Raw genomic sequence first — 72,089 nt, 5'->3', positions numbered from 1 at the left:
CTTGGATAGTCCATTTGATGGCCTCATTGATGCTCACCTGACATTCAACTAAAATCTAACCCTACACCTAACCCTAATCTTACTCCTTAATCAACCCTAAAATCTAACCCTACACCTAACCCTAACCTTAACCCTTAATCAACCCTAAAATCTAACCCTACACCTAACCCTAACCTTAACCCTTAATCGACCCTAAAATCACCCCTAAAATCTAACCCTACACCTGACCCTAACCTTAACCCTTAATCAACCCTAAAATCAAACCCTAAAATCTAACCCTACACCTAAACCTAACCTTAACCCTTAATCAAACCTAAAATAAAACCCTAAAATCTAACCCTACACATGACCCTAACCTTAACCCTTAATCAACCCTAAAATAAAACCCTAAAATCTAACCCTACACCTGACCCTAACCTTAACCCTTAATCAACCCTAAAATCAAACCCTAAAATCTAACCCTACACCTAACCCTAACCTTAACCCTTAATCAACCCTAAAATAAAACCCTAAAATCTAACCCTACACCTAACCCTAACCTTAACCCTTAATCAAACCTAAAATAAAACCCTAAAATCTAACCCTACACCTGACCCTAACCTTAACCCTTAATCAACCCTAAAATCTAACCCTACACCTGACCCAAACCTTAACAATTTAACACTTTAAATCTATCTCTAAACCCAATTCTAAAATGTTAAGATTAGAGTTTGGGTTAGAGTGTGATGTTGAGTTACATTCAAAAGAGAATCATTTACTTTCACCTTTCAGTACAATTGCATTTAATAGACATGCAGTTGAATGTAAGTTAAGTGTCAGTTAAATGTCAGTTGAACATCATCAAACAGGACCATCCAAGTAAAGTGTTCAATACATTTTACCCAAATAGTTTGTAAGGAGCAGTAAAGCCACTCCACTGAATTACAGCGTTATACAGAAGTTTCTGTTTAGTTCTCCAGCAGTATTAACATTAGCCACTAAGTAAGCGCTAGCCCTTTGGCCGTCCAGAGGTGAGTATTATCGGCCTCTAGCCTGCTGCTAACCCCGGCTAGCACTGCTGGAGCAGCATTAGCATTAGCTGCTAACTGCACTAAGTGCAGTTTGGCCATTCAGAGGTAAGTATTATCAGCCTGTAGCCATCCAACCGGTAAGACACCCCTGTTCCTGATTACTGTCGCATAATGCCACCTATAGTCCGGTGCGCCTTATGTATGAAAATAGACCATAAAATAGATGTTTGTTGATAGTGTGCCTTATATGTGAAAAATACGGTAGTTTTAGTTGCTTCTTAAACTTGTCTTGTCTAAATCTTCTCTAAAATAATCTACTGGAATCACTCAATTTGAAGAGTTTTTTAGGGAATCAAACATTTTATTGCACATCTTCATTTTTAGTATGTAACAGAGATGGCCTAAAAAATAGAAATCCTTTGCATTTTGTAGCAGTGATGGAAACAGAATCATTGCTGCTTTGTATATTTTATCTTCATTTCCTGAAATATGGCTTAAGATTTGTACAATTGACTAAATGTTTTTCTGTCTTTCATGCATGGCTCTAACCTGTCATTGGTAAAGAGACATTACAATATGTAGAGGTCTATTAAACCTTTGAAACTTTTGAAACCGTTACAATTGTAAAGGGATATTTCCATTCCAATATCTTTATCTAAACATTTTTAATGATTCAAATTTCAGTGTTCTCACATTTAATTGGATCATTATGATATTGGATTAAATGGTCTTAAAGTGGCAGTAATATTGTTTATTGAAATTATTTCTGTGACAATGTTCCATCCAAACAAAATAGTAATTGAAGCAGAACTTAAGGTACCCTATACTATAGTCTATAAAATGATTTTTTAAATATATAATAAACCCTGCCATGCCTGAGTATTTTAGCTCTGGCTTCTTTTTGTAGGAGGCACAATACAATACAACTGATCCACTAGAGTTATTAAAAAGAACTTCATGATATAGACTACCATAATTAGAATCAGCATTGAATAAAGCTTAATGGAGGAATTTAACACAGTCTGCTTTAATGAGCACTGAAATCTCTATGCCAACTTGATGAAGTCTGCCACTCATCTAGGAGCACAAATGCACCAGACAGTTCTGACAGAGCAGTGCAGAGCCATTTTTCAGGCCAGCTTTGGGTTCGGAAATACAGAATGTTGAATGCAAAATTCATAAATTTCTGAGTGTCATTAACACCTCATTTTTACATAAAAAAACTTTTTTTCTTTGCGATAGTTGTGATATTTTTATGTACGTTTATGTAAGTTTAAAATGTGCAAAACTTAAACAAATTATATAAAAAATGAAATATGCATACATCTAAGTTATAGGGAAATTTAGAATTTATTTTGAATTATGATGTATATGGATACATCACTTATTACCACATGTGCATCCAATTAGCTCACTTGCACATTTGTATGGTATTGTAATTTTGGGGACTAGGGATTTAGGCTAGTCTTGGACAACACAGCAATTTGAATGGAGATTTTTTTTAAAAGAGAAATACAGTCTATGACTAGGCTTAATCTATGTCCGAAAAAAATACCCGATGTGTAAAAGTGATATAAAATGTTTATGAAATGAGATCACATTCTTGAGATTTACTGCTAGCATGTTAGCTTCATCAGTTGCTTGCAGAGAATACAGTATCTAACAGTTGCCTCATTGACTATATAAATTATTTCTTTTTTCTTTTACAGTGAAAACCTGAAAACTGAATCTCAAGGCCTCTTTTTCCAGTATGTTCTTATATCTATTCCTTAGACACGATGCACTGGTAAGTCTTGAGTTATTGTGTTCCAAACCTGGCCAGAGCGAAGTGAGCGAGGAGGGGCAGACAGAATCTGGTGAGGACGAACCCAGAGGAGCGATAAAAAGTGCAGAAAGGGAAAGCTGAAAATCTGCAGCGAGTTACTGGGCGAGCTCTGTGGCTTGCGTTAGTGGGAGTCTGGGGAGAGAGTCAGAAGTGTGGTGAAGTCAGAGAGGCATGATGGGAGACAAAGAACAGGCATCCGCGGCAGACGGACCTCTCTCTGACAGGACCCAAACTCTGGCCTGTATTGTAATGGATGAGAACTCCTGCCCCAACCACTTCAAAGGCACTAATGGATCACTGATAACAGCAATATACAGCATTTTTTGGTTTCGCTTTGTGGTAAAGGCTTACGTTGAAGTGCTTGCCTTTGGTCAGATGCTGCCATGAGTTTGTCAGCAAAGCTGTCAGAGTGCACGCCCGCCTCTGCAGCATTGCACGCATTTACTGTACGTTCTTAAAAATAATGGGGCCGAAACAGGGGTTTCTTTGAAGCATTGTCACAGAGCAGTGGTACTTAAACTGTGGTACGTGTAACACTGGTGGGATGTGAAGCATCTCAAAGAAGTACATTAGATAACCTGAAAAATCATTTTAATTTGTATTTTTTTTAACTTAATATTTGTTTTTGTTTTACTGTTAAACACATGGCTGTAGTCCCACATTTTAGTTCTTTATTCTTATAACAATATTATTAATAAATATTTTATAAACATCTATTTCATTGGCCTTACAATAGAACCCTGTGGGACACCACAATGCCCAATAGTTTCAGCATTAGAATCCATCACTTACTCACACTCATAACTCATAATCTGTTTCGATATTAGCTATAGCTCCACACTGTCTCTCTTCCTGTATCTCTCTGTTGTTTTTTTCAGTTCTTTTTTGTGATATTTCTGATTGCGCTGCCCGGGTTGACCAAAGGAGGATGGGTTCCTCTTACTGAGTCTTGGTTCCTCCCAAGGTTTCTTTCTCTCAGTCTACGGGAGTTTTTTCTTAGTGCCACTGTTGGCACTATCACTGTGGTACTTACTCATTAGAGGCTTGGACCTGTATCTGTGTAAAGCTGCTTTGTGACAACATGTGTTGTAAATGTGCTATATAATTACAGTTGAATTAAATGGAATTTGAGTTGACTTTTTAGCTAAACCTAGAGTTCAAGGGGATGACATTCAGGTTACGTTTACATTACCAGGCTGAAGTGACTCAAATGTGATTTTATTGCTCAATGTGGGTCAGATCAGATTTTTTTCATGGCTGTGTAAAGGTGCCAAATCCTTTTTTTTTTTCAAATTAGATTTGAGTAACTTTTGTATGTGGTCCTAAGTCGTATACGTATCTGATCCATGGACATGCGAAATGAATGTGAACGGTCAAATCGGTCTCTTTTCCTTTACACATCACACATCCACATGTCTCTTGGTGCAGCTGTGCAGCTATAGCTGCAAAAATAGCAAAAGCTAACCGCCTGGCCTTTTTTCACCTCCTCGACCTGAGCATGAACTTCAGACCAGCTGTTTCTCTCCACTTGAGCATCCATTTCCCTTTATAAAGCTTTATAAAGGGTCGTCTCTCAAATATGAAGTTTTTTGTTGTTGGTGAGGAAGACGTCATTTATACATGTATCAATGTGCACATGTGAGGCGTTTCTGGGCAAAAAAATCTGATTTTAGCAAAGTGGCTTGTAATGTGAATGTACCCTTAGATATTATAGTTCATTATGTGGTCACATACTCTTTCTGAGATACAAACAGCGTTGACCAGCCTGGCCAACACACCCCTTTAGTCACTTATGCTCCTTCCATGCAGATGTTTTGGACGCCACTGTGAGAAGTCAGAATTAGACATCTAGTTGGTGTAGTGTAGTGCATAACCACTTGACCTTCACCTAGCTCTACTAGGGTTTGATTCCACTCCCAGTAAAGAGCACTATGTTATTGCCATTACAACTAACATAACATACATGCGATATTTTGAGTATTTTAAGGTTTACAGATCTGCATAGAATATCTTAGCCTATGATTGTTTTTAGATCTTTAACTAAAAAAAGAAATTTGCGAGCTTTAGATATAGCAGAAGAGAGTGTAGAATGGGTAGGTAATGTTAGCTTTTAGCATAGCCGCTATAAAAAAGTCTTATATGTACTTCATACACCTACAGGGCATAGAAACTGTAGAAAAATGCTTAATTTAGGCATGTATTCACATGCTAATGACTGGGCTAATGACACTTACATCGCAAAAGTCATAAACAGGAACTAGTATAGGGTCCCATGACTTTTGCCATGTTCCATGGAAGTTAAATAACACCACATTGATCTATGGAATATGTATGTATGCTCGAAGGAAAGCGCAACGAATAGGTTCTGATACATCAGCTCACAGACGCTTAATGCTGAGCGACATCACCCTTTGGAGTGATATGAGGTGAGAGCTCCATCTACCCACCCAGAGAGAGCAAGGCCAATTGTGCTCTCTCAGGGCTTCGGTAGCTGATGGCAAGCTACCTGAACAAAATTCAATTTGGTTGCAATATTAATATTAATCCACATAAATTTGTAAATATCATTTTAAGTTAAATAAAATGTAAGAAATATAGATAATATACTGGTTCTTCTGCTAAAAACAGAGAAAAGCGGAAAAGCAGTCTAACTGAAGCTCACGGGGGCTTTCAGGGCCAGAAGGGAGAGGACATCATCTCTAGTGTACTATTCTTGCAAGGTTAACAGGATAATTTGTGCCAGCTTTATGCTAATGCACTTGAGATGTACTTGAATGAAAAAAAACATTGGATTCAAGAAGGAGCTGAGTGTGAGGTTCACCGAGATGGGATCCTTGCACCCCTGTGCACGTCAAACAGGCCTTTTAAAATGGCTACACACACGCTGGTAAATTTTTAATGGAAGTCACATTTCTGTGCCCATGCTTTATATTCTGCCTGCAGGAATGTGCAACCTTTTACTGTCAGCCATGTGTGCCGCTTTCTGGTCCCTTGAAATAGCAATGATAAAATCTGATTGGTTTGATTGTGTTAAGAGTAAAAGTCTTAGGCACCTATGCAAGTTGTTAAAACCTATTTATGTTAACTGCAACCCTGAAATCATTTTATTTGCAGGATTTTGCTATTAATTCGAAGGAGATTGTTCACTGTTAGGTTTGTTTTGGCCCATGAATATATAGATATGTGTATATACAGTATCTCACAAAAGTGAGTACACCCACCACATTTTTGTAAATATATTTTATATACATACATATATACCTTTTCATCCAATAATACTGAAGATATAACGCTTGATACAATGTAATGTATTCAGTGTACAGCTTATATAACAGTATAAATATTATGTGGCCTCAAAGTAATTCAACACACAGCCACTAATGTCTAAATAACTGGCGTTAAAAGTGAGCACACTCTTAAGTGAAATTGACCAAATTGTGCCCAAATTGTCAATATTTTGTGTGGTGTTCATTATTTTCTAGCACTGCTTTAACTCTCCTGGGTACAGAGTTCACTAGAGCTTCACAGGTTGCCACTGGAATCCTCTTCCACTCCCCCAATGATGACCGACATCACGGAGCTGATGGATGTTAGAGACCTTGTGCAGTTCCACTTTCCAATTGAGGATGCCCCACAGATGCTCAATAGGGTTTAGGTCTGGAGACATACTTGGCAAATCCTTCACCTTTACCTTCAGCTTCCTCAGCAAGGCACTTGTCAATTTGGAGGTGTGTTTGGAGTAGTTATTATGTTGGAAAACTGCTATGCAGCCCTGTTCCTAGAGGTAGGGGCTCATGCTTTACTTTAGAATGTCATTACAGTACATGTTGGAATTCAGCTCCCCAGTACCGAAAGCACTCATACATCTCCACAGCATGATGCTACCACCACCATGCTTGCCTGTAAGCAAGGGACAGTTGCCTTGGTACTCCTCACTAGGACGCCACCACACAGCAAGTTTTTCTTGATGTTGTTAGACGACAGGATATGGTTCCAGTAAGAAGACTGCTTGTTTTCAGCAAACTGTTTACAGGCTTTCTTGTGCATCAGCTTTAGAAGAAGCTTTCTTCTAAGACAGTGCCATGCAGAGAGAGTTGATGCAGTCAGTGTATGCATAAGAAAATATAGTCTAAGCACAGCAGGATGACCTCCCACTTCTTAAAGCTCTGCAGCAATGCTGGCAGTACTCGTGCGTCTATATTTTAAAGCCAACCCCTCGATACTACGCTGAGCATGTGGACTCAGCTTCTTTGGTCGACCCTGAGGAGGGAGGCCTGTCCCAAATGGACCCAGTCCTGTCATGCCTTCAGTGTTGTCCCATGAAAGACATAATAAAATATTTACTATTTAACTACTATTTAACTGACATGCCAGATATCATGGGACAGAAACTTTTGCTGTAATCTGTGTCTTTTGCCATGTCCAATGGATGTTAAAGAATGCAACACTGACCACTGGCCACTTGCATTGAATGCGGATGTGATTTCTACCAGAGTCACGTCACAAGACAACTGTTCACACAAGCCAGACACCATTGGTCCCCATCATTACCACCCACTGCCTTTTTTTATATATATTTCTAAACAGGTGACGCTGTGGTTTAAGGAATGTTCAATGCCTGCACAACTTTGGACATACTGCCAGTCCTTACGTGATAACTAAGATAATTCACGTTGCCTTATCATGGGCATGTTCTGCCCATGTTTCATAACTCATACTAGGTGTCCCTTAAGGTAACACGGTAAAACTATCCCATAACTTTTGGCATGTTAGTGTAGATGCTATTTGAATAAAAACATATAAAAATGAATGCAGTAAAAATAAGCACACATTTTTCTAAGTTTAAATCTGCACTTGTATTTTTTAGTTTCTCCTGAATGCTGTTAGTGAATAAATTTCACCTAAATCGCACTACTTAACCCTTTTTAGGCCCTGTGTCAATTACAATGGACATTATGTATTTTCTTATTTCTTTCAACTATTTTCTTGCATATAACACTAATTGAGACCTGCTGTTAATCAGAATAGACTATTAACGAGCCAATGAAAAAGTTTATAAGCCAACGAAACAATATCTTAGCCCCGCCCACTGCACTAGTGCCAAAGAGGCAAATTAAAGAGCTAATTTTTACTAATCACATTTTTCATAATGTTTATTTTAGTGTTTAGGGATGGTTTGTGAACAAAAATGTCAGTATCAAATCTAAAAAAAAAAAAGTTTGGCATAGGCTTCCAATCCTATAGACGTAAAAAGCAGTTACTTGTTTTAGTTCATTGGCCATATTTGCTATATAGATTTTGTAGTAGAATATTAGAGTCTTCCTAAAAGCGTTATTATTATGTATATTTCTCCATCACTGGCACATAATTCAGGTCTGAAAGGGTTAATAAAGTACTGGGCAAGGTATTGAATTTTTGTCTGGTATAACTTTTTTTCTACAACTGCTTACAATATCTATTATATAATCATTAAAGCTTTGACATAATTGATGACAATAAAATAATACAAAACAACAATAAATACAATCATATTGCACATCCCCACAGTACTGTATGTTTTAATTAGGCAGACAGATTGAAGTGAGACTATTGTGACTGTCATGTTAGTCACACTTTTTTTTGAGCCGAGTCTTTTACTCACTGAAAGTCATATTGTATCACGCAGTGTTTAGTGACTGGAGATTATAGTGAGGTTAACATCTCACCTCATTCATATGGCTGAGTGGTGCAAATGTAGCACCATTACACACATGCTGAGTGACTGTGCAAGTGGCACAGAGGAGCGTAGTCGCTAGCTGGTTTGCTTATTTACAGTTTGTGTCTTGACTTCTCCTTGAGCACTGATGACAGGCCACAAGCCAGAAACAGCTTGGTAGGCGTGTGGTGAGCGAGTTCTGAAAGCCAAATTCGCTGTCTTCTTTGGCAGTTGTCTGGGAGAGAACATCCAGACTACATCGTTTTTGGAGGCTAGACTGTTTAATTAGACGGTGAAACGAACCGCTTGAGTGAAACCACTCTTATGATTTCCATGTCACGTTGTTTCATGTGCCGTGATGAGCTTCTGTCAGCTTAAGATTTGAGTGACTTAAGCTCTTTTGCTTGTTTGTTTATTCATGTTGCCATTTTCAATTATGCGTGTTTCATGTGTGATAAGCTTTTCTGCTTAGAGAATTAGATGGAAATGCTGACTTCTATGACATTCTTAAGTGCCTTAAGTATCTAATTTTACGTCATTTGGGCCTAGTTTGGGGATTATGTGCATATGTTCTTGACGTTCTGGATGTTCAGTTGTAAAGACTTTATGGTTTTATATCACGCAAATCCTGTCTGGTTATTTACTGTATGTGTTAATGTTCCTCTGGGCCCAGCTTTGTTTTTGTTTCTTGATGATTGTAATTTAATGCTGACTCTACAACAAAGGAAAGTTTTGATGGCAGCATCAACAGCAGCCAAGAAATGAATCTTGAAAGGATGGTTTGAACCCAATCTATCTTTGTTTTTATATTGGAGCAGGCAACAGCTAGATTATACAGCGCTAAGACGACAATAAAACATTTTTGGACTCATAAATTATGTAAAACTTTATAATGATGAAGTATATGTTTTGTTCTCGTTTTTTTTACTTTTATATGTAATTAACCCCTAATTTGTTTGGTACAATTGCAATATCCCATTACAATGCAGAGATTCCTAATTGAAAACATCAATAAAAAAGATGTTAACAAAAAAAAAAAAAATATATATATATATATATAAATATATATATATATATTATTTAAGCATTATATAAGTGTTTGGCATATTTATACAATTATACACAGAATTCATATTTTTTCAGCTTAATTTACATTGACATTTTACATTTAAGGCATTTAGCTGAATTTTTTATCCAAAAAGAGACTTTTATTTTCAAGGGACTGAAGACACTTGCTGCATGTTTAGCAAACGAATATTTCTCATATCATCTCAGTGTTTAGCTGAGGTAGAACTGTCCTGTCATGGTAAAATATCACAGTAAAATCATTTTTAAAAAGTAACATATCGTATTTAAAACAGATTCAAAATATTTGCAACTGTAGGTCAACCCTGTTTTCATCAAATTCCATTTTTTCTGCAATGTTCTTTTCATAAAAAGTCAATAAGCTGGAAAAAAATATGATACATAGTCTATATCTATATAGAATTTCTATATAGACACCAAAATGCACAATTTTCTAAAATACACTTAAAAATGTGTTTGAAAAGGTGTAAGAAGGATTCCACCCTAAATGGCTGTAAATATTGCCCCCTTTTTCCATACCAGCGTACCCGTCCTTCACAAAAGGTTAATTTTTCAGAGCTTCAGTAATTCAGAATAGTCTTCATACTAAACGAAACAATTTTCTGATTTCCTCTCATATTATATTTAATAAGAAAAAGATTTCTCTTCCATTTGTTAAAATATACTAAATATGTGAAATGTTACTTTTGGAATATACAAACTCTGAACTCACACTCAGTAAGTATCTAGATAAGATTATTATATAATAGAAAATAGTGCTTTAATCAGAGAATATTGCATTAGATGATTAGGAATGTGATAAAGAATTTCAGGCAGTAGTCATTGCCACTGAGTGTGACTAATGTGCTTCTGTCACTTCCTCATTAGTCATTTTATGGAATTTCCAATGGATGCAGAAACGCTAGAGCTTTTACCGTTGCTTTTTAATTGGGGGTCACTTTGGTCAGGCTATGAACATGCTTTTGTTACAGGCATCTTTGGCCAGGCTCCCAACCGGCTGTGTCAATACCAGAGACGGAAATCGAATTCCTGCTGTGCTGACTCTCACACTGGATGGTGTGTTCAGCGATGGTGGGTGTAGACAGTGTATCCCAGATTTAGATTGGATATTTTTTTTATGGAAGCATATTGCTTGGCCATGAGCAATGAATTGTCTCGGGGGGGAAAAGGGAGACATTTTTTTGACCCTGTTGCAGCAGGTTGTTGTTGTTGGTGGAGTGCTTGACTGGTATTTTCATAGCAAAAAAAGCTAATTAATGACTCAGCATGCAATGTGTGAGCCTTTCACTCGGCTTATATTTACACCTCAGAAATAAGCAGAGTCCTCCTTTAAGAGGGGTCATCCAGAGGTTGTAACACTGGACTTGTTTTTTGACTGGACCACCACTTGGGGGAGTTTGGTAATCACTGCTGTTTCTTCCTTGTCCAGTGACTAATCGTCTGCCCTTCATGTGTGTGAGGGGGTTGCAGGGAAATGGGAGAAATAGAGAGAGAGAAATGGAGAGAGAGAGAAAGAGAGAGAGAGAGAGAGAGCATTGGTTAGTGGGGGGGCTCCAGGAGCGGATTCTTGTCCAAACATTCTGCACGCGGATTTGTATTCATTGCACCCCTGCTGCTATTGATATCATTACGCAGGGCTCTCCAGCTGAGAGAAGGGACCCCGGCTGGGCGGATGGGGGGTCACGGAGCCGGCAGCCCTAATGAGAAGTGACACTGGCTCCAGGTCGGCCAAGCATCCACCGGAATTCAATCGGAGCCGCACTTTCCCAGTCAGCGCATTAGATCAAAGATCATTACCTGCTAATCAAAACACATGAGCTCGAGGGCTCCCCCCTTTTGAGGCGCTTAGACGGCAGCGATGACGGCGGCGGCTACTGGATCAGAGACGATGCTCTGCCCTCTGGAAAATGAAGAGCCACTCAGGCAATTCTTGCTCTAAAGGTTGTAGATTCCCACGCTTGGACTTGATCGCTTATTCATGTTTGTCATTCATGAATAGCATCAGCTATACACACATTTAGCTTTCGCCGTCATCCTTCGAGGAACACACAGAATGCATCCTGCAATCGTGCATGATGAGTGACTGCTAAAAATGTTACTGAGCCCCATGAGCAATGAGCAGAAGCACCACCCCAACCCTAAGAGAGAGTGAGAGAGAGAGAGAGAGAGAGAGAGAGAGAAACAGATCTATGAAAAGAGTCAGAGTCTGTGGATTAGTGAAAAAAAAAACATGCATAGTTAGAATTACAACGAAATCTCAATGAGTTCGGCTTAGGTGACAGATGACATAATGCGTGGCAGGTCAAATTGCGGTCAGTCTGTAAATGTGCCTCTTCGATGCTTCACATTGAAACGACTGTGGCTCTATACAGTAATCGCTGACAACGCCAGAGGATGCACTTCTCTGTGATCTGTGCTCTGCACTCTAGTTGAACCTGCCCTGAAGTGCTGGATCGGTCTCTCCCTCTGCCTGCCTAATCTCAGCCGTTGCAGAATTTAAGAATAGAACTGATTTGAGAAATAGAGATGAAGATGTTCTGTTGGAGCAAATGTTTTATAGCGGGACCTCCATCTTGGGGGAGGTTTGGGGAGGGGGGTGGCTAAGCTGTGGCCTAATAACCCCCCTCTAATCCCATTTGTGCTGTGCCACTACTGCTTCATTAGGTCACAGGCTCCACCCGAGCGTAGCGAAGCGACTTTGAGCTTCTGGAGCTCAGAAGGGATTCGCCAAGACCTCTGATGCATCTTCGGTGCCGTGCGATTCTTCCTTTTATGCTAAGCACCGTCCATACATAGCACCAACTTGACGTCATCACTGCTGTGTTCCCTTCTTCTGCTCTCTCACTCCAGTGAACCCTCACACAAACACAGAGGAAAGATGACAGTGCTTCTCTTTGATTGGTGCACAGTCAACAGCCATGTAAACAGATTTAATTTTGGGTCATGTTGGGTCTTTTTTTTTCAATCTCAGACAACACATACAACATTTCAGACTTCCCTCTTGGTGGATACAGTTGGTCTTTTGTAATTTTGTCACATAGGAAATCCCATATCCCAAATCCCAATATCATGTAAAAAAGTTGCTAATGTGGCTAATAGCACTGCACTTCGATAGCTATTTAGCTTGTCCGCCAATTAGCATGTCCATGCTTCCGAAAATGGAATAACACCTATTGTGCCGACCGCATATTTCACAGTGTTGTGTGGGGTGTCATGGCTGTCATCCTTTGAGGCTGCTTTTGGCTGACTTTGCTTTGGGATCCTCCAGGCATGTGGAGCTTGGGAGGGGCGAGGCTTGTGGTGAGTGGGGGAGGGGAGTACCAGAAATATGCCGTGTCTCTGCAGTGGCCAGAGCCCAGAGATGCCAGCATCAACCAACAACAGTGTGTGGAAGATGAGAGGGGAAAGCGAGGGATAGGAGAATGGGAAAGAGGAGAAGGAGGAGGAGGGAGAGAGGGATGCTGTGCTGAAGGGTCCATGGCCCATTAATCGTTTGTTTGAGTTTCCGCCCTGGTGAGCATGTCATGTCTCCATTAGCAAGGGTTTGTTTCCTCCTTTCGCCTGCCTCTAGGCAGCAGGGGGCTCTCACACATCCCGCTCGACTGTTCGCTGCTGTCTGGTGCCATGCAGACTGTCTGGTGTGTATATGTGTGTGTGTGTGGGAATAAGGTGGAGATTATAGCTTTGGGTAAAACTGGATGACGAGAAATGCAATTCAGTTTTCTGCCCAATGTCTTCTGTGTGTCTCTATTGTAAAACGTTGATAGTGGCATCGAAATTTGGCTTATTTCAGTCTGATCCTCTGTGTTTTTTAATTGTAAAACATTTTCTCCTTCATTTAGAAAGTATTCCATCCAATCCTCATTTATATGACCTATCAATAATAATGCCCCTAAGCAACAGAAGGTTGAAAGTTGGCACATGCCTTGTTTTGAGCATAGGTAGCTCAAAAGGAAAGCACTGGATCACCAGCTTTGATTAATCAGTTAACATATGCCTAATGTAGGTAGAGAGCACCATCTACCAGACCCCAAAATGTTCTCTCTTGGACTCTGGCTGCTGATGTCTTATGAATCGTGGTTCAAACTGGAAGTCCTCAGATTACAGCGACAGTGCCTTAATCCACTACACCTCTTGAAACCTACTGATCTTGTGAAGTTGCTTCTTAGTAACTAATGTGTACAATAGCTAGTATGTTCCACTCCTCAAAATCTAAGTAAACATCAACCATACTTTCTGGATCAATACATACCCAGTAGAAGCTCTAGAAAAGGAATTCAGTCATACAAATTCCAAGCAAGGTAGGTCTTATCTGTGCTTGCACTTTGCCTTTCGGCAATGCCATGCTGACCTTCTTCATAGATCCCCGGCAGCTTCTACTTCTCTGTGTGCTCAAAGCTCTGATAATGAGGCATACTAATCGGTCTGTCTCGGTGCGGCTGTCTCCTTGTGGCCCAGCAAATGACCTGTAGTGTCACTATATCTTGATGTTAGTTTGACCTTTGACTCAACCCTCCCTTTCTTTCTGTGACCTGCCAAATGACTGCTATTCTGTCGGGATGACCTTCTGAGCCTTTCCATTGCATAGGGAAATATGACCATCCGGCTTGTTGTAGCCAACTAATTAGGATAGAGCACAGTACAGCATAATGATTCAGGTCTAAGGAAGTGTTGTCCTATTCTGCAGCCATCAAGCTCTAGTTAGATGCCTGCTTGTTGTGGACTGTGGATTGTGGAAGACCACACAGAACCATTTATCTGACTCTGTTACTTGGATTTTTTTCCAGGCTAATGCCTGGAGAAATTAGCCATTTCTTTTTAAAGAGCCTACTCAGGTTCTATTGGAGTCCCTTGGTATACCATTTTTTACTGATGCAACAGTGTTCTGTCTGGACTTTCTATAAATGCATAAGAATTACTTATCTTTACTATCCCTGATGTTTGCCTGCAAAGCTAGAAAACAGACCAACTTCTCCTTTTCTGCATGACAAACTTCAAATCCAAATCCAGATCCAGATCAATCCAAATCAACATCTTTTGAGCAACTTTTCTCAGTGTCATGAAAGGTTGATTAAACTTCTCCTCAGTGATTTCCTTTTGGCTATACACCTGACCACATTTCACGCTTCCACTGAGTGATGGTCCATCCTAGTTTATCCAATATCCACGCCCAAGGAAGTTGATGGTGTTTATGGACATGGTTAACATAAGGCCTCAGTTTTGCATGGTATTTGTGAATGTATTGTACTCTGGATTGTAGTGGTCGACAAAGATTTGCCAAAGTAAGGCTTTGTGCATATGGTTCTTTCCGCTATTGTTGAATGATAGTTCTTGATGGGGTGCCGTCTAAGGGATCATAGTTCACAGGTATTCAGGTTAGGCTTGCACCCTTGCCTTTTAAACACCCTTTATTTCAAAACCCTTCCACTCATTATTTGAGGAACACGTGGAGATCTTTTGCTCATCTTTGCTTCCTTAAGTCTCAGCCTCTTTTGGATACTGCCTGTTAACCAAATTAATATTGCAGTCACCTGTTTAAAATCACATCATTACTTAGTTTTAATAACCCATATGTTGCCCCAATCCTGCCTTTTGAAAACTTTTGTGTGGAATTTGTTCCAGGGCTGAGATGCAGTAATGAATGTATATTAACAATTACATGAAGTTGGCCAGACAGAACATGACATATCTTGAGAACAAGTGTCATGAGAGAGCAGATGCAAATCAAAATAAACTTTATTAAATGTTGTATAAGACAAAGGGATGGTCAGACAAATCAAGTTCAATACAAAAGAGATAACAGCAACAAAGAGATAACATACCAGGGTTAAAAAACAGTCCAGAGGTAAAAAAATAGCAAGGCAATATCAGAGGGCAGGTAAAAATGAAAGTCGATAAAACAAAGCAAGGTTAAAAAAAAAGAGAGTCAATGGAAAAATGCATTGTCTGAGGATAAATGTCAATACTCTAAGAGCAAATGAGGCCCATTTTATAGGGCTAAACCATGTAGCTAGTACTCAGGTGACTTGCTTCCTGGCAGTGTCATATGCTGTGTCATGTGATAGGGATTGCCAAGCTGGCCACCAACATCAATAGACGTTAATTTCAGGTTGAATGTTGGTCATGACGTCTGATGAGCAATTAGATAAGTCTAATACTGTTATTGCAGGGTGGGTGTGATGTCAGTGTGTGGTGCATCCTGGGCAATGTAGTCCGGAGGTTACAGATCGCAGGCAGAGCTGAGTGTAGGAGAGATCTGAGCGCTTTCAGGCTCTACTTCACCAGCATGATGGTTTATTGGTCCTTATGCTAAGAGACTTAACACCAGGGCTTTAAACAAAAGCTGACGATCTGCTCTATAGTGTTTCAGATTCATTCCCACATTAGAAATCTGTTCTGCACTGATTAGTATGGATGTATTGAAGTTAGAAGTATCTTGAAAAGCTTTTGACTTCCCTCTTTGTAACAACTTTATCAAAAATTGCGGTTTTAGAGTTTAAACCCAGCGCCAGATGATGACATTATTTTGAGGTGAATAACACCCCATCAAAAGGTTCAGTAGACCCTTGATGGGAACATGGTCACACTCGGCATCGTAAAGCAGAGCTGGCTTGTGTATTGATTTCTAATATGCTGGTAGCTTCTCTGCTCGACCGCACCTGTCCCCACCACCTTTCATTCATTTCACCAATCTTTACTTAAAGCCTGGGGAGTCAGTCACGTCAACCAGGACCCAAAGCTTTCACTGAGAGTCCCTGTTTGTATTTAACTTGCGCAAGTGAGAGTTGTCCTGGGATGTCCCGTCCAGCCATCCCAGACCATTATCTCAGTTTAAGAACATCTCATCAGCTCCACTGATGGTTCCTTCAGCCAATTCCTCACACTTTGAAAGTCATGTTGGAGAAAGACAGCTATTTTTTTCAACGTCTCTATAGACTAGGAAGAGTGCCATCAGATCCCTTGTGAGTGTGCTGTTTTCTAGGCACCCAGTGACAGAATCAATAGTTTACTAGAGTGGAACTATCATCGGCTGTGAGCTTCCATTTTTCACCTTGTCTGAAACCCAGCTAATGTTTTCCCATGTCTCTGTGCGCTGGATTGATATCTGTTGCACACATGAGGAAGAGGCTGTTGTCAGGACGAACTCTGCAAGTTTTATCAATAGAAGGCATTTAGAGACTTCGATCCAGCTGTGTGAGATTCACTTATAGTGATAGTGTTCTGTGATGACAGAAAATGTATTTTCCTGCTGCTATGGCTGAGGGTCAGTGTGTACTGCAGTAGGATTACCCATGTGTTGAAAATATAGAGTAAAGATTGAATGCATCTTTTGGAACAAATATACTTTTATTGGATTGTAGCATTTCTTGAATTTTACTCCACATTTACTTAAGTGTTAGTGCATTTTTTGATTGGACAACATTGATGTCTTAATTAAAATAAAGTTATTTTATACCATTTTTATATCTTATATTTAATGTGAGCAGTTGCTGCTGAATTTAAAAGATAGATTTCTTTTTATTTATATTGAAATATGGATTAAATCTGATAACTAACTTTCAGACCCTTTCCTCTCTTTCTGTCTCTCTCTTTCTCTCTCTCTCTCTCTCTCTCACACACACACACACACACTCAGCTAAAAATAATGTTTGGTCAACTGGTACTTTGACTTAAAAAGATACAATTAAACAAACATATTTAAATATTTATAAAAATTACATGGGTTATTTTAGTAAAATCTACCTTTCAGTGGTAAGAAGGAAAATGTTATAAATCATGATACATTACAACAAATTCTGCAACTAGTATATTTATAGTATATGTAGTCACATCATTATAAATTTTTTTGCTGCTTGATACAAAAGGAAAAGGTACATGACCAATCTTCCAGAGGCAGATAATATCTGTACAGTATTGTTTATTTTTCTCCTTTACTGGATACATATAATTAATTAATAATATTGTGACATGCTGGACCTTTGACTTCAGGAGATATTTTAAGAATTATAGTGCAATATATACTGTGAAAAAAATCACAAATCTCGTATGATAACTGTATAGAATTTAAATTGGTATTTTGAGTTTTTCTATTTTACGGACATTTTTCTGGAGGCTTATTAAAGATGAGCCATTTACAATCTTTTTGTGAAGGGAATTTTTTCAACTATAAAAACAATATTGATTTTATATTGCAGTTTGTATTATAATTGTGCATAGGTTTATGCTTCACTATCTTGAGCTTACGAAAGCCATTCACAAAAATGATTAAAACGTCCAGTAAATGAAAATGAATTGTCTCACTTTTCCTGCTTACCGGAGTTAACTCACTCCGAGTCACAAGTCTACAGTTAACAGAAGCTTGCCAAAATAGCCGTGAACAGATTCCGATGGCACACCGAACTGAATTCTAAACCGGTTGATAAGGCTGACAGAGTGCAGATGGCGTTATTTATAACCCGAGCATCTACTTACTGTCCATCGAGAACAGATAATGAAGATGCTCTCAGAGAGGTTGATTAGCTCAGGCCCATGTCATCCCATCCCGTTCCATCCCATCATATTCCAGCAAGCGTTCCCCGGGGCAGAAGCTGCTTTGTTAAGTACTTGTTAAGAGTGTTATTATGTAGGATGCACACAAACATTGCCCTGGTGACTGATCCGTCTCTCTAGAGAGAATGTGGGAGGAGAGTGGATAACATTATGCACCACTTCAGGCACTTTGATCAGTGTACATTAACTGTCCTCTGCAGAAGAGGGCTTGTGTATATTACAGTGACAAGCAAAGTTATTATTAACATGTCCGCAGCTATATCAGTCCCGCTATTACCAGCCATCGTACTTGGATGAGAGACATTAGCAGACACCTTGTTGGGTAGCTAAGAAGCATTGAAGCAATTGATATGTATGAAAAAATAAATTTTCTTCAGTTCGTTGGCGTTTCTTTTTTTTTTGGTGTCTCGTTTTTAATGAATTTCTTTTGGAGAAAGCATAAAGGATATGATTCAGATGGTTTGAACTGAAGTATTTCATGGTGCATTTGATTATAAACTTCTGACAACGTACTGACACTAAAATATACAGCTAAGGACCTCCATACTTGGATCTCACAAAGCAGTTAGCGTCATTTTCCTTTATCTATCACGATTGTGGCCTTTCAACATAAAGAATTTCCTTCTAAACATGCACAGGCGGTTGATCCTCAAAAGCAGACTAAACGAACACGGAGGATTTTTCAAACATAAGTGCTGACCAACCACCTGTGCTTTCATCAATCTCTACCAGAGTCAAATGAATGGGAGATAAGCATGAAACTGTATACATGCTCCAAGATAAGGCTTAAGCCTTTGTAGAAATTACAAAGTGGAACAAAAGGCTTCACTTGTGATATCGAGTGCTTCAACCTGGCCCTCGAACGCCATTTTTCTCCACACTTTTCCTTGCTAATGTAATCGCTTCTATTTGTCTTCCCTTGATAGTGTTTTGACTTGTCATTCATCTGCATTCCAGGCCCCGAGGCTGAGTCAGAGGACTGGACTGCAACTGGACCGCCATTTCTCATAATTTCATCCGTCAAATGCGATGTTGGACCCGCCCACGCTCCTCCCCCGCGCTTAGGTTCGTCCAGCACACTGAATCTTTGAAATGGGGACTGTTTCACTTTGTTTTGATGTGTTAAGACTCTCTCTGATGCCTGCTTAGCTTTTCCCTTTTCTCTTTTTTCACTGAACTACTGGAGGCTCCTGGGTTTAGTGCCCTGTGTGCAGAGGATGCACAAGACTGAACTAAAGACTGAATGAAAGTGAACATTGTCTGAATGATTTCCTGATGTAGATATTTTTACATGTTAGAATTTATTCAGTTAGTTTTAAAACAAAACTAGATAAGCCTATCTTAGCTAGAATAATGAAAACATTAAGTTTTAAGTGCATTTATGGCTGATGATTGTATCCATACCATAGAAACTTACCATATAATAATGTTATATAGCAATAGGAGGGTGGTATACATGTCTGGTCAGAGAATTGGACCCTAGTCTACCATGGGGAGTGTTGTTATCCACTACACCTACCACACTACACTAAACTAAAATAAAGAAACAATAGCAAAGCCATGTATATCAGTTAACATCAGAAACCTATCCCTTTCTCCTGCCTACATGGCCCTTCATTCTGTTGCATCACTAGCCTAAAACACTAAAATGCTTCTAAAGCAACCTTATTAACTTTGTATTTGACAGCTTCTTATTCAGATTGTCCATCCCTACCTTAAAATAGGCTACTAAAATGTTCCTGCAGCATTATTTAAGGTGGAGGGGATATAAAAATAAATGGTATGCATATGATTAACCCGAGGAACCTAATAAAAACTAATGTACATTTATGTAATATGTATTTGCAACTTGTTCACAATTGAGAGAAGAAGCATGAAGATGTTAGAGAAAGAAAAGGAGTCTTGAAAATAATAAAACATAATAATAATCCTTATCCTTTTGTAATCACATGATACTTCATTCATAAAGAAGGTAATGTATTTCTGGAAGTGTCATACGTCACAGAAGTGTAATATAGGAAGGTATCTGATGTAATACTATACATTAAAATGCATAGATGTCATTTAAAGTTTTTGAGTCCAAATAAAAGAAATAAATAATAATAGCGTAATACTGTGTTTATAGAACTGTGCAAACACCACACTTAAAAGGTTATTTAATGACAAAAATAAAAAAAGAAAATAAGCTTAAATGAAGGAATTAATACACAGTACATTAGGATGTTAGGAATAGGAGTTGACAGATATAAAAAAAATGCAACACCCCAAAGATTGTGGCCAAAATTGATTGTTTAAAGCAAGAATGATAGAAAATATTTATTGAAAATATATATAAAATAACGTATATAGTTTTTTTTTATTATACAGTATATACTGTATATTTTACAGATAACACGAACATTTCATTAGAAAAAATCTGTCAGGTGTTAATTTTAACAACGAACCTCACATATCTACTCAATATTTTTTGTTTCATCATAAAAGCAGAGAATGACATGACATAATTTATCGTTTTTTTTTTGTTTGTTTGTTTTGTTTAGTTTTTTTTACTGTGAAACTTAAGACCTACCAAATTAAGACCTATAATTTTACACTTTTAGTGGATTACCATTGAGCAAATATTTCTTCCTATTCTAAGAAATTGGTTGTTTTTTTATTTATTTTTTTATTTATTTTTGTCCTTTATGATGTCACTTAAATTAAATAAATTACAATAGTAAAGAAAATGCCTGAAAAGGAAGAAATAGTTGATATATGGTTATTTATTATGGGTATATGGTTATTTGTATGGGAAAAGCTTAATAATTTTTTATTTCTTTTTTTCAATTGTCTAATCAATATGTGAAAAGTTTAAAGCTCTTCTTATTCACTCAGATTGTTTTTTTTTTTTTTTACAGTGACTCTAAGAAAGCCTAGCTGGCTTTGCTTTCTGGGTGAGCTGGATAGTAGTCCTCCCTCTTTCTCCATTACTGAGTGTGAAGCTAGCCAATGTAGACATATGTTAGCTGACATAACAGAACTGGTGGTTAGTGTTCTCCTCCGAGGGTGTTGATCTGTGGGATGACATTGTGTTAGCAGCAGTGTAAAAACAGTGGTTTGGCTGGGTTCTCATGGCTCAGAGGAAGCGCATTCGTTTGGCTGGCTTCGTGTGACTCACACTTCCAGCGCTGGTGGCACTGTGTGGGGGAATACTGGCTGGTGGGTTGGAATTGGCAGTGATGAGACTGGAGACAATATTTTTTGTACTGTATATATTATATTACCGTGCTGGATGTTCTGCGCTATGTTACACGCTGCCAGTGAACCGATGGTGATGGATGGTTGTAAGCGAAGCCCGTGACAGTGAAGCCCCTGCCTCGGTGTTGCCACTGCCACAGTATGAGGCTTTATAAGATGTTATCTATTCCTTTCTCATCGTTACATGACCGCCCCGCCCCTTGGAGAGGGTTAAGAGGGAAAGCAGTCCTTAAAGTGTGTGCCGCTTAACCTTGACCCACGCCGGGCTCTTTTCAAAGTGTCTGTGTGTGACTGCAGCTGCCCCCCTCGCCACTTCACAGAGTGTTTACATTCTAGCGAGAAGTCTTTATCTTCCCCAAGCCTGGGATCTCTCGCCGTGAGTTTACACAGCGCGAGAGCAGACACACACACACACACACACAGTGTTGCCGTCTCTCCATCTCACTCTGTCTCTCTCTAGGTCTCTCTCTCTCTCTCTCTCTCTCTCTCTCTCTCTCTCTCTCACTCTCTTTCACAACCACACACACACACACAGGCCCAACATGAGCCTCCCGTAGAGATGGGAGAGAGAAGAGAAAGCTGTCACACTCTCATCCATCTTCACTGTAGCCGAGGCCAAGTTCCCTTTCTACAGCATAGCACTTTGAGGCCAACAGACCTGTTTGCATACACACACTTGAAACGTTATATATCTAGAGTGCTTGAACTATTTTTGGGGTTAAAATGTGTTTTTTTTCAAGTGTACAGACCAGTACTGTACTGCGATGTTCTTCCACATCACCACATTAAAAGACAAGCATAGATTCAGGTCCTTAAACCAAGCTCTTCAGCATGTAACTTCATTCACATAAAAAAATGACATGCATTCAATAACACAGTGCAGTCTAAATATTATGACCACCACTTTGTTACTCCACTGATTAAATAGGAGCACTTTGTATTGTTATAATTACAGATGTTCTAGTTCTAGTCCATCTGATTCTCTGCATATTTTACTATCCTCCTATTGTCCCTATTCTTCAATTATCAGGACCACCATTATTATTATTTCTCATCACTGCAGTAACACTGATTGGCGTGTTGGCGACAAAGTGTGCTAATGGTACATGATTGTGGATGAGACACAGCAGTGCTACTGGAGTTTTTAAACACTGTTGTGTCCACTCACTGTATTCCACTCTTTTAGACACTCCTATTTAGCTGGTCCACCTTGTAGACGTGAAGTCAGGGATAGAAGGTCTGAATTTGTTGCTGAACAGTTTATGTTGGTCAAGCTATTCTCAGTGGTAATGGGATGCTGCCCACAGGATACTGTTGGCTTTATTTATTTTTAAAATTTTATCAAATTAAAAACCTTTGAAATATAATCAAGAGGAAGATGGACGTTCACAAGCCATCAAACTAAGATGAACTGCTTGAATTTTTGCACCAGGAGTGGCTTAAAGTTATCCGAAAGCAGTGTGTAAGACTGGTGGAGGAGAACATGCCAAGATGCGTGAACTGTGATTAAAAAACAGGTTTATTCTACCAAATATTGATTTCTAAACTCTTAAATCTTTATGAATAGGAACTTGTTTTCTTTGCAATATTTGAGGCCTGAAAGCTCTGCATCTTTTTTGTTATTTCAGCCATTTCTCATTTTCTGCAAAAATAAAAAAATCTCTAAATGACAATACTTTTATTTGGAATTTGGGAGAAATGTTGTCTGTAGTTTATAGAATAAAACAACATGTCCATTTTACTCAAACATATACATATAAATAGCAAAATCAGAGAAACTGATTCAGAAACTGAAGTGGTCTCTTCATTTCTTCCAGAGCTGTATTATTGATGGGTGGACATTTTTTAATTTAGCGGTGGCACTGAGGTGTTCAAAAACTCCAGCAGCACCGCTGTGTCTGATCGACTCGAACCTGCACAACACACACTACTGCTAAAACACACTCCAGCACCATGACAGTGCAGTCAGTCACTGCAGTGCTGAGAATGACCCTGCTCTATGGTGGTCTCTCCTGTAGGGTCCTGACCATTTGAAGAAAAGGGTACAGGAGAATAATTATGTAAGCAGAGAAATTGAAGGACTACAGTTTGTAATTTTAGAAAGTACAAAGTGCTCCAAATGTTGTCGATCAGTGTAACTGGTAAAATTGAGAGTGTATGTAGAAATTCTGACTGGGCTGTGTCCTAAATATTAACTTCAAAGAATGAGTAATAATTTGGCATTGGTTTATCTACTGAAAACCTTCTTGTGATTCTTTAAGGGATGTTGAAACTTCAGATAACTCTTCACATGAACTTCTTGTTGCCCTTGTTGATCTCGCTTCGATTTTGCTTTTGCTGAATTCTTTGCAAGCAGGCTCGTCCAAATTGTTGAATAAGGCTTATCATCTGAACTGTAACAGCACTCCTAGCAGCCAATCATGTTCTCTGCCTGCAGATGTGATTGACAGGAGGACTTTGGTGTGCATGTTGCTGGGTAGTTCTGTGGACTTTCAGTGGTGTCATACAATCAGCATGTGACTGGTCTGCACTGGCCATTCATCATGATAGGGTGTCTGGTATGGATAGCTGAGACGATGAGTGCTCTTCCCTGTTTGTATTGTCACACGGCCGTCTTGTTTGTGTCAGCCAGACGTGACAGACAGGTCTCTCTTAGGTTAACCTTAACAGTAAAATCCATGGACACTTAAGCCATGATACTACCTCCACCATGTTTAAACAGTGAGCTTTTATGTTGGGAATCATGATCCAAATTTTAACCTCTTTGGCCTTTATATCACCTTGGTATAGAGGTTAATCGTGGTCTTATCGGTCCATATAACTTTGTTCCAGAATGTTTTTGGCTCATTACTGTATTTCTTTGGAAAATCATATATGCCTTTCAGGAATTTGGAGAACTTACACTTACAGTTGGGATATGTTTGTGGATGATCCTGCACTGCTTATGGTTTCTTTCACACTTATTTGCACAGAATGTAGCCAGATGACGCCAGTCACGATCATTACCACTCCCTGCTCTGCCCAGTTATATATATATATATATATATATATATATATATATATATATATATATATATATATATATATATATATATATATATATACTCTGAAATTCAAATAACAAACAGATGTACTTAGGCCTTGTAAAATACTCTAAAAAAAATAATACAGTAACAGTCAAAATTTTGGACATGTCTCTTGTCATTCAATGCATTTTTTTCTTTTTATGATATTTTACATTGTAAATTTAATATGAAAGACACTAAAGACTTTAATTACAATCGATCTTAAGTACTAGTTAACAAAGTTCTTAGCTTTACAAAGCTTTTGGGAAACCCACCCGTTGTCCATGTGCTTAAAAATGGTGAAGAAAATAAAACAGACTTGGGAAAAGACAAAAACAGGCAGATTTATTTTTGCATAGTAGGTGTTGTCTGATACAAGTAGATCAGACACAGCAGTACTGCTGGAGTTTTTAAACAGTGTGTTCACTCACTGTTCACTTTATTATACACTCCTACTCAACTGCTCCACCTTGTAGATAAAGTAAAGTCAGAGACAGAAGCTCTGAATCTGTTGCTGAGCAGATTGTGTTGGTCATACTTTAAACCTTCCTCAGTGGTCACTTGATGTTGGTCACAAGACACTGTTTATTTATTAATATGTCTGGTGGGTGGACTTTTTTTTAGTTCAGCAGCAGCGACACTGAGGTGAGGTGTTTAAAAACTCCAGCAGCACTGCTGTGTCTGATCCCCTTATACTAACACTAACACACCAGCACCTTGTCAGTATCACTGCAAATAATAGCTGATCTGTGGTAGTCCTGTAGAGTCCTGACCACTGAAAAACAGGGTAAAAGGAGAATAAGTATGCAGATAAAATGAAGGACTACAGTATTTGAAAGCCAGTTTGCTCTTTTTCTATAATATTCTGTACTACTTGTATGACTTAAAGATAAATATGAGTCTATGTGAAGTGAAAGTGAAAGTGATGCACAATATAAAACATATAGTTTTATGGGCAGTAATTAACAATGAACAATAATTAATAATATAAAGCTGCACACCTCTGCTTTTAGAAGCAACCATTGAATTGAATGCCTGCAAATGTTACAAGTAACCCCTCAGGTAAAAGAATGAATTGCTAATTGTATCACATTGTTATATATCTGAAAGATTTAGCGCAAACAACCATTGAGTTAAAACACTAAGGCCGTCAACCCAAGGCTTATTCTACTTTCACATGTAAACCAGAGTCAGTGGGAAAGAAAAAATCCTTCATCAGACCTGGCATGAACGAACCACTCCTCTGCAGTAGCCTGTACTTTGCATGCTCTCATTGTCCATCATTATGACTGATGGTGTCTGCTGTTCACAATGTGTGCATCAGAGGAGAGAGACAAATAATCTGTCAGCAGGACATGCACGTGGGCCTCCCCACCAACCCATCTGCTGCACTTAATTGGAAACACAAACAGAAAACACAAATTCGTCAAGCGAGGGAGAGGTTGACAAGCTGGGTGAGAGATTCTTCACTCGCCTCTTCGGGGTCTTTTGATAGTCCAGGCATATTTATTTAACACCGGGCCGAGGGCTGGAGCGATGAAGGGCCCAGTTTGTTTGTAAGGCGAATGTGGTGCCGGACCACCAGCATGTAGAGAATAACAGTGCCCCCCAAACATACACACACACAGACCCGGAGCTCTGAGGTGAGGGTGTGCGCTTGGTGAGAGAGGGCTGAGATGTTACCAAAAGCCAAACAGTCTGTTGAAGTGAATGACAGACCTGCAGTCTGTCATTGAGTCCTGAAGCAACACTGTCAAGCTGTAGAGCTTGTAGGATTTTGTAGGATAATTAAACACTGCCATGCCAAAAGTTATGGGATAGCAGTATGTAAATGAATCCTGAAGTGCATCTTCAGGCAACATCTTGGGAAAGTACAACTCTGTATAAGTTATGAGGTGTTATCTTGTGAGTGAGGCAGTTTACTGGGCAGTATGATCTTGGCAAGACAATGTCAATTATCAGAGTTCTAATGAAGCTGATAGTGGCTGCCAGATGGATAGGGCATTACATTTGTTAAGGTTCTGCAACCATGCCAACATGTTTGAATATCGTGAACGATATTATACCCTGAAATATCGTGCCATATCACCCACCCCTAATTACCTAATTATCACATCAGGGTACAACTTTTTGCTGTTTTTAGATTCACAGAAAAATTCACAGAAAAATTCACACTGTTCTCATTTCCCATTATATATCTATTAGAGACAGATTATATACAGTATATCTGTCCAGTATCATTTATTTATTTTTAATCCTGAATATAGGGAAATATATGAAGTGCATTATTAGTATCGTGATATTCAGAATCATTCAGGACTTTTGTTACAAATCTGAAAACAATCTTGTATTTTTTATTATCTGACAGAAAAAGCTCTGCAGAGGGTGGTGAAGGCTCCACAGAAGATTGTTGGAGTCAGCCTTCCCAGCACCACAGACATCTACACCTCCAGATGCAGGAAAAGCTCCACTGCCATTAGGATGGATCTCACCCACCCAGCACACGCACTTTTTGTCCCGCTCCATCAAGTGCAAAACAACCAGACAAACAGCTTCATTCCAGAAGCTGTAAGAGTCTTTAACTCCACCTAACAACACAAAACAGCACTAACACAAGGACAAATTACTGTTTACAAACACTGTCACTTTAAACCGCACTAAGACACTTTATTTTGTACTGCTCTTAATTCCATTATCATCACATTATCATGCTGCATTATCATGCTGCATTATTATCACATGATCATGCTGCTATAGCAAATTTGCACCTTGGACTTCATGTTGCTGCTCGCTGTCTACTCTCCCTATTTATTATTTTTTTGTGTGTATTTATCTTTATCTATTTTGTTCTATTCTATATTTTATTGTATTTTATTTTGTCATCTTAATTTATCTATATATCTATTTTAACAACAGCTCCTGGGTGTAAACTGGATCGTGAGATCACAATTTTGTTCCACCTTATGTACCACATTTGATGCGAATGACAATAAAATCTCCTTGAATCCTTGAATCTCAGTTAGGGGTGTGCCATATCATATGCAATAGTAAAATTACATTTTTATTTTGTTGCAGTAGTGTATTCTTAAAATATTGTTTTAAGTATCATCATCGCGAAAATACAATGAAATATACATTTTAAATGATCGTTTAATGAATTAAATTATCAAAATTAGCCAGCACATGAACCACCCATGTAGAAAACATAATGCCTCACTTGGTTACTCAAGCAATAAATGTACTAAAATCAATTAATGAGACTTAGATGATTGAACACAGCCAGGCCTGAATGCAACCAGCTCAGCTGAAGGTACATTTCTCTCCAGAAAGAAGAGCTATTTTAATATATAAAAGTCTGGAATAAGGTAAAACATTTCTACATCAATGAACCACAGTGAGAGCTGTGAAAAGTTAATGGATGTGCCCAAAAAAAGGAAGTCACCAAAAGTCTCCAGAGCTATTATTAAAGGTTTTCTGTATCACAAAACGTATCAGTCCATGAACTAAAGCTGAAGTTTAGTCAGGTAATGCACCAAGACAATGACTGCCAACAGAGATGCTGTGACAATTGCATAAACTCATGCAAATACAGCTCTGGAAAAAAATAAGAGAGCACTTCAGTTTCTGAATCATTTTCTCTGATTATGCTATATAGAAGTATATGATAGAGTAAAATGAACATTGTTGTTTTATTTTAGAAACTATAGACAACATTTCTCCTAAATTCAGGAATTGCAGAATTGCAGAAAATTACAAACGGCTAAATTAACAAAAACGATGTAGAGCTTTTAGATCTCAAATAATGCAAAGAAAACCAGTTTATTTTCATAAAGTTTTAAGAGTTCAGAAATCAATATTTAGTGGAATAACCCTGTTTTTAATCACAGTTTTCATGCATCTTGGCATGTTCTCCTCCACCAGTCTTACACACTGCTTTTTGATAACTTTATGCCTTTACTCTTGGTGCAAAAATTCAAGCTGTTCAGCTTGGTGTGAAGGCTTGTTATCATCCGTCTTCCTCTTAATTATATTCCAGAGGTTTTCAATTTGGTAAAATCAAAGAAACCCATAGTTTTTCCATTTTTCTCAAAATACTAACTTTGTAAAAGTAAAACTTTCTCTCTTTTAGAAAACTCTGTGAACCAACAAGCTCTGATGTCTATTCCATTCATCCAAAGATGACCTCCCTGGACCTGCATGCACCCACTCTGACCATGGCTTTCTGTGGAAGTGCCAGCATGCACATCTCTAGCCCAGAGGGCTTCGAGGCACAAGGTAAAACCCAGAGATGTTAAGCTATATGGATCGAGACAGCCAGACAGACCGGAGTGATATTGAGTGTTGGCATCCTAGAGTGCCGCTTTCGGCTGAGGTGAGTCACGAGCGACGCGCCATCTGACAGCGGTGGGTCGTGACTCCAGTCTGTAGCAGGAGGGAATTTTATTGATAACATCAAATCACACATTGGCCTCTTCGGAGGCTCCTTGCTGGCTCGCGTGGTGTGCAGAGCCAGGTGCTCTCGCGTTCAGACAGCCCAGAGGCGGGTGTTCCCACCAGAGAGCGAGGCTTCCAGACCCCTGCATTTAGAGAGATCAATACCCCTCAAATAACAGCTTGAGCAATGTCCAGGGACAGGCCCGTATCGACCTCGGACTGGTGTTAATAGAGCAAGCGGATAGAATTGGTACTGTTGCTGTTTTCTTTATACAGCAGTGTGCCGTGTTTACCGTTCCTGAGAACAAATGGTACAGTGTTGTGAGTTTGTGACCTGAACTGCACTTGCTTATGGTGGTTAGGTGTTAATATATTCAGTCCAAAATCCAAATGAAGAAGCTCATGATGGGATTTTTTTGCACATATGTAATGGATCAGTATTATAGACTGAACTGTCAACGAAAATAAAGCCTACAGTATCAGTGTGTTGATTAGGTCTGAGGGTACGTCCAACTGCGAGTTAATTGACCGTGAATCTCAGGCTTGGTCAAAAGGTGTCAGATTCATCAATAATGTTGGCTGGCCGACACCATATCAATTGACTATACATGAGTTTTTCTGGTTTGTTGAACATACAATATGAATTATGCAGTCTGCTATTATTTAGAGCTTTACATAAATGTGATATGATTTTGTTGTTGAAGAAACTGTTGAGAGAAGTAAAAAAATTAGGACTTTAGTCGGTCATTTGATATGATAGTTAGAGATAAACAGTATTGCTCTAAAATAATATCACAATATTTCATAGTATTTTAGCGATTATGGTATTCTTGGTGACATAAAAAAAAGCTTTTAAAGAATAAGCTTTTAAATAAAAAATCTGTACTTTTGTCTATTAAAGCTTCACTAGGTAGGATTGAGATTTTGTGCTCGTGGTCTCCCCCTACAGTTGTAGATTGTAATGAATGTTTCAGGCGGATTAGTTTCTCTTTCTCGTTTTCTGGCTTTCACAGACATATTCGGTCTCTTTCCAGCTTCTGCCAGAGTGTCTGTATGTTAGTTTGTAAAGAATGAACCAGTAGTCCATGTAAAACTGTTAGAACTAAAGGTCGGAAAGCAGGTCGCAGTTCTCGCGAGCGAGCGTTGGTTTGGAAAACTTACAGAGTCTGGTTTGAGCTCAGAGGAGCCCGGCACAGACACGAGAGCACCGCTATTCCTCCTATTACACCTCAATGCAGCGCTGCAGTGAGTTTTAAGCTGTAAATGTACTTCTTTAAAAATATCAAAAATCAAGGAAATCCAACCTAGTGCTGCTTTAACAACAATAACATACCAAGAGTCTGTTTATGTATAAAATAATAATAATGTAACAAAATAAATATTCGTACATAACAATATTGTAATTCACTTTAAAAATCTACCACATTACTAAAGTGCAGAATATTAGCTGTATACATATAAACTACAAACATACACAATTATATTACTAGAAGTCTAAGTAATAGGCTACTTTCAAGACATAATATTTTATATTATTACAATATGGACACATTACTTTGTCACAATATTCTGTGTATGATATGAGATGGCACACTTCTAATTGTGGTCACACTTTTAGCAGCAACAAATACACTAGGGTTACAAAATATATTGTTTCAGCATCATCAGCACAAAGTATAATAGTGCAAAAGCCACATCACAGTTCATGCAGTGTCTTTTTCAATGTTGAATTACATTTTTTAAAACATTTTTGCTTCCTGATACAAAAGGAAAATGCACAATGTGCTCATTTTACATGAAATATCTACCAGAAGCAGATTATATCTGTCCAAAATTGTTCATTTGTCTCAGAATACACTGTAAACCCTAATAAGTTAAATAAGCTACTCAAATCATTTTAAGTAATTTATTGCTTCAAATGAATTAAGTTTTAACTCCGTTTTTTTTAGTAATGTATAAAACTGTACAAACGTTCATTTTTAGGTTCAACAGACAAACCAAAGTAAAGTACTTTTCACTTAAAATGTGTTGTAATTATTGTACAACTGCTCTATCTTACTTGTTTAAGTTTATTACAGTGATTACATTAAGTTCTTTTCACTTAGAATGTGCATGTTGTAGTTGTTTTTATAGCTAAATTAAAGGGTCACCAACAAAAAAATAAAATAAACAATGAAATCAAAGTTAAGTTGAATTAAAATAGACTCATAACAGCATGCAGTAGACAAAACAAGCTAACATTAGTAGTCTTTTCTCAAAAAGAGGGAACACTATTGAGAGCACAGCCAACCCAGAGTTAGCGGTTCAGGAAATGATGCTTGTTTTTACAGCCTACAGCACAAGAGGCCAGGCAGTTAATCCTATTATACACTGTAAAAAGTGTAGCCCTGCTCAAATTAAAAAAATTGATGTCCATTTGTTGCATCTAAACTATTTGACTTCACTCAATCTAAATAAAGTCAATTGTTACAACCTTATTATTTTATTTTGACATAAACCCTATTACTTCACTCGACCCAATATTAATTATTCACCTTGATCCAAGTTAAATTCTTTACATTTCAGTTTCGGAACCAAACTAATACATTTAAATTGAACCGAACTTAAAAAAAAAAAACATGGCAGCATATTCAGAAGTTCCAGAAGTTACTGTGGCGTGGAAGAGGACGGATTACCAGCGAGATTCGTTTCAGTGCTCTCTTGCTCTTTTTATTTTGCTCTGAGGAGGACACTAAGAGCTGGATTTACATGGGATTCCACTTTTGTAAGTGAAACTAACTACAGCTCCAACGCAGCTAACCCCACTCCCACACACAGAAAACACACAAAGGGTGAGGCACAAAACAACCACATAACTGATAACTACATGAATAATACTAGAACAGTGATAATAAAACATGACATGAAACTCTGGGATAAACAGTAACATAAACACGCAGAAAAACACCCACTTCCCCCAACAGGGTGAGCTCCCATAATTCCTTGCGCCCCCCCTCCAGTCCCGACGCCACAATACCAGCATGCGTTGCTATCTCGCGAGCGCGTTCAGGCACTTTCTCCCTCTCTCATTCTCTCTCTCACGAGCGCGTTCAGGCACTTTCTTCCTCTCTCCCTCAGTGCTCTGAAGCACTTCTCTACAACTTCTCCCGTGCTCCACAGTGCGCATGCGCACTTCATGTTTGATTCAAATTAAAAATATTACATCCTTATCTCTTTTCTTCGAGTATGATTTCAGTGGAACCAAAACATTTGGTTTATTTCCTTCAGAATTGTAATTAATTTAGTCTGAATCAAAATTGACACATCAAAATTCAAAAAGGTTGAGTTTCACAATAAAGTCAATAATTGTACTATGTGTTCAATCATATTTATTAGCTTGAATGAACAGCTCCATGCTTCACTTTTTACAGTGTATGATCTACAAGTTGACCTATAGTAACCTGGAGGGAATCACTACACACTGATGGTGAGTGTCAGAAAATAAGGGAACAAATTCCAGATTGTGCCAGAAGCCAATAGAAAAGAAGCTGCCAATGGAAACAGACTAAACATAGTTATTTTAAGTTGGTTTAACCCAAAGATCTCAGTTAGAATAAATGTTAAATTAACTCAAAATAGTTCGGTAATGCTTAGAAAATTCCATTTCTGTGTTAAACAGACTTGTGAACAGAATTAATAGAGTTCAAACACCTGATGGGTTTACAGTGTAGTATTGCTTACTTGTATTGGAATGCTTTTCTAATATTTGGACATACTAGATCATGGACATCTACATCTATGGGAATCTGGTAAAAAAAAAAGTTGATTTAAAAAGTGTTTATTAATATCGCAAATATGTCAAATTTTTCCCTCCAATGTTGTGCAGCCCAACAAATACACAATAGTAACAACAAACAATATACCCCAACAAAAACATACAATTCTTATTGATCATGGTTGATTAGGGTTGGTGCCCCATAGTGATACGGCGAGACTCATTGACCTATTGTGTTGGCTGTTCATGCCCTCTCAGGAGTAGGTCACCCCAGGTAGTGTATTGATTGATTTCTTCAGGGCTCTGCTGGTCCTTGGATGTTCTTCTCCAATGGCTCCATACCCTGTACCACGCTAGACAGCCTCTCGGATGGGAAAGTATGTGCACTCCTGTCACAATATTGGTTCATTTTGAGCTCTTATATGACCTCATTACTACCGCCTCATGTCACTAATGACCACTGATTGTGAATGACACTGCGCCTATTCATTGTGCTCCAGTTTGTCGTGCCCAGCTAAAATGTGATATCTGAGCAAGCTGAGCAACCACATGCATGTTCTTTCAGGTATCTGCAGCGGCCGCCAGTGTTTTGGTAAAATTTAAATAATCTATCCTTCTTGTGAACAGCTTGTAGAAATGAAAGCAGATTTTAATCTCCATTTTTTTTTTCTCTGAGCAAAACAGTCCAGGCCTGCAGTGGTCAATTTATATGTAATTTAGCCCCCCAAAAATGTCCCAGCTGTACCTTTATGAGCATGCGTGACAAGAGAAGAGCGAGTGAGATTGATGCTGTCAACAAATAATGAGAAAGACAGAGTCTGAAATGACGCAGACCCTCATACGTAATGTCCACCCACCCTGCGAGCGAGGAAAGGGCCCTCGATGTCTTCCATGTGGAAGACAAATGCAGGTGAAAGAACTTGCTGGGTGTACCAGAGCACCCCATGGGCCTCTTACCTTTTCCCACAGACAGCCTATAGGTGGAGGGAATGGGGTGCCTTATCAGTCCTAATGATTAGACAGCTGGAAGCCATTTTCCAGGCCTGGACCGAGATTAGGCTCGAAGCCTTCACTGGTCCATCCAGCCATCCCCTGACAAGGACAAATGGAGGGACTTTGACATACATTAAAAAATCTGATATGACTGCATTTTACATCAATGCCATTATTTCACCCTTTTGTTATCTCTTGGCCTTTGATTTTCACCTCACCATCAATCACGTGATCCTGTCCGGATCTCATGAATCACAGGGCTGGAAGCAAAATGATGAAATGAATTTGTGATTAACGGCGAATGTTGGCGCTCTGCGATTGTTGAGGTGATGATGAATTCATCACTGAATTCCTCTTCAGCCTTCTTTCATCCTTCTTTCCTTGCCTTGATTTATCATATATGTGTTTACACTCTTATGTAAAAGTTTGGGCACTCCTGGTCCAATTACATGTGTTTTTGATTTGTGAGAATCATGTGAGGTTCAGATCGTCTATAGAGAGCACACTACTGCACATTTGAACTCATGCATTACATAAAATGAAGTTTGGTAGCTTTAATTAACATATTAAAATAACTTAAATGTGGTGTGTTTTAAAGTAATGGCACATTAAATACATATTTTTTTCTTTTCCAAAGTCCATACCAAATACAGTCCTTTGTAAAATGATATGGGACAGTGATTGTAAACATTTTGATAAAGCACAATTTCTGTTTAATAAAACTGCTATATGGGAAAAAATTAACATTAAATATAAAATGTGTCATAATGTTTTGTAGCCAACACATTTTCTTAATAATAAAATATATTAATATGTTAAGTAAATCAACATAAATTAGGCATTAAAACTGTACAGGCATCGGTTTTGTGTAGAGGATATATGCTTGTTTAAATTAAGAAAAAACAATATATATTGAATTTATCATTTCACTGAGGTGCCCAAACCTTTGCTTGTGACAGCCAATATAATATTCACTGCAGCTGTGTATAAGAATATCTTTTAAATAACCTGACATATCTCCTCAAAAATAATGAAATAAATAATGACAACATTTTAAATACATGTTTACTTTTATTAATTGTTTATTAATGTAGTTACAGATTCGTAAATAAAACATAGAATGTGAAATTAAAACAAGGGGAAGACAGGCAAAACTACTTTATATTATTTTAAAGTACACTAAAAGATTTTAAATCGGAAAAAATATATATATTTTGCTATAAAATATCATATTTAGGATTCCTGTATATATTGCTATATTAATTTCTACTCACTTTAAAAATGATCAAAATGTGTACTTTGATTGCACGAATCTTTCACTTTTTGATTTGATAAATGATGTTCCAAAATTAATTTTATTTAAAAGTGAGTAAATTCATTACTCATCTTTTTGAAGATAATGATTTTGCATATCACAACAATGATCTATAACTCACGCTGCATATCTAATCACCAGATTCCTGAGCTTAGATTAGCCTTTTTTAATTGTTTTATTAATGCCTACATTTTTTTTTTCTTCAGTGTAAAGAACTCGCTCTCGTATAAGTTGCTTGCGTGCCTCCTCAGCTCAGCAGCTCTCTCTGTTTCTCACCCTCTCAACACCCCTGTTCCTCTAACTTCAGCCTGGCCTGGGTGCTGAAAGACTCGATGTGGGGATAGTCGTAGGGCCTCAGTTCCCATCTCGGCTCAGCCAGGTTGCAGAGCGAAGTCTAGTGCTATGCACAGATGCTGCATGTCAGCTGCATGATGCATGTCCCTGTTGATACGCTAGACGTCTTTACATGAACCAGAAAACATGCTGTCTGATGGAGGTTTGGCCTAATTCAGCGCTGCTTAATCGCTCACTTGCGTGGCCTGAGTGAAAATGGTGGCAGGAATGTTCTAGTAGCTGCAGGTGAAGAACAGACAAGTTTCACACTGTGGTTTGTAAAAATATTGGTAATACTTTTAATAGTTTTGAAGGGAACCTACATTGGGGCTTCATAACACATTCACATAACACAAGCAATTAATAATGCATTTACTGTATAAAATAACATTATTTAATAATTTATAAAACAGCTTATACACCTTTAGCTTTTATTGCAGCACTCATTCCCTGTGGTATTGGTTTAATAAAAGCTTCTGCAATGCCCCAAGATTTATTTCAATCCAGTGTTGCATTAATTTTTCCTCAAGATCTTGCTGCATTTGATGATGGTAGAGTCTGACCACTGCACAAAACCTTCTCCAGCACATCCCAAAGATTCTCAATGAGGTTAATGTCTGGACTCTGTGGTGAACTCTCTCAATCCATGTGTGAAAATGATGATCTCATGCTCCCTGAACCACTCTTAAACAATTCCAGCACCATAAATCCTGACATTGTACTCTTTCCGTGCCATCAGGGAAGAAAAAATCCATTGATGGAATAACCTGGTCTATATTCAGTATAATTATTCAGGTAGTCAGCTGACCTCATTCTTTCAGCACATACTGTTGCTGAACCTAGACCTGACCAACTGCAGTGATATTGATATTGTATTGATATGACATGCATGCGTGTTGAATATTAGATTTTAAGCTTTGAATGTTACATTTTAACATTTTATAGATATAGCTTATGAAAGGGACAGCTACTTAAGACATGAAAGAACACTTTAGATACATAACATGAATTCTTATGAATTCTGCTTAATGAATTTGTTACAAAGGAAAAATGTGTTATCACTTTAGTTTAGCATAAGCTATTCCAAATAATGCTTTATAAATACATAATTCATTGCTTATTAATGTGTTATAAAGCCTATATGCAGGTAGCCTTTTAATAAAGTGTAAAAGGTAAAAAACAGAGCATAAATAAATCAGTACTAGTATGTTGTTAACTTACTTATTTTAAGGATTTATGATCCTTATGTTGGTAGTTGAATTGAATTCTTTTTGGTTCATTGAATTACTGTTCAAATTGGGATAGTTGATATTGTACATATTTACATATAGGACCTTCCAGAGGGAAATGTGATTTTTGTTGAAGTGATTTTCATATTTTGCACCATTCCTTTACTGAAATATAAGCAGATTAATTTTACAGCTTGTTTAATATATAAAATTTAAACAATTTATAACAATTTAAAAAACCCTTTGTTTTAGTATTGTTTTTATGCCATATTTTTTTGTGCTTGCGTTGTTTTGACCGTTTTGGCCTTTTTCACTTGTTTCTTAAATTAAAGGTTAAAGAAAAAATATTTAGATATATATTTGATATCTCTCTGAATAGTGCTGTTTATTACTATTTTGGCTACTATTATCTACAAATAAAAAATATATAGTTTTTTTCAGTTTATATGCTGGAACTAAAAAAGCCAAATGATAACATATAGAATCACATATATATTTGAATACCTTTTGAATATATATATTTTTTGTTTTATGTATTTTTTTTACAATATTGCCTGGTTCTACATGTAACTATGGTAGTATGAAAACCAAACCGCGTGCCAAGTAAGCATGCTTCGTCTCCAGGCTGCTAGGCTGCTCATACCTCAAGCCGTGTCTGATACAGCCGTCTGCAGGGCCAGGGCTGTCTGGGAGTGAGACATCCTGCATTTCTAGTGATTGGGCTTTGACTGCTACAGTTTGGCCTGGACAAACTTTTCAAAGCAGCTGTGCGACTCCCGCGGCAGATAGATTTGTCTCCAGGACTCTTCCTTTTTGAACTAGTCATCCATCACCGGCTGGCCGCGTTTCAGTACATCTTAATAAAGTAATCCCCCCTTTCTCATTTTTTTTCTCTCTCTGCTTTGGAATGCTCTTGTTCTTTCTGTTTCTCTTTGCTCATTCAAGGCACCCCAGTGATGATTTGTTTTCGTTTCAGATTCTGGGTTGAGAAGGGCCATGGCTTATCATTACTCCAGCCTGACTCTGTATCTCTTTTGAAAATCGTTGGTTTGCTGGCCGTATGTTACCTTGAGTGTTATAGGAGAAGCCCAAGGCCCGGCCAGAATACAAAATTCCACACGGTGCAATATTTGTATAAATGAGGAATCATTGCTGTAAAATATGAGTGGAATTGTTACCACAAAAATGTACGTGCCAAAAGCCCAACTACAGTGAGATTCCCTTCATTGCAACATCTGAGACTTCCAGCAGTGCCCAGCAATGTACATTTCTGCTATTTTATATAATTCCATTCCAGTACTCTAATCTTCTTGTTTCTGTTTTTTTTATTATAACAATGCTATAACCCACGCAGCTCCATATTATGACAGTCAAACAAGCAAGTTTAAAAAGTTTTTTTGAAAATTGACCCTGGATTAAAACAACCTTGGAGGAATCTGTCCTGGCTTATACATACATGTTTGTCTGATGGAAGGATGTGTGGGGTGGGCACGGTGATAAATCAGACGTTAAGCAGTAGGCTGCGAGGTTAATGAATTTCTCTGGCCTGTGGTGGGGGGACGTCGAGGATTTCAGGGATGGATAAGACCGGCCGCGTAGGAGCAGGTAGTCCAGAGAGGCCCCATCTATCAGATCAAAGCCGTCTGCGGAGAAGGTCACCGCGTTTGGCCGAAGACCTGCCCGGAGAAAGGGAAAAAGGGAGGGAGGAAGAGGGGAAAAAAGCAAGACGGGGGGATGGAACTAAGAAAACTGTCTTTCTGCAAACCTGCTTTCACTGCTGGCTGTCATTCTGCACTTTCTTCAAGCATAGTCTAAAATGTAGACTCTGCATTCCTTAAGAAAGGCAACCTAAAATATTCCAGGGCATCGCTTTATATTTTGTGAGAATGGGCTGTTAGCACTGTTATGGTAGAGTTTTAAAATTAAAGGAAGAAGCTTCAAAAGGTTCTTTAAATAATCATGTCACAGAGATTTGTATAGATTTGTGTGGTGGAAATTTGCCTCTGAACAATGACTTTTGCCTGTATATCATTACCTGCTTTTAATACAAATAATAAAATATCTCTAGAATATAAACTTTCCACTGACATTAACTACTGCCTTACATTTCCACTTCCTGCTAAAGAACTAATTGTTTGTTCATTATAAAACAAATCCAAAAATCTTGCTCTCAGATATATAAATCCATGACATATAAATAGCTAAATTATAGCTGATTATTACGACAAACAATTTAGCATACTAACACAATTCACTGAAGGATGTTTAGTCTCTGGTGGTGGGATCCTTTTTTTAAAACCCACAAGACTGTATACTGCAGTGGGAAAACACTTCAAAACTGGTCTGGTAGTTCTCCATCATGGAAAGCACACTTGCGTATACATATCTGCATATACAGTAAAAAAAGATTAAATAAAAAGACACCCTCAGCATGTATTGTTAATTGCTGAAGTTGTTAATTCTGCAATACACTATGCAGGCATATATTTGGAGGTTGTTTGCTTGTTTAGTACTAAGAAGATCAATTACAATGTATGTATGTATAATTTCACTGGCACCTCCAAACTTGGATCATTGTCTTGGTGCATGACCCATGTTTGACTGTCGGGCTAATATTCTTAGTGTGGAATGCTGTGTTAGCTTTATGGCAGATGTAACCGAATCTATTCATTTTTATATATTCATGTGCTCTTTTTCTGATCTCTTTATTTTTAATATCAGCTTCATCTGCAACTTTCTGAGACATTTTATCCTGCTTACTAAATGTTGAAATGTGGTTGAAAAATGTTTAATTGTATTTTCAATGTTAATGTTGATTCAACCTTATAATTATGTTGATTCATTCAAGATTAAAAGTTTTGGCTGGATTAAGTAATGTTTAGATTGAACAGAACTAGCAATTAAGCATTGATGTCTGTTTGATCCATATCCAGTTATTAAATAAAATGATCTGTTGGTTGATTGGTCACAGCATGCTAGTGATTAATAAAATATATTTTTTTTTATGTTTAGTCATGTTAACAAGTCTGTGTTACAAATTTGCCACATGAAAAAGAGTAAAGAGGTAAAAGAGTCCTAGTAATTTCTGACGTTTGAGGTGGTTGAACACTTACAAGACGTTCATGGTGACTGTGTGTCTGGAGATTAGGAAGCTAATTCTGGTTCAACAGCGAAGTGAAGAGCTTTCTGTGACAATTTAGGAGATTTAGGATGAGGAAGATGTTATCTTAAGCACAGCAGTGTTTTAGTAGAGGTTAGTGATTCACTGTCTAATCCATGGGATTTTTCATTCAACCACAAGATTAAGTAGTTTTTAAACTATTTAAATTGGACAGACAATTATTATTGTAGCATCTATCCAGTAATAAGAGCCTCCCTTTCATGTCCCAATAAGAAATGGATGGTGATCATGATAGAGCATGGTAAACAATTTCAGTTATTGTGCCCTTCATCTAAATCCATTTTTATACATTGACATTGCTTCATTTATCGTCCTATAGTTTTAGGTTATAATCAGGCATGTATGAGGTACAAACTACAATATATTAAATGATTATTTAGAGACTCATAGATATTAAATAAACAGTCCTTACGATTTATAGTTTTAAATTTAAAGCAATAATATTTCTGAGTAGGAATGGGACAAATCATTTAAATACATGGCATGTGTGCTCCTGCTATCATTCCTGCAAAGCCAAATACATTCATTCTCAAAACAGGATCTGGTCTGGTAGGTTTTCCCTGGTGTTTTTCTAGCTTCAACACCTTTTTTTGACTACCTGGGCACACATATCACTGCAAACTTTGTCTCCATCTGCTCATTCACAAATTGGTAAATAAAAGAAGGACAAATTTAGAAATATGAAGAGCTGACAAGCTAAAGGACAGTGCAACCCCTTAATAAAATCACTAAGTTAATGTGCTCTGAAAGAACCCCACATTTTAAAAGTACTTTTCTGCGTTCTCAGTACAACTACACATTCCCACCAACGAGGTCCCAACATTCCCAATTCTACCGACTGTCAGTTTAAATAAACAAACACTGGAGGGATCAACAGGTTTTAGGCATTAACTGGGTAAGTAGTATAAAGTTGTTCAGTAGAGATTCTAGCTTATTAACACTAAAATACCCAATAAGTATTAGCAAGTAAGCTGAGAAATGAGTAATGATATAAGATAGTAGAACAAAATTGAATCAAGCTTTAAAAGAAAGCATTTTGTCTTACTATGGTTTTACTGGTTCTTCACTATTCACAGATATATACTTCACCTTTTTGTGCCAAATATTTAACAGGTTTAAGTTTTTGTCCTTTTTCAGCTTAATGTCATTTCTTTTCTCACACTTCTCACACTAGTTAATACCTAGAACCTGTTGGACATTTCAGCATAATATATTTAAATTTCACTTCTATAATGTAACACATGAATCAAATAATTATAAAAGCAATGGATTATTATTGGTAATTAATTCAAATAGAATACATTATCATTCATTTTACCATAACAGTTCAGCTCAAAATGCTCAATGTATTTTTCTTGAACATGGAAAAATAAACTTCAGTTTCAAGACATATCTTTTAGATTTATTTGTTCTGTTTTCTATGTACAATTATTTTATTTACATCCAAGTAGTTCATGTCACACTGTACGGTTTGCTCTTCTGACAATTATTTATATGTGTTCAGATTTCTAATCCAGCTTGTTTTGTTTTTCAAAAAAAAAAAGACAAAAGAATTCTAAGCAAAAACATTAGAAAAGGAAATGACAATCTAACAAATATTTCAGATAAAACAATCAGAGGCTTTATAATACAGGAAAAATAAATACTATTAACAGGGTGTAATGTGGTTACAATGAGCTTTTCCCAAAACAAACATTTGTTTGTACCCAGCCATATTCCTGAATGTCCTTAAGATTAATTTGAAGCTGTTATTTTGTGTATGTTAATCAGAAGGTTCTAGAAGGTTCTTCATATGAATAAAATCCATAGGAGTTAAATATTGGTAACATAATGCTCCATATAGCACACTTGAAGCAGTCATTCTAATGTTGAAATAGTATACAGAGTATACCTGACTTTAAAAATGACTGAAAATAACCCTGTGCAGTTATTATGACTTATGGTGGGCTTTTAACTGGTTTATGACAGCTAGCATTAGCTAGAATAGTGCTATTAAAAAGTACTGAGTTGTTCCATTAAATGGAGATGGTGATGTATCATTGGTGGTACTCACCATATAAAAATTTAATGCTAACTGATATTGAACATATTGTTGTAACAGTCACTTTAGCCCAGCCATAGACTTCATGAGAGACACGTGATTGTGTGGCCAAAATGCCAAGCAAACTTACTGTAGCATATCCCTGAATGTCTAAAACTACTAAGTGCATTCATTCTGCGACAACTAAAAGTCGTGCTCAAAACAGCTGTGAATTAGACATGAATGTGCTCACTGGTGTAAAAGGCTGCTTCTGATTCGAGTTGTAATGTAATACAAATAGAACTGGTGGAAAATTCAACTCAAAACATTTTCTTAGAAACACTACATTTTAAAGACTTAAGAATCTACGTAATTTCCTCCAGTATTTCAGAGTACAAAAACAGAGCATAACAACACAAACATAAAAAACTATAAAAACTGATCTTTTCTTTCCTTTTTTTTTAAGAAAATTGTTTCATCAATAAAACTATGGGCAGTCCAATGTGTGTCCTTTCGATGAAAAAGCAATAGTATTTAATTAGCTTGTCTTCAGCCCTGATTTAGAGAGCACAGTATAAACTTTCATACTTCACTACTTACTGCTCATACCGTGAAAGAAAATCTCTATTTCTCCGTATCTCCTGCCTTCTAGTACAGCAAACTTGCTGGACTGCTGAGACATTCATTGCTGTTTTAGTCAGTTTCTGTTTTTTCTTTTTGTTCTGAGCTGATGCTTACAACGTTTGTGTCCAAATCAACAATGCTACACAATTGCACAGAGCGGTGGAAAGCTTCAGAATATAAATATACAATTACGCATTTGCGTTGCAACAGTCTTCCCTCCGTACTTTATCTTGCGTGTAAAGAATCCAATTAGCTGCCCTCGTTCCATTCAGGCATGATGCTAACACTGTGCACAGTATGGTACTGGTGGGGGGACAGAGTGCGGGGTATGCCATGAGTGTACAAGTACTCGTTCCCCTGCAGGCTGGCTGCACTTGGCGACTGGATCCCTGCCCCAGGGCTGCACTGTCGGCCAAGAGTCTGGTGTGGCATTGAGCCCTGGTACATGGCGTGGGCGTCGCCTAGCTGTGGTGAGGTGTGGCCCGCTACCCCGCTCAGCCTGGACACTAGAGGTCCAGAGGTGAAGTGGGCAGAGAAGTGCTGGTAGGGCAACCGCTCCATTGGTTGCATGGTGGTCACAGAACAACTGCTGTAGGGGGACACGCCAGCCCAGGTGTTGCAGCTGATGTCTTCCAGGCTTGGCTCGTTAGCTTGTGTAGCACTGGCGTACATGCATGCCTGCCGCTGCCCCGACTCGGTCCGATAGGGAGCACCAGTGAGGCCCAGGCTCTGAGAGTAGCTGACAGGCCGGTAGTAATGGTCCTCTTCACTAGAAGGACTCTCAATGTAGGCCTTCTTGTAGGAGTGCTCTCCTGTGTGGCAGTCATCTTCAACTAAGACCAGAGAAAATGGACAAACAAATGACTGTCATGACTAATAGGGTTTGATAATATCATGCCATAATACCACATCACATTGCAAATAAGGTCCATGGGCAAGGTTTTAGTGATAGTAATCATATCTTCTCTTATACTTGGTCACACATGTCACTTGTCATAATAACCAGTTAAAGATTAGTCCCTATCACACCAGTCAACACTAACACTACCCCTTCCAAGATGCTAAGTGTATGGTACACAGATTTATTTTTAGAATTTTTTATTTCAATTTTTTATTCAATTTTCTCCCCAATTTACAAGGCCAATTAGCCTACCCACTCATTAGCCCCAACACCAGGAAGGTTAAGCCTAGCACATGCCTCCTCTTTTCCAACTGCTGCTGATGCAGCATTGCCAAGAAGCATCACAGTGTGCTTGGAGGAAAGCACAGCGACTCAGTTCTGATACATCAGCTCACAGATGCCCTGTGCTATTGTGCTCTCTCAGGGCTCCGGCAGCTGATGGCAAGCTACATAAACAGGATTTGAACCGGCGATCACCTGACCATAGTGTCAGCGCTCAGCCTGCTGGACCATTTGGAGCCACAGATTTAGATTCAACACATATTATTAAGCACTGGAACATTTAAACTGAGAGGCAAATTTAATTCTCAATCAATTCTTAATTTGGAACAGCAGGAAAAAATTACCTTCACCTAAATAGGAACATACGGGAACATATTTATCTTTAAATCTGCATCTAATTAATAGACTGTTTTTAAGGCAGGATTTATATTACATTTATATTACATACAGTATGTTTGGCCAAGGGCTAATAAACATTGCTTCATTTGAAAATTTGAAACTAAACAAATTTTCTACTCATATCTTGAGTTTAATTCATTTTCTTTTACATTTTATTAAAGAACTAATAAAAAAAGACTTGAAAGAAATGTAACATAAGGAAGGTAAAGGGCAAATATTAACCATGTAAGCTGTTTATATTGCTTTCAATTTAGGTGAAGCAAGCATGTGTAAAGCATTTTAATGTAGAATTGCTTAATTTTGCTGAATTAAATACAAGTAACAAAGTAAACGAGTAACAAAAATATGAACACCACACAAGGGTTAAAGGTCTGTATTCAGTAATACTCTATATTGTGAAAAGTAGCTTGCTTGCCTTGCATTTGGTGATGTGAGACTTAGAGCTGTTTTTCCATGAAAACCCATTCAATAAAGCTCTCTACGCTATACTTGTTCTTAAGCTAATCTGTAGCAACCTTTGTGCTAACACTATACACCTCAGCTTCCGCTCACTCAACTCTGTTATTTTCTGTTGTCACATTTCCAAGTAAATTCCACTAATTGTTATAACATCACTGAAAGTTGACTGTGGAATATTTAGAAGATTTGTAAGGAATTCTAACGACTTGACATGATATGTACGTAATACATATTATTATACATACGTATACGTAATACATCAATATTCCTACCTTTTCTCTTGATGCAGTGATAGTCTTGACTGTGCTCATGGGGTAGTGGATAAGAGCTGGACTGGGGCAGGAGATCCTGGGAGGTGCTGGTGACCCCATTTTCACATGAGTACTGAGAACTGATGGCACTGGGTGTAGGCATGCCCTGAACATCTCCACTGAATGGGCTCTGACTGGTACCCACTCTTTGACGCACTGTGCTTCGGGGAACCACCGGATACTCTTTAGTACTGCAAGAACAGGAAAGAAGTTTCTTAGCTTCAGCTGTACATACACTTACATGCCATCTTTCACTGCTGGCTCTCCGTCTCTGAATGGTAACTAACCACATCCGCTCAGTATGCAGCACTCCCTCATATTATGCTTGAGCCAATTGTAAAGTCTGCGGGTGACAGACAAGGATCTGCTTTATTCCTATTAAACTGTAGAACTCATTAAGGGTTCTTCTATTTTCCATGCTTTCTCTGATGTTTCTTTGGTGTTTGAAAGTAGGGATCTGTTTTTCTGCATACGTCCAAGTTCTAACTAAAAACAGATCTGCATTAGCTCAGATAAGGAAGTGATTGAGAATTGAACGAGTAGCAGGACCTTTCAACAGTGTGTGATAATAGAAAGTAAAGATGGAGCTTTTTTTTAAACACATTTGCTAATGTAATAATGATTGGAAATTAAGGCCCAATCCCATTTCACCCCTTGACCCTAACCCCTTACCCCTACCCCACAGTTTTGCATGATTCTTTTTTGGCTGAAAGAGTAGGGAAAAGGAAAAGAGCTTGTTAGCCTTTCAAACGGAGATTTTTCCGAGGCACACTTAAAACGAAGGGGTATGAGAATCACTGGTAAGATGGCAACACAAGTGACCAAAGAAACCTACAAATTGTAAAAAGTGACGATAAGCACTATTTTACCATAGTTTAATGTGTTGTTTTAATGTTTTATGGGAAAATTCTTTATAACAAACACAAAAAAGGTCGCAAGTACTTTGTCTCAGTAGTAAGCTAGCCAGCTAACTTTCCTGTTCCACCTTAAATGGTGCAACAGATGGCAAGGGCTGCAGCATTTAAGGTGGAACAGAAATATAAAATGAAATAAAAACTAATCAAAGCTATTTTCAGTTCACCTTCACAGAGGAATTAAGAAATGGACAATAATAATTAATTTCTGCACCACCTCCCCCCTTTCTGAAGACATACAATGCCCTAAAGTTAACTAGTTAACCAGCAGCAGCTACTAAACTTTAGCGCTCCTGATGACGTATGGGGTGCTTGAAGGCTTGTCCCAATTCTAAGGGGGAGGCTTTCACCTAGAAAGGGTGGTTACACTCAAAAACAAGAGGTAGGGGTAAGTGCTAGGGCCAAGGAGTGAAATGGGATTGGTTTTCATTTGCTTTTATAAATTAAATAGATACTTTACTGAATGAAGTGTTGGTCATTTAGGGCTATTTTATGCTAACTAAAGAACTTTAAAGAGGAAGTGCTTTTTGAAGTCTCCTAATCATTGTCTTGAAGCTCAGTAGAAAGCTATCCCATACAACTTTTTTTTATGGGAGACATTAGTAAGAATGTTCTTCGGTTGAGAAAATGTTAAGTACATCATGGAAAGCCCAGTCCCACACTTTTTCCTCGGCACTGCTTCTTTTAGAGCGGACACTGCCTTTATTGGCTGGTGTGAGCTACAAGACCAGATTTTTTACTTTGAAAATGTGTTTTTCCACACTGTATGGATGTGTGTTCTACAGCAGTCATCTGGAGTGAATAAGAGGAAAAGCCATGTGGTCTTTGCCTCCAAAGGACCAACTGCAGCACCACCACAGACAATTGTTTAGAGTATTCATGAAAAGCAAGGCTTTGCATGAAAGTAAGATATTACTGTGGTTTCAAGTCCAAGCCAGATCAGCCATGAAAGCCATCAGCCGAAAGACTGGCCCTTCTTCAAGATCTACACTTACATCACAACCTTCCTATTAGAAGAGACAGCATCTTTCTGAAAACAAGAACTTCTGGTTTGTATCTAAGGAGCTGTTTGTGTGTGTGTGCAGGCACGCATTGATTAGCACAGCTCTGTTTGGTGATAATTAGGGAGCTTGTTAGATAATTGGTTCTTCCTGTAATGCCTGGCCTATCTCTTAAAGCCAATCAGGCCTCTTGTCAGGGATGCACTTTCAATGAGACCTGTGTATTTATGGCACCTATATCTAGTGGGAGAGTACTCACTTCAACTTAGCAGTTAGCTCTGGGGAAACAAACAAGGCATTCAGTCTTAACTTGCCACATAGCTCTGTGAACAGGGCACCGATTCTACTACCAGAAACCTGCAAGTGCCCTGTTAAATCTGAGTCTAATAAAGGTGAACTAGTTCCTAAAAACATCTGCACTTAATAATTTGAGTAACTCCTATTTATGGCAGTGTTGTTACATGCACTAATATGTATATGGTAGTCTAGTCATAATTTTTATTTATTTATTTTTATGTAAACCACAAAGTCTCTCCTTACCTCTGCATTCTTGACATGCGATGTAGTTCCATATCATCACTGCCCCGAAAACCCTTTGCAAATGGGTTGTTTTCAATCTTTAACTGGGTAATCTGCATAAAACAACAAAAGACAAAACACAGTTTATTTGTTTATTTGGGGTATGTATTAAAGGCGAGCAATATCACAATATTTTAATATATCCTTTCAGAGAGTTTAATTACTCCTTTTAACTTGAAGGCATGCATCATGCTGGAAGTAACCATTAAAAGATGAGTAAATTGTGGCCAGGAAAAAATCCAGAAGATGGACAACAGCAATGCTCAAATATATTATGCTATTCAAATGATAAATGTTTTGTATTAACTGGGCCAGAATAATTCAAATATATTCCCCCAGAAAATACACCACCAGCAACTTAAACTGTTTGCACAGGGCATGTTAAGTATATGGATTCAAAATGTTGTCCCCAATGGTCTGTGCTTCAATAGAAATCAAAGTTCATGTTCAAGTTTTGTCCTCTTCCTTGACAATAAAGTGTCAACAATTGAAAGGTTGATCTCAAGGATGGTTGCATTTTGTGTTCTGTGGTGCTTTTCTTCTCATAACAAGTATAGTTATCTGAATTAAAATATAACAAGATGTTTCTGCCAATAGATCTGCCCCTCAGCTGAAGTTTTTTCTATATTGTACCATTCTGACTAAACTCTTGATACAATCTCAGATGATCAGCAGTTTTAAAAATTAAACCCCCCTATCTGGCAACAACAATCATGTCATGCAGTACTCAGACACAAAGACATATACTATAACTGACACTGGGACATATTTTCACTGTCATCTATCTGTTTCATATATCTAAATGTAAAAAACTTATTATATAATTTTGGAATATTTTCATTGACATCGAATGTATTACATTTGATTTTTTTGTATTTGACCAGCAGATAAGCAAAAATTCGCAATGAGTTATTTATGTCTTTCTATTGTCCTTCTTTAGTGTAGAAAATAATGCAACATGGTTGGAGTCCGCATGAACTGTGGTTTGTATGATGCCGCCTTGATTGAAGAAACAGCCGTCAGTTCTGGAGTAAACCGATCTAAATGTGTAGCGGTTTGTAGAGCTCAGCGTAAGCTAACGCCCAGTATAGATGGGAACAAACATGTATACATAGCATTGTATACCCAATTACGGAAATGTAATGTTGTCTATTGAATTATTATGAAATAAGACCATGCTACAGATGGATATAGATGGGTGTGTGTGCGCTTCTGGTCGTGTGTATACATTTTTTAAGTCCTTGGAAACGATGTTTGAAGAATATCTTCCTTGAGTGAAGCAGGCTTTTTCTGGCAGGTTGTTTGTTGGCGGGTGTGGTGTATGAACTTTGACTGCGTGCTGGCTCTCACTTTAGGCCCTTTAAAAAGTCTCCATGTTGGGACACGCTTTTAAGCACTCGTAAACGCGCAGGACACTTGGCACATAGACAACTGCTTTCAAAAACATTCATTTTTGAGTGCTTGCAGCGCTAATAATACCAAGAAATGCGTTTATTTCTGGGAAGCCAACCACGACCAGGTAGAGAGAGTAGTGAACACACATTTTTAAGCAGAAGTAACTATGCAAAAGTGTTAAACGTACCAGACGGTCGTTCTCTTTAATTACTAAATGCCATGCAAACCTGCAGTGGAACTGTGACCTTTGTCCGTTATTCCGCAGACTTTGGTCTAAAATTAAACGATACACTGAAGTAACACGTTATAAACGGAACAAGCTAAAAATAAACACAAATATGGAATTAGGAAGCAACTCAGCGTGCTGTCACGCAAAAGCTCTGAAAGAGCTTCCAAAAAGCTCTTATATTTTATTTAATACAATTCTAACATATAAACTCACACCAAAAGTTCACAATCACTTTTACTGGTCAATTTTTGTGAAAAAATGACTCAATTATAAAAACAACTTCCAGAAGGTATACTAAAAACTAACAAAAAATAATTAAATGGTGAAACTAGGTTTTGCGCAACAGTGACTATTTTTTATTATTATTATGAAATATACTTTATTAAATGTACAAATGTTCCATTGACTGTAAGTTGTATTTTAAGTATACGTTATGTTTGAGTTAATGCGTTTTTATTATTATTATTATTATTATTATTATTATTATTATTATTATTATTATTATTATTATTAGTAGTAGTAGTAGTAGTAGTAGTAGTAGTAGTAGTAGTACAGTATTAAAGTACATGGAACTAAATAAATTCAATAAATGCATTGTGAAATTGTATTTTGTACATTCTTTACGTCTTACTCAAGCTATTTATATACATTTTCACAATAGAGTTTAAAAAAAGAAAGAAAGTGGTAAAATTTAATAAAATAAAATACTACTAACTAGAATTAAATAACTGAGGTCACTTTATTTCCCAGAATAAATACAAAGGCTAACTGGATAAATAAACACAATATTGCAAATAGCATATCAAACATAATTGTAGATATTTATAAATGTATATAAATAAGTAAGAAAATTAATTAAATAAAATTATTGGGTATCGGAGCTGTCACAAAAAAAACTCCGAAATCTTCTTATTAACTATGGAAAAGAATAAAAAAAACTTCCGTGCAAGAAACACTGGTCTGTTTACATAAAATGCTGACACAATGTTAACCAAAAACAAGAGTCAAAAAAAAAAAAAAAAAAATATATATATATATATATATATATATATACATATATATATATATATATATATATATATATATATATATATATATATATATATATATATATATATATATAACATAAAAATATATATATAAATATTTTTTTCTCAATTAAGTAAATAAAAGCGAATAAATAAATACAACAAACACGCAAACGTATTTAGTTTTAAATTCATGAATTCTTATTTTTGAGAATATTTTATAGCTGTCGTTACTACACGCTGGTTCGAGTTTCCAAAAACAGTCTGGAATAAGAGTGGGAAGAGAATCCGGCTGCTGGAACCCATCAATTACCCCGCTGAATATAATCACTGTTCCAGGGTTCTCCTGCGCCTGGTGGCTTTGGGTTTTGATTGGCTCCTGGCACATTACGAGCAGCTGCCTCCCAAAGCTCATTTCTGCAGTCTACTTCAGCACCTGCCCCAGCCGCGCTCAGCTCGCTGCGAGGATGTGAAACAGACATGGCAGGAATGTTTCTTCAAATGCCCACCACAGGAAGTCTGAACATTTATCTGCGAGTGTTTCAGTCTACTTACAAGTAAACTAGCTAAACGACACACTTGGCTAATAGGCAGTTGTGAACAACCCCCTCTCCTTAGTCATACATCATCAGAAGTCGTTATGGCTCTTTCTTTAAAGCCTCTGGGAACACACAACAGTAATGACTATTCACTAGTGCATTGTCTCTTATTAGGGTATGGATTATTTTTTAAACAAATTACAGTTTGAAAAAACAAATCTCTGAAAACAGGACTTTTTCGTGCCCTCCTATTACTAAACTGGACCAAACAAACTTTGGAATTATGCAAAACTAAAGTCTGAAGAGCAATAAATAAATTCTTGTTATTTGCGATTAATGAAATATAAAAATGGTATTAGATGTATGTATTGTTTTTTACTAGACGTGATTTAGAAGGCATAGATTCATATTCAATGCTTAAATGTTTAAAAACATTTAAAATATATATATGCAAGTTGATATTTTTTAAAACTCTATTCTACAGAAATTAAACGATGTAACAGTTCCAGGAATACACGACCTGATGCAGCATGGACTTTATGTGCGCAATAAGAAAGTTTTTTTGTGTAATTTTTACTTCACGTAAAATTTCCCACTACCATTTTAGACAGGTTTGTATTGTGGTGGTGCAGAGCACAGATAAAATATATTGATAGAAGTTGCTGTTTTAAGCAGAATTGTGTTGTAATAAATCTGGAATCAATTGACACAAGTAAGCAAATTATTTTTTTTCCCTTTTGGAATAATTAGTGAATACAATAAGACTAAATGTTAAAATAAAATTTGTTTGAATACCGCTTTTTGCAACTGATGTCGCAAATCATGTTTTCTGCGATAACATAACATATATTTAGCCTACTTAAATATTGAATTTAGCAAATGTTTTTTCCAACTCAGCAAATACGGTTAAACCCAGCTAATTTACTCAATGTATGTTCTAAAGGTAGCAGAAACATATTACAAACTTCGTTTAACTTACTGTCCAAAAGAAAATCAACTTTTGCATAATATTGTGGATTATGTAGTAATGATGGGTTATGTAGTAATGAAATGCAGAGTGGACGTGCTACTGCGAAGGATTTAAGGAATTAATATATCCTAATCCGCGCTCTTTTCAATGAACACGACATATCTTGAATATTGGAATGTATAACTCTATTAATAAATGCTATTTATTTCGTCATCACTTAGCAAGACACACTTTTTCTATTACATCAACTTACGTTTACAAACTTGTCTTCATCATACATAATAGAATAGCCACTGCATGAGATAATTTACTCAGTTAAAGGGAACCAATCAAAACACAACAGTGTTATGAGTGATAAGCGATGTAAAGATTAGCTTACAAATTAAGTCTTACGTGTCAGCGTAAGTTAATCAAGCCGTGAAATAATTAACGAGCTATTCGCTCCCTTAATTACAAGCACTCCTTTGCAGTTTAATGACTTCTAATGCATTTATCTTAAGCCTTACTCTCTTTCTCTCTTTTAATCTATGAGTGACCCCAACCAGTGATCAATTCATGGCGCATCTGTGGTCTGCATTATTGGACTGCTGCAAATAATTACGCAATGAGTAAACCAGGGTGGGTTTCCCAAAAAGTTCTTAGCGCAAAATTCTTAGATGGTCGAGTGAGCTTCACGCTGAGCACTCTCTTTCTCTCAATGTTAAGATATTATTTATGCTAATATGCTTTTGGGGAACTGGACCCTGACCAGTGACCGAGTCCCGAATCCAGTCCTCATTGGTGCCCAGAACTACATTACCACGTTATACTTTGAATTAATCTGAAATCTGAAATTAATCCGAAAATAACACCACTGGTTAGATAAATTAAAACAACACAAAAAATACATTTTAAACTCAGTATCTGCATAATATACATTGACCTTACCTTGTGGTTCTGGTACGAAGTGACCGCAATGAAGGCCGTTTCGGTGAACACGTGGGTGCAGAACGCTGTGTTTTTAGAGCCGAAGCCGTTATTTTCGTCCGCCTTCACGATATGGATCCTCGGCTGGTATTTATGCATAGAGTTCAAAATAATCTGGAGACAGAACCACAAAAATGTCCTTTACTTACAACCCTTTGCAAGAAATATCAACACTGTAGCCATGTAGGCAAAATCTTTTCGCATTACTATTTTATCACTATTTGGGAAAAGTGCTTTGAATGCAGTTGATCATCATATTATTTTACATTCAACCATGAAAACCCCTGAAAACAATAAGACGTGTTGGAAAAGTGCCCCTACTATTTCATGTTCATCAGTGAGTGTATAAAAAGTATAAAATGGCTATTGAACGTGATTACAATCTGTCAAGTAGTCGGCAGTAAAATGTTAAACGCTTTAAATAGTGTTGGAAATAATTAAAGATACAGCTGATGGACTTTTCTATTTTGTTCAACACGTGAGACCTTTTAGACTGAATTATTTTTTCCATTATATCGTATTTAAGAATGGGCAGTGTAAATCTATCTAATGAATAAAAATAAATGAATGAATGAATGAATGAATGGACACTTGTGTCACATGACTCGCGAACGGTTGCTCCAGGGTGCAAAGAGCATTGCAAACAGGTCTTCCGTCGCTGCCTGTCTGGTGTTTTTTCTATTCCCCGCTGCGATGTGCGAACACCTTCTCGTCGCTTCTGCTTTCCTCCTGACCTCCTCTGACCCGCGCTGGCGCGGCGACACGGAGACGCTGTTCGCTCAGTTGAACTTGAGCCCTGCACCTCTACTCCAAAGGCTTCTGTTATCCACAGGCCTAAGCCTAATTGTACTGACACGCTCGGGAGTCGTGGGCATCAGCCGTGAGGGTCTAATGGCTTTTAATGTCCACTTTAAGGTAGAGATAGCAAAACCTCCCCCTCACAAAAAGGAACCCATGCAATCAACTTTTTGCTGTGTTGTCATTTATATCCTACATCTAAATTTAAGTGAAGGGAAAAAATATATAAAAAAAAAATACTGCTGCATGTTTATTAGTTATGGTTTGGATAATACAATTATTCATAATCGAATTTCCTTATTTATTATTCTTTTTTAGTTTTAAACACTTTGACAAAAGAAAATTACATTTAAATTGACATGTAATTTACTTTTTTTTACAATGACAGATTTTAGTGTCATTAATGTGTTATGGATCATTCTGTACTTATTCAGCACATTTTTTAAAGAATAAAACAACATATTTGACATTCTGTATTATTATTATTATTATTATTATTATTATTATTATTATTATTATTATTATTATTATTATTATTAGGTACATCTGATCCATGCTTCTTATGAATGTTTAATTATTTAAAAAGTTGTCTTTGTGATTATGGGAGTCACTGACCTTGTCCACAATAATATGCACATAAAAATGTTAGCTTTATAGGAAAATGCAAAATTATTCTGAATTTTAAATGTATGTTAATTTAAAAGGTTTTATTCCCACTTGAAGAATTCCTTTTGGTTTATATATACAATGTTAAGAACAGTTTGTAATGGTGTACTGTAAACTTATGCTCTGTGCTCAGCAGTAAACAACCACTTCCACCATCATTTGGAGGAAAACAACTTATAGGAAAAGTTTTATTTTTAGATTGTAAAACTGTATACTTTTAACTTTTATTATGGTATATATATTAACATAAAAAGCAATTAATTTATGTACATATATTGAAACTCTACCACATAAGCGTATGGCTCAGAGTATTCGGAAATCACTGTTGATATCAGACAGAGGACAGTTTTTCTCGCATGTTTGTGGTGGGACCACCCACCAGGAGTGCAGCATTTGTCTGAGTTGGTGCCCCCATTGCTCCGTATCTCCATTCGCCTCAGCTTTGTGTGATAGTTTTTAATGATAGCGAGGGATCACAGAGGGTCCTGAACGCTTGCCCTTCGCTTTCATGTCCCTGACATCACAAGGTTTCTGAAACCCTCCAGATTAACAGTCTTTGTATACCTTTGTCCATCACTCATCTCGCTCTATCATTAAAACATAAACAGTTTGAAGCACAGTTATCCAAACTCCGCCATTTTGACTCAAATATTTCTAGATGGCTGTAAAGGGGGGAATGGGGGAATGTGTAGGCCTATTGAGGGGATGATAAATGGTGCTAAAATGATCAAAGCTTTGGGTGAGTTAGACAGGGAAAATGAGAAGTTTTCTACTCAGGAAGCTCAGAGAAACTTGGCTCCTACGATATTTTCTGGTTAGAACTATGCATGCTTTTTCAGTGCAAAATGCTCAGCAATAACTAGAGTTTCCCTTCAGAAATCTTTGCCTCATGATGTGAGCCCAATTAGGACCGATCTCAAAAACACTGCGCTGTTTTATGTATTTCCTAACTGGATCCAGCCAGCATTGCATGTTCAGCTCCCATCTTGGAGCTTAGTAATTATAAATAGGTCTGAAATTATTTTAACCACCTGGAACAACAAGTCAATGGATTGTTATTTTGGTAGAGAAGCCATGTTTCATTTATAAATCCCAGGGTGCTTTCTCTGTGCAAAATAGATGAAGGGGGCATGCCAAGAACCACTGCAACCAATCAAAATGCATTCTGGACAGAAATTTACAAGACTGCTCACATTCCAACTGAGCTCCAGTTTCACTCTACTAGCTGGGGTTTGGCAGAACAACAAGCATGATCAACTTTAAATGCAAGCCAACGGAAACTTGTGACCAGCATTAAATAGTGACATGGGACAGTATGCTGAATCTCTCCACTTGGAACAGTATTAAAAAGTCAAACAACATGGATTTCACGCAGGCTCAAACAATTAAGCAGCACACTGTCATGCTGAATGCAGATGTTTTGAGGCAACTTTCTGATTAAGCCCAATTTTGAATTAAAACTGATTTTATATATGAAATCACCTTTGAACTGAAGTCAGAATCAGAATCAGAATCAGAATCGGGCTTTATTGGCCAAGTATGCTCACACATACAAGTCAATGTATCATGAGCCTATTGTAATCTGTCTGTCATCACTATATCAGTTTTGTTGTGGTAATGCAGCTGCATTACATGCAGCACTGATTAACATGATTTTAATGTGTATAGTTTGTTAAGTCAGTTTTGGCAGTAATTGCATTTACATATTACATTTTTGGAAGGATGAACACATCTGAACATGTGCATATTTTTAGTGGCATGCACAGTATGTAAAATACAGTATGTAACATTTTTTAAATGCAGTTATCCAGTTATCTTACCACACAAATGACTATGGGACTACAGTTTCTACTTCACTTGGAACTTAGCTCTCCCACCAATTTACAATCACTATATTTCAAATCCAGCTTTAATAGTATGTTAAAAGGCACAACATCCACATTAAAGACTTTCTTAAGTATCATAGCTGCCTAATTGGTTGTCACAATTAACATTACTGCATTTAAGATGGCAATTTTGTTAATGCAAGTTCTGGCATTTGTCAGTAGCGCCTGCTGAGAGGCATTTTTCACTCTCCTTTTTTCTCCATTCTCTACTGCTTATGAAAAACAAAAGCTACCTAGTGTGGAAATCCTGGGCTAATACACTTTATGTACATACTAGATATTGACTTGATTTGATGTTGATGTTGATTTGATCACACTTATAAGATGCATAAATTTAAAACTAAATTACCAGGAAATCTAACAATTAAAATCTTTAATTTTAATTATTACTCTAAAGAAACTGACATTTGAGCAACACAGCTTAGTGTCATACAAATATTTTGCTTTTTGAGAAAACAATAAAAGCAGCAACTTATACTGCTATAAACTTTTAATCAAATCTCAATCTATCTGTAACCAATAAACTCTATAGTAAGTGTTACAATAATTAGCTCCGCCAAGGACGACTAGTTCATTTGCAATTATACATCTGATAATTGACAAGATTTTAATTTAAATTTATACCTAAATATAATGATAGATGCCATATAGTTACACGATACAGGTGCGCTACATCAACACCGTTCTTGCTAATACAAAACGTTTATGACGTATCGCGTCATGTAGCAAAAACAAAGCACTATTTGTTTTAAGTCATTTTAATCAATAATCAAAAATGGAATCCAAACGCACAAACATATAGGTCAATACGTTAACATTGACTGTGTACTTACATGTCCAAATGGGTCGAGGTGGTTGTTAGTCAGTTTCAACTTCTGAAAGGAGACAAGCTGGCGCATCCAGTGCGCTCCAGTAGCTGGAGAGTCTGGGTGAACATATAACCTGCCAGGCATCGCAGGCTCTGCCTTTCCTGTCACTGACCTGCACCACAGTGTGAGAAAAAAATGAAAAATGTTTGTGACACATAATTAATTTACTTATCATATGAATATGTTTTTCTCTAAAAGCGCTCATAATTTCGTATGGACATGATCATATAGGATTTGATCCTCTCCAACATAGTTTATAAGTGATAATTCGATTGACACGAATTACATATTTTCTTACATCACTGATAGCAAAAAACATTGCATGCATTGTTCCTTTTTTGGTTGTCTGACATCTTTAAATGTTGATGATGGGATGAAAAAAACAACCTGGAAACAACCTAATAGACATAGGTTATTTATTTCTATACGGCATCAACACAGTACATGCTATACAAGCTATAATAATATAATACACATAAAATATACAGTTATTGTACGTAAAGTTAAATACAAGCAATATATATTAAAAATAACGTTAAATCAATGTTAACGCTGAATCTACTTAAAATGTGCAGTAATAAATACATATTTACTTTGATTAACTTTGTTTTAATGTATTAGGGATGAATGAATGAACGTTTGAAGTTAATAAAACATTTGATTCAACATACTTTTGCTATCTATGTGTCACAAAGCAATATTCCTACAGCGTCACAAAGCAACTTCATAACGATGTAACACCGCTTTATAACAGACATGTCATTCAATATAACATGTCATTCAAACACAGGCCAAAAGTCCATTGGGTAACTTTGTTTTGCAATAGGACAAAACAAACAAATTACACGCAGTCGCCAGGGTGATCGTTCCGTGTTAAGGGTTTTGCTGGGTTTTGTGAAAAAAAAATCACACTTATGGTATAAATCCCAATAGTTTAAAGGTAGTATACGCCCCACGACTTAGAGCATTAGGAAGAAAATTTGAATAAGAAATCAACGCCCCTTCTACTCTTCAAGTTTTCAAAGAAATGTGTTGATGCATTTGCATCGCATAAACTCAACGCACATATTATGTACGGGGTAATCCGTATGCACATCCTGTCCTCTGAAATAGGGCGATGTAATCTAATTTACTCTGCGCATTGTGCATGGCTCATTAGCTTCCGTAGTGACACACTGACACAAATGCTCCCTAAACAAGGCTCAGTTGATTTGGGTAAAGACATGAAAAAACGGATAAAACAGTAGCTGATCAAGAGAGTCATTAGTTCCAGTGCGTGCACCGAACGGATAATTTTCAGCGATATTGGCATGTGGACATCTTTGCAGAGAAAGCTTTCATTTAAAAGCGCTGACCCAGAAAAGGTGACTCATAGCTGTAGAAGCTGAGATCTAGAGATCACTGTTTCCCTGTGCTCGCAGAAAGAGAGAAAGAGAAAGAGAGAGTGGGGTGGGGGCGAGCAGGTAAAGTGTTCAAGGGTTCCTTTTCATAATTTCTCGTCTTGTTTCGTCCGAGAAAATTTAAGGCATTCCACTAACTTAGCAGGGGCAAGGGTTTGGCAAGAAACCATGTTACGCTCACCACACACACACACACACCGAGAACACGTTAAGAAGATGCTAAATATTCACCCCCATTTGCAAAAAAAAAAAATAAAGAAAGAAAGAATACTTAGGAGCGATCGTGCTGAAACGGAATCGTTCATGTAATAATTTGTATAAAAACCATTTGATTGGATTCTTCAAAGCAATTTGCAACATTGAGCAATTCTAGACCGAAAAATGAAATGAAAAACAGTGGTCATGTTAACGAAACCAACTTATTGACATAATTATATCATGAACCATATAATGTAAATTTTTGTTTTCAGATTTATGGACTAGTGTTTTATTATAATAGTAATAATAAACGCCAACAAGCTAACTACACTGTAAAAATAGACTCTCGATCTACAAACCGAAACTGTTAAGCATGTCAACAAGCTAGCTAGTTTCATTAAGCTCAAATAAATATTTTAAACGAACAAGTGTTTAAACAGTTGTTTAAATAAGTTAAAAAAAACGACATCTTAACTTAAAACGACATCTCAAATCGACGCATGGTGTATTCTACAGTGGAATAAACTTCTTAACTATCAATAAAAGCCAGTATATAATGCATTATCCGAAGTCATTTGGAACATTCATTGCGGAATTTAAAAAAAAATAAACGTAAATATGAACAGCTAAAATACAAAAGATACAAGGTATTCCAAAAACCCTAAGCATTTCTCTATGACAACCTAGAGTTTTTAAAGTTTGATTTCATCGTTCTGAGCCCTACTAAAACATTCTGCCAAGCCAACTTAAACATGATAATATAGTCCTGAAAATTAAATAGTTAAACGCCCATAAATAACTTTCAAAACTAAAACAAAGATAGGCATTGTTACGAACCATTTATTATCGGCGAATTTATAGCGGTGGTCGTCCGCTGGCACGACATCCATCAGCAGAATGTATTTCGTTTTGGGGTTCAGTCCAGTGACCTTCACTTTGAAGCTTGGGAACATTCGCCTGTGGACGAAAATGTGAACATTGTAACGCGGGGAACATGACATTGCCTGCACTGATCCAAACAACACAGCATTTAAGTTAGATTTCCCCTTCTTCCTTGTCTGTTTCTTTTTCTCTATTATATTTTGGCGTTAAAACAATGAAGGTTTTGCTGCACGTTTGCGCTTTGCCTGAATTTGCCCCCCGAGATGAGTCCTCTGACTAGAATTATTCTGACATGCTACCAGTTTAGCTAAACGGTTTAATTTGCCATGTGTACACACGCATACACAAACACAAACAAACATGTATATATGTAAATATGTTTAGTATTTTAACGTTTTCTTATATATAATATGCTATTTACTTATTTATTATTTATTTATCCTTTTTAATATTATTATGTTGTTCATTTTCTAATGTAACGCGTATATACTGTAGGAATGGTGCTCTTTTCAACACATACAGCTTGCATGCACGGATGGTTCACAAATACTGAAAGATGAATAAGACTAATAAAATACAAATATTCCCATGCAGGGGAAGAGCGTTTTCATAAACAATTTTGTTATGTAATTTTATTTACCTGATTCAAGTTACCACATGAACTAAAATGCATAACAACAACATGCCAAAAGATTTAAATCATTACATAGCAGTGTTTTATTAAGAAACATGCTATAACATATTGACACGTTTATAAAGGTTTTTCTTCACTGTATGGAGATAGATATAAAAATCTCGCTTCAAGAAACAACTTCAACTCCAATCCAAAATTGCCAACCACTCAATGCTGCAAACAACCCCAATCCAAAATTCGGGTCCTGAGCTTTCTCAAATGTTGCCACACACGGCCTTTCCCATGATGCTTGTTATATTTATACACTCTTAAACGAGGAGCATGTATGTGCACGCACAAAAGCCCATACACCACATTTGGGCATATTTAGTACGGTGTAAGCGGAGGAGGGGTTGTGTCAGGCCGACTGGAGCCAGGCCCAGGGTGTTATAACATCAGACCTTCGGGAGCTGCATCGTTGAATTTAGCAAGGACGACTAATGTGCTTTCGCTAAAACGAAGGGAAATGGGCCGGGTCATAAAAAATGCCTTATGCGGTAAAGTGTGATAAAGGCAAACAACTGAACAAACAATCAAACAAACAAACAAACAAGCAAACAGAAGCTCTCAGCGACAGTAATCTGCAGAATATCGGAGACCCACAAGACAATTTGTTTCACGCTCTTGGACCACCGACTTACTTAGGCCTGTGGGCCGATAAGGGCAGTCGGAGAAAGAATCTGAATATTTTTACCGAGCGCAAAAGCAAGGAACTGATTCAACACGTTTGTTTTAGGCGAGGTTAAACTTTGGTGCAGTTTAATTTTACAGATTTATAGAGTAGTTTGTGCTTTTTATGTTTTAAAAATGTCTATACAAAACTAACTGACTAAGTACATGTATGCTTACTTTACAAGTTAATATGTATGTAAATTAATCTATATTAAAATGGTTATTTGATTCGTCCTTTGGAGACAATAGAGCAATTCTGGTGCAATATACAACTATTAGCAAATATGTTTTAATATGCTTAAACATTTCAATCAAGCTGTTATTCAAGCTGTCGTGATATAGCTGTATTAATCTATCTTTGAAAAACCCTTTTTAAATTGTATGTGAAATTCTGTAAAATCTAACGATGTCTACATAAATGTAGAATACGATATAATAATATAATTACGTTATATTATAACATTATATAATATTATATTTATATATAATATTTATCTATATTATTTTCACCAAAACTGATGTGGACAGTGAAACAGTGGTTTGATTTTCGAGATACTCCCTCTGACTACGACTAAAAAAACGTTATACAAGTTATATGTCTGAAGAGAAATTTGTAGAAATCACAGGGAGGCATGTGGAGTAATAATAATAATAATAATAATAATAATAATAATAATAATAATAATAATAATAACAACATAGCAAGTATTTACAGCACATTAAAATATGTGGTAATGTCGAAACAGGCTTAAACATGAACGTCCTACCTCCCTGCTTTGGTGATAATCATTTCGGTCCCTACTTCATGGAATTTCATCCACAACTCCCGTTCATGTAAGTAAACTTTGATTCCCTCCATTCCCTGTAAAGGAAACACGTTTAAGAATGGAGCATGGACATAACCTCTGTAATCTGATAGAGACATACACCACATAACAAAATCAGGCAAAAGTAGAAATCTGTTTTTAAAAGGTGCAGGACAATAAAATATGATTTTTCATAGTGGGGTAATAAAATAAAAAATCCATCCTAGAGGTTTAAAATTTAAGTACATATAAAATAATTAATAAATATCATTTGTTGAATATAAAATATCATATAGTATTACACTGACTTAACATTGAAAAGAAAAATAAAATTAGTTCAAACAGAAAACAAAAGTATATTTATTAACGAAATCTTCCTCAAATTACACTTTAAACATACATTATTAATAAATAGAATAAATAGTTACAAAACGCTAGCATATAAGTATGTTTGTTTAGTAGTCATTTAATTTGAATAAAAAAAAAACATCTAATCTACTCTTATGAAAACAAAACGAGTCGTCATGTGGTGTGTATGTAAAAAGTCTACTTGCAACTCCACTCAGAAACAAAAACTTTTAAATCATAATAACATTTTAAATTGGGCTGCAATTTGTTATTAAAAAAACATCTATTTTAATTATTCAATTATATGCCCCTCTTATAACGTCAATGATTTAATGTAGGTTTTGTGGGCTAAATATCATATTGGTCAGTTAATTATTGTCTGTCATGTGCAGTAGCTTATGTTTAGATTCCTTTCTTGAATTCTCAGGCAAAATTAACGTCTTAAAATGCAAAATCTACCTATCCGTATCCTGTAACTGCATCAAGGCCTGTAATCAATGTATCACAATGTACACAAGCACACAAACACACACACACACACACACACACACACACACACACACACACAAACTCTGCAAACAAGTAGCTCTAACCTGTTGAATGTACGTTGTTTGGGATGATGGGGATTTGCCCGAGTTCCCATTCTGTTTCTCAGATTTACTCTCATGCAAATCTTTTGCATCAGTGTCGTTTGGAGAGTTTTGAAGCCCAAAGCTTTCTTCGTTGTCCGCCATGTCAGAAGGCCTGTTATTGCTTCTATCGTGAGGCCTATGTGATAGAAAGATTTGATCATATTAATATACTTTTTCATGCAGGATTTTATAGACAAATACATCTCAGGAACACGTCTGGAACAAAACAAGCTCAGCACACATGATAAACGATAGACATAAAAATTAATACATTCAAGTGTTTTAATAGTACATGCAACATACATGTTTAATCCTACTTAAAAACAAATACAAAATAATGGTCCGGATTTGAAACACATAGGTATGCAAAGACTATCTTTTTTATGTATCATGTTAATCTGTTATAGGCTTGGAATTATATTGCGCAGTTTTCATTCTGAAATGACTAATAAATAATGTCTAATTAGTATTAAGTGATGCCATATAACAACTGTGGTTATATAAAGAACATTTTTTGTAAAAGAGAAATCAGTGTAAACTCATTTAAATAAGAAAATTATTTTGCATCGACTTTTTTACATATCTTCAAGTCTTTGGCCAAACTGGTTCTTCTTTTGCATCACTAAAATAAACATTTGTAACATCTTTATTTTTTAAAGTGTATGGTTGCTAGATATATAGGGTGTGACATTATTATTATTATTATTATTATTATTATTATTATTTAATTAGCATTGTGTTGAAGTAAAAGGAGACAGAATGACTAAATCACGCCATGTCAAACTTTCTTTGAACTGTAGGCAAACTCCGTCAAAGCACTTGATAAATGGAGCTCTCGAGTGAACAAGCATAAAAAAAAATGTTTTTGCCAATCATGGACGTTTTTAGAGTACACCAACGCGTAAACTCGCCGTGAAGACAACGGACTGCAACACATCTGTAGCTACACAATGACTAGGATTGAATGAAAGGATTATTATTATTTTTCCTGAGGCCCTATTGGGAACATGCTCGGCGATAACAATGACTTGAGTAAGCTAGTAAAACTGAAACATTAAAACAGCCCATCGGTTAGCAGTGGAGATACCATTACCTTTTACGTAGATACAGGGCGTACTACGTCGCTAAATACGTATCCTTATGCACGAGCGGTATACAGGCGGTATGCTATCTTCTCCCAAAAAACGCGTTTAACGTCACATATATTCCAGTCGTGCTGCTTACGGAATGCTACCATGTGCACCCATGAGGTATCTACTCCGTGTCCGCGGTCAAGCAATGGGGAGGTCTTCGACGAAAAGCTCCAAATCGCCGAGCTTTAGAGGTCACTCAAAACCAGGCGCTGGCGTGAAGAACGGCAGCACCGTTTTTCGGTGGACCTAGCCTAGTGCTCGCACATACCATTGTAGTGTTCCTCTAGGATAGAAGCAGCTCTGTCACCGCCTCTCTCTCTCTCTCTCTCTCTCTCTCTCTCTCTCTCTCTCTCTCCCTCTCTTTCTCCCTCTCTCTCGACTGGTCAGCTCTGCTGATGCGTCGTGGAAAACGGAAGACGAAAAGCGGAGGGAGCCAGAGCTGCTAGCAAGCCACTGTGGACAACATTGTGCCGTCATAAGCATTGGTCCACCCTCAATGCTGCCCCTCCTGCTCCTCGCCCCCCACCGGCCAGGGGAGTCTGATAATTTTACCAATATATATATATATATATATATTCTGAAAAAAATAAGAGACCAAAGAGTTTCTTTGATTTTAACAATTTGAAAACATCTGTAATATATATATATATATATATATATATATATATATATATATATATATATATATATATATATATATATATATATATATATATATATATATAATATAAAAATATTATAATAAAGAATAAGATTGATGATCACAAGCCATCAAACCAAGCTGAACATGCCAAGATGCATGAAAACGTGTGATTAAAAAACAGGGTTACTGATTTCTAAAATCTTAAAACGTTATGGATATTAATTGTTTTAATTATTATTATTTGAGGTCTGAAAGCTCTGAATCTTTTGTGTTATTTCAGCCTTTTCTCATTTTCTGCAAAATAAATGCTCAAAATGACAATATGTTTATTTAGAATTTGGGAGAAATGTTGTCCGTAGTTAATAGTATAAAACGACAATGTTCATTTTAATCAAACATATACCTATAAATAGCAAAATCAGAGAACCGATTCAAAAACTAAAGTTGTCTTTTATTTTTTCCAGAGCTGTATATAGATAGATAGATAGATAGATAGATAGATAGATAGATAGATAGATAGATAGATAGATAGATAGATAGATAGATAGATAAATAGATAGATAAATAGATAGAAAGAGAGAGAGAGAAAGAGAGAGAGAGAGAGAGAACACCTGCAATGGTTCAACTAGCGCCATTGGTATAAAGGAACTAATAAGCATTCCTCCCCTAGCAAATAGCCTAATGCAAATGCAGACCACCAGAGGAAATGGTGCAGTAAGGGCTTTTATGAGCAATGTTTTAAATACTTTACAGCTTTTTAAAGCTTGCATCGCGGAGCAAGTCACTATCTAAAAAATTGAGGAGCGCCTGCTGTTTTTGTTGTGGTTATTCGGACAAGGCCGCTATTGGCCATATGAACGTCACATCATTACGAAAGATACAGCCTGAGCGCTCATTATGAAATCCAAGTCACCGCAAGCTATACACGGTGATGAATGAACATATGCAATGCCATTGATAACGTGTCAATGATATCAAACACATTTATGCAGACGCTAAGTTGCAAATTAATTACGTGCCAATGACCCACCGCAGCGGGTGCATTTTGTTTGATTCACGGATTCAGCCAGGCTACACAGCTGCAAAGGCATGTCATGCTGATCCAGTGCTTGCACTGCTCATAAAGTAGATCTACTAAGATGACGTTATGAGAAAAAGTCGTTTATTTTCTCTTATTCCTTCTCATATGCAATTTAATCAAAATGCATTTAGTACAGCGATATTTAAAGGGCAACAGATCGCCACTGTCACTCACTAATCTTGTATCCTCGAAGTAGAAACTATATTGGGCATATTTACTGTCCCTACCGTGCACGTATCTTGGTTACTTTAGAAATGCCTCTTCAATCTCATTTTTGTGGTGACTGCTAAATCGTAATTGCTAAAATGCTATGCGATTAAATACTAATAATAAAGCAATGTAATAAAGAAATATAGTATATCTAATAAAGTATTTTTTTCTATGTCTATACACATATGACACGAGACTCTATTACACGCCTTGGAATTATATGTAGCTTGATACAGTATGACCCAAATGTCTTCTAAAATGGCTTACGAAAACAATAAATGTCGTTTGCTTTCCACAGCGAATATTTAACGAATTTGTACAATATTGCTGAGTTTTAATTTTAAATATCTCCCGGTTTGATGGAAAAACGCCTACTAGACGACTATTAGAAATAGAAGGACGGTAATCGTGGCAGGACTGAGCACATATAGCCTATTCACATATTACACAAATGCACCTCATATTTGACAGGATTCACTTGCTGTCTAATGACATCTGTGGAGTTACACGTGCAAGATTAAATCAATAATACATAATTCATAATCAATAACTACTTTTACTTTAATTCAAGTTAACTTGTTGGATTATATATTTGACGTTTATGCGTTAACATTTAATCACTAATTTAGTTATTTTGAGTTTCTCATTGTGTCACTTATGTTGCGCTTTAGCATTTCATTTTAGGCCAAGGTCCATCAAAACAAAGGAACAGCAACACTAAACTTAATTTTCTGTGTTGAATCTGTGGTGTTAAAAAGTTCCACTGCAGTTTTAAACGTTTATACATGCTTAAAAATACCTTACATTTGAACTTTTGGGACAGGTACTTTTTTACATTTACTTTACATTATAATTAGCATGAGATTACCTTCACTTTGCTTCGTTTCTGACAACATTATCTACCTTTTAGGAGCATTGCTAGTCCCATTTTTTTTTAAATCAGCACAGTATAAAGTAAAATTATTAAATAAATAAATAGTGGTGTGTCTGATAATCCAGTTAATATATATTACATATGAGGGTCTATAATATACGTAAGTCTGTTGTATTTACAGTATATATAATGTGCATGTCCCTTTCTCAAAATTTCTGGTTTACTAGACATGTATTATACTGGAAAATTATAATAAGCCTAATCATACTTAGAGCACTGTCATAATTAGTCATAATAATGTAGATCGTTCGAGTGTTTCAAAAGTGCAACAGGAGCTGTTGCTTGTGTTGATTGAGGAACATTTAAGTTTTATGAAATATAATAATGTCAGGAGGTGTCATAAAGAAATTCAATTTAGTTATCCAGGTAAATTAAATCAAAGCGTTAGATAAATTAAACTCATAAATTATAGAGATCAGCTTAAAGAAGAATATTCGTTGATTTTTGCATTAATGTAGTTATTCTGAACATAGAGGTAATACTAAAATGATGTTTAGTTCCTTGTAGCCTGTCTCTGTTCACAGATGTTTTATAAAAATATTATTTATATTGCGTGCATTCAAATTTGTAACATCCGCAACTAATTTTTATGTTTGCCCAAACTTTAAACTCAGGTCAAACACCAGATTTCTGATGTGCTGATTATTCAACATTGCTGGCCCAAATTATGTTCATGCGCACATATGGAGGAAAAAAGACTTTAGCTCAACGTTGTAACTTTTTTTATTTTAGAGAGTTTCAACGAACTGTCTGTGTCAACACGGTTGTGCCTAATTTGTTTCACGTTAAAGCTCGATTACCAAAAATGTGGAGTTAAGTAAAACAAAGCGGACGGATTACTTTAGAGTTAGGCTAATCCAGTCAATGATACAGTCGCATTAACTCATTGTGAACTACGATTCAGTTGAGATAAATTCTTAACTACTTATTATGAATCATTTTATTTAACACCGGTAGCCTAGTATTGTAGTCTAAATAGCAGAAACCAGTGCTTTAAAAAAATCCCTATATAAAAATCTAAAGGAATTTTCGTGGAATTCCCAAATACGGATTTAAAATTCAGAAAGACAGAGCACAGGAATTCAGGACATATCACAAAATTTATAAATGTGAAACATAACTTCATGACTATTATTTAAATATTATGCATACATGCAAGAGATTCCGCTTTTTAATAGTTCAGTCATAGTTTGTTTTTTTCCAGCTATCTACAAAGATAGCCATTGTGCTTGCAAAGTAACTTACAAAGCACATGCGTTTTTTTGTGTGTTATTCTTTTAGATTTTATTGTTTATTTTTTTAATGAACAATAATTTATACTTTACAATGAATTAATTTCATTGAAACCCATTACTCTATTTATTTATGTGCCAATTTATGCTACTAACTTACAAACATGATAAATTATAGATAGCCAACGGGACTCATTTCGGTGTCCTGTTTTCGTTTAGAGTATAATACACGGCCTATTTTTAAACAACTGAAATAAAAACACGTGCTTTGAGATAGTGGCTTCAAATTGAACGACAAGGCATCAGAGAGAGCCCTAAATTCTTAAAGAATTGCTTCAAACGATTCCTTCAGACATACCAGAAAATAACATCTTCTGGTTCCATCAAGAGTCATGTTTGTAATAAAGGTCTTGTTTGATGTAAACATTCTGTCATTTAAAGGTTCTCTACGATCACACCAGAAAACATTTCTTTTGTGCAATCGCTAAAGAACCATTTCAAGCATCTTTATTTTAAGTGCAGGTGTTTACTAAAAATAAACAATACGCAACTAATATATACACACTGTAAATGTGTTTGTTCAGTTCTTAAATAATAATTAGTAGTATTAATAGTGTAAAACAAGAGTAAAAAAACTATCTACAGTCTGAGGAGGTAGGTTAGCTGTACGTGTAGGTATGTAGATCCTGCCAAATGAATTCGGAGGAAAGCAACAGGTGGTCAGTCTCCGATTGCCCGCGGCTTTAGCCCAACGCAAACCTTTAATATTACAAGCAGCACGCGCTCCCAATTACATCTATTTACTCATTTACTTGCACGTTAACGTTTAAGAATAACGCATTTTGCTTAAAAGTATATTCTGGCCGCGACGCATTGTGGTGATTTTTGGTTAAATGAGCTTTAAACCATTCATTCTCCACCACTGACGAAATTACAAGTTAATCATATATTGTAAAACGACAGTAAAAATGTGACTCCTCGCTTTCAGCCACCGTGAGTTCAATCCTTCATACAATGTTTGTGATAACTGTTAGATTAAATAGAAACGCTTAAAACACTAATTAAAACAGGAAAATGACTGTTATTAAATGTGTTCAGTTTCCTGACCTTTCTGTGTTCATTTACATTTAAATATTAATAAAACTTAGAGCAGTGTTGTCATACCTGTCTGCAAAACGTGTAGAAAACTGTTCATAGTTTAAAACGACTTAGAGAAATTGGATATAGTTACAATTCGTTGTTCTTCCTTATTCTTTGTTACATCTACAACTAAAACATCTACAACTAAAATGTAGTTTGCCAGTTATGGTCAAAACAATAATAAGTAAAGCAATTAAACAAATTATAGAAAAATAATTATTGTAATTACAGGAAATATTTATAATTAATTTTATTTCTTTCTAAAACAACTTGAACAAACATATTTTTAGCAACAATATTTTTTTATTAAATCAGCTATATTCAACATAGTAGCTACAAGGCATATATAAAACGTATATAGAATGTTTACAATTACAGTTACATAAATAAACATTTTAAATGAATGCATTAGTTTCCTGATCACAGCTTAAACATAATATTATCTTGCACCATTTTGTATTAAAACTGGTGTAATGAGAGTATTCAAAGGCTGTGACTCTGAAGACATTTGCGTGATTTAAGTGAAACACAAATTAAAGTAATCCTCGGCCCTAAATGTGTCTTTGATTCACTTAAACTTGTGGTAAGGGCTGAGATGGAAAAAAAAAACAATTATTTAATAACAAATATAAACATAGCAAGTGGCCATGGAGGCATGTTGCTACTTCCGACCTGCTGACAAGACTAGGACATGAAGGCTGATCACGTTGGTGGGCATAATGAGGGGTGTGCATACGTGTGTAATCAGAGGGAATTGAGGTGGCAGCTGGATGGGAACTGCATGGTGCACATATTAACTTGCTTTAAGCACTGCTGCCAAAAGGAAAGAAAGCAGTTCAAGCCAGCAAATGAAAAACAGGCCAAAGAGACCTACCACTGGTGGAGTTTCCGTGAGATCTGTCATTCCTTTCACATAACTTTGAAATACTCTGGATAATAGTCTTCACTCTACTGTAGCACACACACATACATATTTCTTTGCACCTCAATAAGAATATGTTTTTGGGATATGCAAAGTCTTTTTTATATGTATGTGCATGAGGGATGAATGGATGAACCATTAGGAATCAGTATTGATTTCTGAACAGAGGTCTTGGAGATGCTTCAGGGTCTTTTACTGATGGTGTGATGATGGGAAAAACAAGCAGCACTCAATACGTCTGCCACAAATTGAACGAAAATATCCTTTAAGCAGAGGGAAAGGATCTTGGTTGTGTTTTGCTTTTCACAAAGTTATTTCCAAATGAAGATTAATATGCAGGTACAGATTGGATCTTGAAGGATGCATCATGAATATGAACCAAGAAGAGCATTTCAAAGTGGCTGGACCTTTGGGTTCTTGGGATCTGATATGGCCACACATGGCCATCCACTGGGGCTCCCACCACAGCCCATCCTCCGTTCGCTTGTTCCACTAAAGGCTTGGCCGATAAGGTATCTGGGGCCTTACTAGAGCGCACCGCTCAGGAGCGTCGTCCCCCACACCTCACGCCTCACTCACAACTCCACAGCCTGTCTGGGGCCCAGGACTCTGGGGTTGGTGGGCCTAGGCTGACACATTTCTGCTAACAATCACATCACACACTGGACCAACATTCCGCTTCCCTGGTCCTTTGCTTTTTTTTCCATTCACTTCCACAAGCCTCCCACCAGTGGGTTCATCAAATCAGCCCCCCTCCAAGCGCACACATGCCTGACTTGCATATACGCACATGTACAACTGCAAGGCCCATACAGCCTTCAAGTGCTCAGAGGTCATAGTCATTAAAAGAACCAGAACATGTTTTGCATGTGCTGATGCGATATTCAGACACACTCTGGATTACAGTATCCATACCTCTGTTGGTTATCAGGCCTGTGTAATAAAGTAATCTCAAGAAGTAGAAGCCAATCAGCCCTTTAAAAATGTGTAGATTAACGGTTATTTAAATGATTACATAAACCATCATTGGTAAAAGATCAATTCATAACTTTATTGCTGTGTTGTGGTGCCCTCTACTGTTCTAAGGCTGTATTACATACAAGAAACAGGTTCTCAGGTTTGCAAATCATCACCATGCTCGCAAAGAAATGAGAGGACCTGATAAACATTTCATTGCTAGACACCTCAAAACAAGCCCAAACAAACATTTACTTTAATATAAAATCATTATTTTGTTGGATACTACATACCATCAGTAACCATCAGTACATTTTTTATTTCATTTGGAAATCAAAGGACCAGAATCTGGAGGAAGAGTGGAGAGACACACTGTCCAAGCTGCTTGAGGTCTTGTGTAAAGTTTCCACAATCAGTGATGGTCTGGAGAGGCATGTCATCTGCTGGTGTTGGTCCACTGTGTTATATCAAGTCCAAAGTCAGTGCAGTTTTGTTTTCCCGCAAAATCATACAGCCTTTCCTGCTTCCCTCTGCTGACAACTTTTATGGAGATGTGGATTTCATTTTCCAGCAGGACTTGTGGCACACTGCCCACACTACCAATAGTCCAAATTTGTCTTATATAATATTCAAATTTTCTGAGACACTGATTTTTGGGTTTTCATTGACTGTAAGCCATGATCATCCACAATAAAATAAATAAACGGTTAAAATAAATCACTCTGTGTGTAATGTATCTATATAATATTTGAGGTTCACATGTTAAACTGAGTTACCGAAATAAAGGAACTTTTCAATGATATTCTAATTGTTGAGATGCACTAGTATATACTAAATACAAATATACAATATACTACAATGTATGTTGTAAAAACAGTGAAAAACAGTGTAAATCCAAAAAGAACAATGACATATAGTTTCCTATGTTTTTTTTAAATAACTGAGCCATCTGGGTGGCTCAGTTATCCCCTTTCCCCTTGTTTAATGTCAGAGTTTGATTCCTCTTTCTGCTGCAGAGGTAGTAATGTCAAGAATATGTGAGGCTTATAAAGAATGAGATTTTTGTTGGTTCTGAAAACAGTGATGAGATGGTCTCTGCAATATGTGGGTTCTCCAGTGGTCTGGGGTCATAATTGTTTTAGTGGGGGGCGGTGTGTTTTGGACAGGGGTGGTCCATGAAAGCAGTGGGATCTGTGTGCTGTCTTCCTCACCTGCCCTGTTGGGTCAAGTTGATCTGAACTGCATCTCATTACTCACAATCTCTCACTCACGATTTATGACTTTCAGTGGTGGTTTTGAAGGTAATTCACTTTGAGCATTCTCATAATTGATATTGACTGTCCTTGGAGTTATTCACAGTTTATTATGTTTCAGAGCATTTGACTAAAATCTAAATAACACTAACTAGTTTTATTATTTAATTAAATCTATCTATCTATCTATCTATCTATCTATCTATCTATCTATCTATCTATCTATCTATCTATCTATCTATCTATCTATCTATCTATCTATCTATCTATCTATCTATATAAATACACACTATTGCTGAACAATTTCAGGTCATTTTTGCTATTTAAGCTCTTCAGTGAATAACCTGAAGTGATAGAAAATCCAGTCAACTTAAATGGTACGTTAGCAGTAAACTGGCAAGGCTGTTAAAAAATGGGAAACTGAAAAAAA

General features: G+C 36.9%; 1 protein-coding gene across 3 annotated transcripts; it reads right to left on the bottom strand.

Moving 5' to 3' along the window:
* Nucleotides 1–41,097: 41,097 nt before the first annotated feature.
* On the bottom strand, nt 41,098–63,750 carry tbx5a (T-box transcription factor 5a). Of its 3 annotated transcripts, none has more exons than XM_007253997.4 (9): nt 63,379–63,750; nt 62,116–62,290; nt 61,136–61,230; nt 58,979–59,098; nt 56,508–56,655; nt 52,286–52,438; nt 47,159–47,250; nt 44,665–44,894; nt 41,098–43,184 (listed from the first exon to the last, which is right to left on the bottom strand). In XM_007253997.4, the coding sequence occupies exons 1-9, from the start codon at nt 63,399–63,401 to the stop codon at nt 42,601–42,603; spliced, it is 1,620 nt and encodes a 539-aa protein (XP_007254059.2). In that variant the 5' UTR covers nt 63,402–63,750; the 3' UTR covers nt 41,098–42,600. The 3 variants fall into 3 exon arrangements, with proteins under 3 accessions (XP_007254059.2, XP_049330552.1, XP_049330555.1); XM_049474595.1 differs by having other exon boundaries at nt 63,248–63,749; XM_049474598.1 differs by having other exon boundaries at nt 63,556–63,749.
* Nucleotides 63,751–72,089: the final 8,339 nt, after the last annotated feature.

This window comes from Astyanax mexicanus, chromosome 1 (assembly GCF_023375975.1).
Source record: "Astyanax mexicanus isolate ESR-SI-001 chromosome 1, AstMex3_surface, whole genome shotgun sequence".
Lineage (NCBI taxonomy): Eukaryota > Metazoa > Chordata > Actinopteri > Characiformes > Acestrorhamphidae > Astyanax > Astyanax mexicanus.
The sequence above is the reverse complement of the archived record's forward strand: the minus strand, read 5'-3'. Positions and strand labels throughout refer to the sequence as shown.

What these genes read in the sequence shown, in the direction of transcription:
- tbx5a (XM_007253997.4), bottom strand. Translation starts at nt 63,401, where the DNA reads ATGGGTGCACATGGTAGCATTCC. An exon ending in ATTATCACCAAAGCAGGGAG is followed by an intron (nt 59,099 to 61,135) that starts GTAGGACGTTCA and finishes TTTCGTCCACAG; the next exon opens with GCGAATGTTCCCAAGCTTCA. An exon ending in CTTCGTACCAGAACCACAAG is followed by an intron (nt 47,251 to 52,285) that starts GTAAGGTCAATG and finishes TGTTTTATGCAG; the next exon opens with ATTACCCAGTTAAAGATTGA.